This window comes from Mustela nigripes, chromosome 15 (genome assembly GCF_022355385.1).
Source record: "Mustela nigripes isolate SB6536 chromosome 15, MUSNIG.SB6536, whole genome shotgun sequence".
Taxonomy (NCBI): domain Eukaryota; kingdom Metazoa; phylum Chordata; class Mammalia; order Carnivora; family Mustelidae; genus Mustela; species Mustela nigripes.
In genome coordinates, this window is record NC_081571.1 from 26,632,066 (window position 1) to 26,704,154 (window position 72,089).

The window sequence follows — 72,089 nt, forward strand, 5'->3', positions numbered from 1 at the left end:
AGGGAAAAGCAGGCTTCCCACTGAGCAGGGAGCACAAAGCAGGGCTCCATTCCAGGACCCTGGGATCATGACTTGAGTTGAAGGCAGACACTTAAGGACTGAGTCACCCAGGCACCCCTGATAGTTTTTCTTCTAAAATCAGGAAAAAGACAAGGATGTACACTCTTGTCACTCTCATTTAACATGTCCTGAAAGTTCTAGTCATAGCAGTCAGACAAGAAATAAAAGGCATCCAAATTGGTAAAGAAGAAGTAAAACGGTCACTATTTGCAAATAACATTATACTATACATAGGAAATCCTGAAGCCTCCACCAAAAAACCATTAGAATAAATGAATTCAGTAATGTTGTAGGATACAAAATTAATACACACAGAAATGTGCTGCATTTCTATACACTAATAACAAACTAGCAAAAGAGAAATGAAGAAAACAATTCCATTTACAATTGTACCAAAAAAGAATAAAATACCTAGAAATACACTTAACCAAAAAGGCAAAAAATTTATACCCTGAAAACTAAAAAACACTGATGGAAAAAACTGAAGATAACACAAGCAAATGAAAAGATATTGCATGCTCAGTATCTTTCAGAGGAATTAATATTGCTAAAATGCAGACCACCCAAAGAAATCACTGATTTAATATGATCCCTATCAAAATATGAATAGCAATTTTCACAGAACTAGAATAATCCTAAAATTTGTATGAAACCACAAAATTGCTGAAGCAATCTTGAAAAACAAGAACAAAGTTGGAGGTGTCACAATCTCAGATATCAAGATACACTGCAAAGCTACAGTAATCAAAATATCATAGTGCTGGCACAAAGATAGACACATAGATCAATAAAACAGAACAGGGAGACCAGAAATGAACCCGTAATTATATTGTGAATTAATCTATGACAAAGGGGGCAATTCAATGGGGAAGCCGGTCTCTTCAGAGATATAGTGTTAGGGAAACTGGATAGCAATATTCAAAAAATGAAATTGGACTATACACAAAAATAAAATCAAAATGTATTAAACACCTCAATGCAAGCCCCAGCACCATAAAACTTATAGAAGAAAGCATAGACACTGACATCACTGAAATTGGCCTTAGCAACATTTTTCTAGATCTATCTCCTCAGGCAAGGGAAACAAAACAAAAACTATTGGGACTATCCCCAAAAAGAGCATTTACATAATGAAGGAAACCATCAACAAAATGAAGAGGCAACCTCCTGAATGGGAGAAGATATTTGCAAATGATATAGCTTATAAGGACTAAATATCCAAAATATATAAAGAACTTACACAACTCAACACCAAAACAACAGTTTGATCAAAAAAATGGGTAAAGACATGAACAGACATATTTCCAAAGAGGACATACAGATGGCCAACAGATACATGAAAAGGTGTTCAACAACACTAATCATCAGGGAGACGCAGATCAAAACCACAATGACATAGCCTTATAGTTACAATCAGACAGACAACAAATATCAAATTTTGGCAAGGATTTGGAGAAAAAAATACTTGCGCACTGTTAATGGAAATGTAAATTGGTGCAGTCACTATTGGAAAACAGTACGGAGGTTCTCAAAAAATTAAAAGTAGAAATACCACATGATCCAGTAATTCCACTACTGGGTATTTTCCCAAGAAAATAAAAACACTAATTTGAAAAGATACCCCTTTGTTTATTAGAACCATTTTCACAATAGCCAAGATAGGGAAGCAACCAAAGTGTCCATCAATAGATGAATGGATACAGAAGTGGTGTATATACAGGGACATAGCTATAAAAAAGATGAGATCTAGACATCTCTGACAACATAGATGAAACTAGGGGGTGTTATGCTAAGTGAAATAAGCTGGACTGCAAAAGACAAATACTACATGGTTTCATTTATATGTGGAATTTAAAAAACAAATGAATAAACATACAAAAAGCAGAAAGAGCCTGTAAATACAGAGAACAAACTGATAGGTGCTAGAGGAAAAGGGGTTGGAGGATAGGCAAAGTGGGTGAAGGGAGTGAGACATACAGGCCTCCAGTTATGGAATGAATAAATCATAGGGATAAAACATACAAGGTAAAGAATACAGTCAATGGTATTATAGTAGTGTTGCACGGTGACAGTTGAGAAGTACACTTGTTAGCAAAACCTACCATACAGACTTGTCTAATCACTATCTTGTATATCTGTAACAAATGTAGCATTGTGTGTCAACTATACTTCAGAAAAAAGAGAAAACTTGAATAGATTTATAACCAGCAAAGAAATGGAATCAGTACTCAAAAAACTCCCAACCAAAATAGTCCAAGGCCAAATGGTTTCACAGGTGAATTCTACCAACCATGTGAAGAAGGGTTAATAGCTATTCTTCTCAAACCTTTTCAAAAAATATATAAGGAAGGAAAACTTCCAAATTCATTCTATGAAGCCAGCATAATTCTGATAGTAAAACAAGATAAAGATACCACTAAAAAAGAGAACTACAGGCCAATATCCTCAAAAAAATGTTAGCCAACCAAATCTAACAATACATTAGAGTGCATTTTCTAAGATAATTTTTTGTGATGAATCATAGACCCATGAAACAAATAATACATTATATGATAATTAAAAAAATAACTTTTTGTATTTTTCCCACTGGAGAACACTAGAATTTTTGTGTCTTTGAAAATTCATGGTAATTATTCACCATGCCTAGATATGTCTAGATGTTTATTGTATTTCTTTAAAAATCAGTTCTAATGTACTAGCAGAAATCTACTCCTATGCAATTTTAAATATAACTTAGTATTTTCTAAGCCCTAGTGCCCATTTAGATTTACAAAGCAAGTATAGTAAAAATATTAGAATTTTACTAACAACAAAATAATAATAAAACTTCAACAGCTTTTAAATTAAAACAAATCAAGACAAGGAAAATCTCTTGTATGGAGCACTGGGTATTGTACATAAACAATGAATCTTGGAACACTGCATCAAAAACTAATGATATTTTCTTGACTGTTTCCTTAGCTGTACAGAAGATTTTGATTTTGATGAAGTCCCAAAAGTTCATCTTCACTTTTGTTTCCTTTGCCTTTGGAGACATATTCTTGAAAGAAGTTGCTGTGGCTGATATCGAAGAGATTACTGCCTATGTTCTCCTCTAGGATTCTGATGGATTCCTGTCTCACATTGAGGTCTTTTATCCATTTTGAGTTTATCTTTATGTACGGTGTAAGAGAATGGTCGAGTTTCATTCTTCTACATATAGCTGCCCAGTTTTCCCAGCACCATTTATTGAAGAGCATGTCTTTTTTCCACTGTATATTTTTTCCTGTTTTGTCGAAGATTATTTGACCATAGGTTGAGGGTCCATATCTGGGCTCTCTACTCTGTTCCACTGGTCTATGTGTCTGTTTTTATGCCAGTACCATGCTGTCTTGGTGATCACAGCTTTGTAGTAAAGCTTGAAATCAGGTAACGTGATGCCCCCAGTTTTATTATTTATTTGTTTATTTATTTATTTAATTTTTAGCATTTTTTAAAAAAATTTTTATAAACATAACATATTTTTATCCTCAGGGGTACAGGTCTGTGAATCGCCAGGTTTACACAGTTCACAGCACTCAGCAAGCCCCCAGTTTTATTTTTGTTTTTCAACATTTCCTTAGCAATTCGGGGTCTCTTCTGAATCCATACAAATTTTAGGATTATTTGCTCCAGCTCTTTGAACAATACCGGTGGAATTTTGATCGGAATAGCATTAAAAGTATAGATTGCTCTAGGCAGTATAGACATTTTAACAATGTTTATTCTTCCAATCCAAGAGCATGGAATGGTCTTCCATCTTTTTGTGTCTTCTTCAATTTCTTTCATGAGTGTTCTGTAGTTCCTTGAGTCCAGATCCTTTATCTCTTTGGTTAGGTTGATATCCAGGATCTATAATGAACTCCTCAAACTCAACACACACAAAACAGACAATCATATCAAAAAATGGGCAGAAGATATGGACAGACACTTTTCCAATAAAGACATACAAATGGCTATCAGACACATGAAAAAATGTTCATCATCACTAGCCATGAGGGAGATTGAAATTAAAACTACATTGAGATATCACCTTACACCAGTTAGAATGGCCAAAATTAGCAAGACAGGAAACAACATGTGTTGGAGAGGATGTGGAGAAAGGGGAACCCTCTTACACTGTTGGTGGGAATGCAAATTGGTGCAGCCTCTTTGGAGAACAGTGTGGAGATTCCTCAAGAAATTAAAAATAGAGCTTCCCTATGACCCTGCCATTGCACTCCTGGGTATTTACCCCAAAGATACAGATGTAGTGAAAAGAAGGGCCATCTGTACCCCAATGTTTATAGCAGCAATGGCCACGGTCGCCAAACTGTGGAAAGAACCAAGATGCCCTTCAATGGATGAATGGATAAGGAAGATGCGATCCATATACACTATGGAGTATTATGCCTCCATCAGAAAGGACGAATACCCAACTTTTGTAGCAACATGGACGGGACTGGAAGAGATTATGCTGAGTGAAATAATTCAAGCAGAGAGAGAGTCAATTATCATATGGTTTCACTTATTTGTGTAGCATAAGAAATAACACAGAGGACATGGGGAGATGGAGAGGAGAAGGGAGTTGGGGGAAATTTGAGGAGAAGATGAACCAAGAGAGACTATGGACTCTGAAAAACAATCTGAGGGGTTTGAAGTGGCGGGGGGTGGGAGGTCGGGGTACCAGGTGGTGGGTATTATAGAGGGCATGGATTGCATGGAGCACTGGGTGTGGTGAAAAAATAATGATACTATTATGCTGAAAATAAATAAATGAAAAAAAAACTAATGATGTATTACATGGTGACTAACGTAACACAATAAAAATTTTAAAAAATTAAAAAAAAAAAACAAAGAAAAAGAAAAATCTCTTGAGAAGTTACATGGCCTAAAGTTAAAAATAAACAGAAAACAAATCTGTTGGCAATGATAAAGTGGACTCAAAAAGGTAAATTTTATTGTGACTGTACTCACTATGTTTCCAAGGAAAACTTCCTAGACAATGCTTTTCTTTTTAAAATAAAGACTAGGGGCGCCTGGGTGGCCCAGTGGGTTAAAGCCTCTGCCTTTGGCTCAGGTCATGATCCCAGGGTCCTGGGATCAAGCCCTGGCCTCAGGCTCTCTGCTCGGTAGGGAGCCTGCTTCCTCCTCTCTCTCTGCCTGCCTCTCTGCTTACTTGTGATCTCTGCCTCTCAAATAAATAAATAAAATCTTAGAAAAAATAAAGCTAAATTTTAACACTGAAGTGTTCTATCTTTTCTTGTTGTTGTTTTTTCTAGTGATATAAACAGATTTAAGCATAGCTAAAAAAATTATGGGTCTTATATGCAATTGAAGGAATACCACATTAAGTGAAACTCAAACAAAGGACAGCCAAGGTCCTTTTGACCTTAGGGTTCCTCTGGATCCTCCTCCTCATTCAGTGTTATATCTCTATATTAAAAAAAGCATGATTCAACAGTCATACACAAGCAATTCTATTATGTAGAATATTTGCTATGGGTTGTATAACTAGTTTGTCTTCATGTGTTCTGAAAATGGTACAGGTTGGTTCTTTTATTTGAGACGATCCTTCAAAGAAACTCACTGAATTGAAGAGAGGGTCATATTCTTTTTTCCAATGACATACTTAGACATATAAAAATACACGATACATTCCTATAAAACTATATACCATTCAGTGCACAGACACAGGAAAAGATGCTCAGCATCACTAATCATCAGGGAAATGCAAATCAAAACCACAAAGAGAAGTCACTTTGCACATGTAAGAATGACAAATATAAAAAAGACAAGAAATAACAAGTGTTGGCAAGAATGTGGAGAAGAAGGAACACTTGTACACTGTTGATGGGAATGTAAATTGGCACAGCCACTGTGGAAAACAGTATGAAGTTTCCTTAAGAAATTAAAAGTGCAAATATTATATGAACCCATGATTCCACTACTGGGTACCTAACCAAAGAAAAGGAAAACACTAATTTGAAGATATATTCACATCTAGGTTTATTATAGCATTATTTGTAAAAGCCAAGATACTGAAGCAACCTAAGTGTCCATTGATAGATGAATGGATATTGAAGATATGCATACACACACACACACACACACACACACACACACACACACACACACAGGAATATTATGCAGCCACTAAAAAGGGTAAGAACATGCCACTTGCTGCAACACAGATGACCTAGAGAGTATCATGCTAAGTGACATAAGTCAAACTGAGAAAGACAAATATGTGATTTCACTCAAATGTGGAATCCAGAAGAACCAATGAATAAGCAAACTCAAATCCGAATCAGACATATAAATACAGAGAATGATAATCTGATTGTTCTTAGAGGGGAGAGGTGGGCAAAACTCATGGAGAATGAGAGATATAGACTTCAGCTATCAAAATGAAGAGTCATAGGAATAAAAGACACAGAATAAAGAATAGAGCCAATGATACTGTAACAGAGTTGTACAGTGAGTGATGACAGCTACACTTGTGGTGGGCACAGCATAAACTTAGGAAATCACTCTGTTATGTACCTGAAACTATTATAGCATTGTGTCTCAGCCATACTCAGATAGACATACATTGATAATAAAAAAAAAATAGAACCATTTAGGCAACTAAATATCTTATGTAAAATTTTCTAGGTATTTTAGGCTAGGTATTTTATTTAACTTGTGTCTTAAGATACTTAAGAATATCATTAGGACACCTGGTGGCTCAGTTGGTTATGTGTCTACCTTCAGCTTGGGTCATGATCCCAGGGTCCTGGGAGCTCCCTGCTTGGTGAGGTGCCATCTTCTCCCTTTCCCTCTGCAACGCCCCCTGCTTAGGCTTTTTCTCTCTCTCTCTGTCAAATAAACAAATAAAATTTAAAAAATAATATCCTTAAAAAGTACTAATTCTTATAAAGGCATTTTCCTCATTAAACTGAAATTTGCTTTTAAATAGTTTCTACTGGCTAATTTTGGGCTGCTTTCCACAGAAATGTAGTCAGTCACGTCTTTATGTTATACCTTGTTAACTGAAATCCCTCATCCTTGCTGGCTAAAGTCTTTGGTTTCTGATTCTGTCATGTACCTACCAGGAAATTCTCCAGCTTCTTGAAATCTGCAAATTAAATGGGCTCCTTTTTGTATCCTCATCCAAATTGCTGTCAGAAACATTGATGATGACAGGAAAAACCTCTGAAGCCTGTAACTAGATAATTCCATTACATTGGCCTTGCTTTTCATTCATGAGCCCTGACTTGTCCTTCAACGAGATCCAAGTCCATCTACCTATATTGTCAGCCTACATTTGAGTGTCTTGTCCAAAACCTTTGCTTAATTCCCGGTATTCTCACCTTATGTCATTCTCTTCACCTACCAATTCAGGAAGTCTTCTTAAAAAATAAATGAGATTGGTCTAGATAACTTGTGAACACATGAGTGTATTCTGTTGTCATATCTTTTCCTAGTTAATAATAGACTGAGCTGAAACTGTTGGTGAGTCAGAGATTACGCTGATCCCATGATTGTGCTAAGTGTTATATTAGCAGTGTTTAGTTAAACTCTGGGAAGCACACGGTCATCATCTTACAGAGGGTGACTGGAGATGTGTCTACTTTTCCACCTAGGCTTCTCATGGCCACAGCAGATCTTCCTGGAATTCATATTATTCCAGAACCACAGCTGTGACATCTACTTTCTTCCCTTCTATAACTTGTGTACTATGCACCTTAAAACCATAAAGCACATGAAAACATTTCTGCTGATGTCACAAGGTGAAGAGGAACAGATTTTCTTCTTCTTGTAGTCCTCACACTTTTCCCTTTTAACTGGATAAAGATTGTGGTTAAGATCTGGGCCTTGAATCAGATTGCCTGTGTCTATAACCTTCATCTGTAATTTCTCAGTTGCTATTGTCAGTTTACTTAATCTCTTCATGTGCCATATTTCTCATATATCATATGGGAATAATAATATTGCCTATTTCACAGGACTGCTGTGAGAATCAAATCATTGCACGTTAAACATTTAGATATATTCTTGGTGCATAGTAAGCTCTAAATAATAATTATTGTTTTAATTGTTATTGTTGCTTAAAGGATGTGGGCCTTCTCAGTTTGGAGAAGTGCTGGTTGCTTGAGGGCTACAGTTCTGTTTTGGTTAACTAAGGCTGCTCTATATACCTGTTATTAAAATTACTTTCAATCATGGATAGTGTCAGAGAATTATAGAACTAGTGGCAAATGTTGGATAATACAGTCCTGCTCCAGTAGGTACTGCTTTAATAATACCAGTAATGACTTGTTTTTACAAAGCTTCTCTCCATCTCACAAGCAGAAAGCACTCTATAGACATTACCACATAATAATTTTGAGTAGTTGCTAGGCTACAAGTACTATGTGATTGTTTCCATTTTGCACAGGGATTCTAAGTAACTTGCTTGTATTCACATAGAAAAATGGCAGAAGAAGGAGGAAAACCCCATTACAAGAGCTTCTAAAATCCCACCTAGAGATTTGGGATCTCCAAGTAACTTGGGGCAGTCTATATAAAAAAATACTCTATATACTTAAGATTATTTGGTATAAATAACTTTGCAATGTGAAATCTAACGGTATGACATCACTGATTGAATTTGGAATATATCCAGCTTGATTCAGTAAGTCTAGCTATCAATCATTACGTTCAAAGAACCCAATATATTTGACAACTGAAAGGAAGAAGTAGGGAGACAGCCCACAATTTCAGCCTATTTGACTTTCAGTCCACTTTGACAAACACTATGTGCCAAGCACTATGCTGCATACAATTAGAGGTATAGGAATTCTTAGGGACTTACAGTCAAGTGAAATAGGAAACACAGATGCAGATGTAGAAGAGATGAAGATCTAGCCATTGCTATAGATACAGATTCTTGTTACTACAAGGCTGTAATACAGAAAGAACATTAGATAGTAATTTAAGGAGATGTTCATTTAGGTGGGGAATCTGGAAAAGCCTTATGGAAAGTCATGATTATGATTTCAGTGCGGTCTTAAAAAATCATTAGGTCTGTAATTGTGATGACTATTTGGTGAAGGGAGAAGAAACACTATGTGGAGCTGGTGCAAGGGTCCTTGACAGCCATTGCTGATATGGGATAAATTGGCAATTATGCCTCCCCTGTATACTCTCCAGAGATGGTAGGGACTTCAAGGGTACTTTTCCACAAACTTAAGGCCAGACTCCTATTAAGTATTCAGAAGAAGAACGAAAGAGAGAAATGAAGGGGAAAACAAGGAAGGAGCTCCACTGATTTTTCTTTCAAGTTTCTTTCAGAGGGGGATATATAAATCAGAGACCAAGTATGTCTAAAATACTTGTGCCTAGCTGCCTTACTTCAGAAACTAAAATCTGTGTATAAATGTGTAGTATTTCTTTATTGTCTTGTTTAATTAAGAACTTGGTATTGGTGAGCTTTGTACTTGTCATGTTCCTCATGAGGCATTAGAATACTGATGACTTATACCAACTGCAACCCACTGGTGTACCTACTTGGGAAGGGTAATCACTAATCAAGGGTACCTTCAGTCTGTTTTGCTACTAACTGAGATTGGGAGGGATAACAATAGACTCCTTGTATAGCCATGCTTTTAAATGATAATCAAAATATTTCCAACCAAATGTTCAAAATGACAAAGATTTCAAGCTTGCCTAGCTTAACTTGCATATTTAAAAAAAAATTAGGCTGGACTTTGTTGAAATACATGAGTTGTTCATATACCCTGCATCAATGAGAATGATAAGAGCAACTAGGGAACCCAATTAGCTTTGACGGACCAGACACAATGGTGACATAATTACCTCAAATGGCTATAGTGTGTTTGCTACTACTCCCTATTCAATATCATAGAATCTGATGCATATTTTTATAGTAGTAATGCTAGGATATTTAAAAAATTAGACATTACTGAATTTTCTATTATTGTAGCTGAGTGTTTTTTCCCCAGTGTAGACTCACCCTAGTTAATGCAATTATACTGCCCAATACATATTGGGAAGATTTTGCAATAGTAGACTGGGATTTGAGACCTGACTTTTCTGAATTTTGGCTGTATCATTTTGGGAAAATAGCTTTGTTTCTGTATCTCAGTATACTTAGTTAGAAAATGGAATAACTGTACCTACAAAACTGAGTTTTGGGAATTTCAGGAGCCACAAATGTTGGCAAGCATGAGAAGAAAAAGAAACACTTGTGCACTGTTAGCATGTAAATTGGTACAACCATTGTGGAAAATGGAATTTTCTTTGAAAAATTAAAAAATATAAATACCACACGAACCAATAATTCCACCACTGAAACACTAATTCTAAAAGATATATGCACCCTTATGTTAACTGCAGCATTATTTACAATAGCTAAGATATGGAAGCAACTTAAACATCCATTCTAAGACAAATTGATAAAGAAGATGGGGTACAACCTCTCCAAGACACACACTGGAATATCATGCAATCATAAAAGGTTGATGTTTTGCCATTTGTGACAACATGGATGGACCTAGAACGTATTTCCTAACTAAAATAAGTCAGCCTGAGAAACACTAATGTCATATAATTTCACTCATATATAGAATCTAAAAAAAGTCATATGAACGAAAAGCAAAAATCAGAAACAGACCTATAAATACAGAAAAAAAGCTGAAGGTTGCCACAGGGAGGAGTGTGAAATGGGTGAAGTGGAGTGGGAGAGACAGTCTTCCAGTTATGGAATAGATGTCTAGGAATAAAAGGCACAGCATAAGGAATATAATCAAAGATATTGTAATAGTGCTCTGTGGTGACAGATGGTAGCTACACTTCTGGTAAGTACAATTTAAAGGATAGAGAAGTTACATCTCTATGTTGTCTACCTGAAACTAATGCAACATTGTGTGTCAACTATAGTCAAATAATGATTAAAAAAAAACAACCTCGAGGAGTCAAGATGGCGGAGAAGTAGCAGGCTGAGACTACATCAGCTAGCCGGAGATCAGCTAGATAGCTTATGTAAAGATTGCAAACACCTACGAATCCATCGGCAGATCAAAGAGAAGAAGAACAGCAATTCTGGAAACAGAAAAAATACACTTTCTGAAAGGTAGGACTGGCAGAGACGTGAATCCAAAGCGACGGGATGATAGACCCCGGGGGGAGGGGCCGGCTCCCAGCAAGTGGCGGAGCAACGGAGCACAAAATCAGGACTTTTAAAAGTCTGTTCCACTGAGGGACATCGCTCCAGAGGCTAAACCAGGATGAAGCCCACACGGGGTCAGCGTGGCTACAGGTCCCACAGGGTCACAGAAGGATCGGGGGTGTCTGAGTGTCGCAGAGCTTGCGGGTATTGGAACAGGAAAACCGGCTACAGAGACAGAGCCGACAGTAAGCATGCAGCTTGGTGTTACCTTGAACCGGTCACAGGCTCGGTGAGCTCGGAGCGCGGCCGGAGGTCAGGCAGACGGGAGTAAATGGGCGCTGTTCTCTGAGGGCACACTGAGGAGTGGGGCCCCGGGCTCTCGGCTCCTCCAGGCCGGAGACCAGGAGGCTGCCATTTGTATTCCCGTCCTCCGGAACTCTATGGAAAGCGCTCAGGGAACAAAAGCTCCTGAAAGCAAACCCGAGCTGATTACTCAGCCCGGCCCCTGGTAAGGGCGGTGCAATTCCGCCTGGGGCAAAGACACTTGAGAATCACTACACCAGGCCCCTCCCCCAGAAGATCAACAAGAAATCCAGCCAAGACCAAGTTCACCTACCAAGGAGTGCGGTTTCAATACCAAGGAGAGCAGCAGAATTCCAGAGGAGGAGAAAACAAAGCACGGAACGCATGGCTTTCTCCCTGTGATTTTTTTTAGTCTTGCAGTTAATTTAATTTTTTTCTTTTTCTTTTTTTTTTTTCTTTTTTCTCGCCTTCGGGTAAATTTTTTTTTTAAATTTTTACCCTTTTCTTTTTTAACGTTTTAAAACTAGTTTATCTAATATATATATATTTTTTCTTTTTTATATTTTTCTTTATTTGTTTTTTTTTTTTAATTCTTTTTTTTTCTTTTTTTTTCTTCCTTCCTTTTTGAACCTCTTTTTATCCCTTTTCTGCCCCCTCACGATTTGGGATCTCTTCTGATTTCGTTAAAGCATATTTTCCTGGGGTTGTTGCCACCCTTTTAGTATTTTACTTGCTCCTTCATATACTCTTATCTGGACAAAATGACAAGACGGAAAAATTCACCACAAAAAAAAAAAGAACAAGAGGCTGTACCGAAGGCTAGGGACCTAATCAATACAGACATTGGTAATATGTCAGATCTAGAGTTCAGAATGACAATTCTCAAGGTTCTAGCCGGGCTTGAAAAAGGCATGGAAGATATTAGAGAAACCCTCTCGGGAGATATAAAAACCCTTTCTGGAGAAATAAAAGAACTAAAATCTAACCAAGTTGAAATCAAAAAAGCTATTAATGAGGTGCAATCAAAAATGGAGGCTCTCACTGCTAGGATAAATGAGGCAGAAGAAAGAATTAGTGATATAGAAGACCAAATGACAGAGAATAAAGAAGCTGAGCAAAAGAGGGACAAACAGCTACTGGATCATGAGGGGAGAATTCGAGAGATAAGTGACACCATAAGATGAAACAACATTAGAATAATTGGGATTCCAGAAGAAGAAGAAAGAGAGAGGGGAGCAGAAGGTATACTGGAGAGAATTATTGGGGAGAATTTCCCCAATATGGCAAAGGGAACGAGCATCAAAATTCAGGAGGTTCAGAGAACGCCCCTCAAAATCAATAAGAATAGGCCCACACCCCGTCACCTAATAGTAAAATTCACAAGTCTTAGTGACAAAGAGAAAATCCTGAAAGCAGCCCGGGAAAAGAAGTCTGTAACATACAATGGTAAAAATATTAGATTGGCAGCTGACATATCCACAGAGACCTGGCAGGCCAGAAAGAGCTGGCATGATATTTTCAGAGCACTAAACGAGAAAAACATGCAGCCACGAATACTATATCCAGCTAGGCTATCATTGAAAATAGAAGGAGAGATTAAAAGCTTCCAGGACAAACAAAAACTGAAAGAATTTGCAAACACCAAACCAGCTCTACAGGAAATATTGAAAGGGGTCCTCTAAGCAAAGAGAGAGCCTACAAGTGGTAGATGAGAAAGGAACAGAGACCATATACAGTAAGAGTCACCTTACAGGCAATACAATGGCACTAAATTCATATCTCTCAATAGTTACCCTGAATGTGAATGGGCTAAATGCCCCTGTCAAAAGACACATGGTATCAGAATGGATAAAAAAACAAAAGCCATCTATATGTTGCCTCCAAGAAACTGATTTTAAGCCCGAAGACACCTCCAGATTTAAAGTGAGGGGGTGGAAAAGAATTTACCATGCTAATGGACATCAGAAGAAAGCAGGAGTGGCAATCCTTATATCAGATCAATTAGATTTTAAGCCAAAGACTATAATAAGAGATGAGGAAGGACACTATATCATACTCAAAGGGTCTGTCCAACAAGAAGATCTAACAATTTTAAATATCTATGCCCCCAACGTGGGAGCAGCCAACCATATAAACCAATTAATAGCAAAATCAAAGAAACACATCAACAATAATACAATAATAGTAGGGGACTTTAACACTCCCCTCACTGAAATGGACAGATCATCGAAGCAAAAGAATCAGCAAGGAAAGAAAGGCCTTAAAGGACACACTGGACCAGATGGACATATCAGATATATTCAGAACATTTCATCCCAAAGCAACAGAATACACTTTCTTCTCTAGTGCACATCGAACATTCTCCAGAATAGATCACATCCTCGGTCCTAAATCAGGACTCAATCGGTATCAGAAGATTGGGATCATTCCCTGCATATTTTCAGACCACAATGCTCTAAAGCTAGAACTCAACCACAAAAGGAAGTTTGGAAAGAACCCAAATACATGGAGACTAAACAGCATCCTTCTAAAGAATGAATGGGTCAACCAGGGTATTAAAGAAGAATTGAAAAAAATCATGGAAACAAATGATAATGAAAATACAATGGTTCAAAATCTGTGGGACACAACAAAGGCAGTCCTGAGAGGAAAATATATAGCGGTACAAGCCTTTCTCAAGAAACAAGAAAGGTCTCAGGTACACAACCTAACCCTACACCTAAAGGAGCTGGAGAAAGAACAAGAAAGAAACCCTAAGCCCATGGGGCGCCTGGGTGGCTCAGTGGGTTAAGCCGCTGCCTTCGGCTCAGGACATGATCTCAGGGTCCTGGGATTGAGCCCCATATCGGGCTCTCTGCTCAGCAAGGAGCTTGCTTCCTCCTCTCTCTCTGCCTCCCTCTCTGCCTGCTTGTCATCTCTCTCTGTCAAATAAATAAATAAAATTAAAAAAAAAAAAAAAAGAAACCCTAAGCCCAGCAGGAGAAGAGAAATCATAAAGATCAGAGCAGAAATCAATGAAATAGAAACCAAAAAAACAATAGAACAAATCAACGAAACTAGGAGCTGGTTCTTTGAAAGAATTAATAAAATTGATAAACCCCTGGCCCGACTTATCCAAATGAAAAGAGAAAGGACCCAAATAAATAAAATCACAAATGAAAGAGGAGAGATCACAACTAACACCAAAGAAATACAAACTATTATAAGAACATACTATGAGCAACTCTACGCCAACAAATTTGACAATCTGGAAGAAATGGATGCATTCCTATAAACATATAAACTACTACAACTGAACCAGGAAGAAATAGAAAGCCTGAACAGACCCATAACCAGTAAGGAGATTGAAACAGTCATTAAAAATCTCCAAACAAACAAAAGCCCAGGGCCAGATGGCTTCCCGGGGGAATTCTACTAAACATTGAAAGAAGAACTAATTCCTATTCTCCTGAAACTGTTCCAAAAAATAGAAATGGAAGGAAAACTTCCAAGCTCATTTTATGAGGCCAGCATCACCTTGATCCCAAAACCAGACAAGGATTCCATCAAAAAAGAGAGCTATAGACCAATATCCTTGATGAACACAGATGCGAAAATTCTCACCAAAATACTAGCCACGACCAAGTGGGATTTATTCCAGGGCTGCAAGGTTGGTTCAACATCCACAAATCAGTCAATGTGATACAACACATCAATAAAAGAAAGAACAAGAACCATATGATACTCTCAATAGATGCTGAAAAAGCATTTGACAAAGTACAGCATCCCTTCCTGATCAAAACTCTTCAAAGTGTAGGGATAGAGGGCACATACCTCAATATCATCAAAGCCATCTATGAAAAACCCACCGCAAATATCATTCTCAATGGAGAAAAACTGAAAGCTTTTCCGCTAAGGTCAGGAACACGGCAGGGATGTCCATTATCACCACTGCTATTCAACATAGTACTAGAGGTCCTAGCCTCAGCAATCAGACAACAAAAGGAAATTAAAGGCATCCAAATCGGCAAAGAAGAAGTCAAATTATCACTCTTCGCAGATGATATGATACTATATGTGGAAAACCCAAAAGACTCCACTCCAAAACTGCTAGAACTTGTACAGGAATTCAGTAAAGTGTCAGGATATAAAATCAATGCACAGAAATCAGTTGCATTTCTCTACACCAACAACAAGACAGAAGAAAGAGAAATTAAGGAGTCCATCCCATTTACAATTGCACCCAAAACCATAAGATACCTAGGAATAAACCTAACCAAAGAGGCACAGAACCTATACTCAGAAAATTACAAAGTACTCATGAAAGAAATTGAGGAAGACACAAAGAAATGGAAAAATGTTCCATGCTCCTGGATTGGAAGAATAAATATTGTGAAAATGTCTATGCTACCTAAAGCAATCTACACATTTAATGCAATTCCTATCAAAGTACCATCCATCTTTTTCAAAGAAATGGAACAAATAATTCTAAAATTTATATGGAACCAGTAAAGACCTCAAATAGCCAAAGGGATATTGAAAAAGAAAGCCAACGTTGGTGGCATCACAATTCTGGACTTCAAGCTCTATTACAAAGCTATCATCATCAAGACAGCATGGTACTGGCACAAATACAGACACATAGATCAATGGAACAGAATAGAGAGCCCAGAAATAGACCCTTAACTCTATGGTCAACTCATCTTCGACAAAGCAGGAAAGAATGTCCAATGGAAAAAAGATAGCCTCTTCAACAAATGGTGCTGGGAAAATTGGACAGACACATGCATAAAAATGAAATTGGACCATTTTCTTACACCACACACGAAAATAGACTCAAAATGGATGAAGGACCTCAATGTGCGAAAGGAATCCATCAAAATCCTTGAGGAGAACACAGGCAGCAACCTCTTTGACCTCAGCCGCAGCAACATCTTCCTAGGAACATCGCCAAAGGCAAGGGAAGCAAGGGCAAAAATGCACTATTGGGATTTCATCAAGATCAAAAGCTTTTGCACAGTAAAGGAAATAGTTAATAAAATCAAAAGACAACTGACAGAATGGGAGAAGATATTTGCAAACGACATATCAGATAAAGGACTAGTGTCCAGAATCTATAAAGAACTTAGCAAACTCAACACCCAAAGAACAAATAATCCAATCAAGAAATGGGCAGAGTACATGAACAGACATTTCTGCAAAGAAGACATCCAGTTGGCCAATAGACACATGAAAAAGTGCTCCATATCACTCGGCATCAGGGAAATACAAATCAAAACCACAATGAGGTATCACCTCACACCAATCAGAATGGCTAATATCAACAAGTCAGGAAATGACAGATGCTGGCGAGGATGCGGAGAAAGGGGAACCCTCCTACACTGTTGGTGGGAATGCAAGCTGGTACAACCACTCTGGAAAACAGCATGGAGGTTCCTCAAAATGTTGAAAATAGAACTGCCCTATGACCCAGTATTTGCACTATTGGGTATTTACCCTAAAGATACAAACGTAGTGATCCAAAGGGGCACGTGCACCCGAATGTTTATAGCAGCAATGTCCACAATAGCCAAACTATGGAAAGAACCTCGATGTCCATCAACAGATGAATGGATCAAGAAGATGTGGTATATATACACAATGGAATACTATGCAGCCATCAAAAGAAATGAAATCTTGCCATTTGCGACAACATGGATGGAACTAGAGCGTATCATGCTTAGCGAAATAAGTCAAGCGGAGAAAGACAACTATCATATGATATCCCTGATATGAGGAAGTGGTGATGCAACATGGGGGCTTAAGTGGGTAGGAGAAGAATCAATGAAACAAGATGGGATTGGGAGGGAGACAAACCATAAGTGACTCTTAATCTCACAAAACAAACTGAGGGTTGCTGGGGGGAGGGAGGTTGGGAGAAGGGGGTGGGTTTATGGACATTAGCGAGGGTATGTGCTTTGGTGAGTGCTGTGAAGTGTGTAAACCTGGTGATTCACAGACCTGTACCCCTGGGGATAAAAATATATTTTATAAAAAATAAAAAATTAAAAACAAAAACAAAAAAAACAACCCTCAATGCTACTTTGAAGTATTTGGTGGTGATACTGAATTGTTATTTGTCTTAACTGTTTATATAAGTGTCTCATATAATGTCCTAAATGAATTGATCTTCATCTTACAACAACAACAACAAAAGGCACCATGGTTTTTCAAATTCTCTTAGCATCCAAAAGTTGGTGACTATACACTTATATGCATTATACCCCCATTACACATAGTGCAAGTGATTGAAGCCGGTGAGGTAAAAAAACAAAAACAAAAACAAAAAAAACCCAAACAAACAAACAAACAACAGACTTCAGTGTAGTTAAATCGGGATTTCTTTCACCCAGTAAAATTAAGAAGAATGACATTTTCAAAAGCATTTTGCGGGCAGATACCTCATTATGTATTTTAGGAGAAATGCATAAGGCACTGAAGAGGAAAATGAAGACTATAAGAATGTTTTAAATTGTTTGTTTCAGCTACAGAAAGGTGTCTTTTTTGGCCTTTTTGTATTTGTCTCAGCAGACATGGTCAATTTTTTTAGAAAATGCATTTATAACCAAATATTCATAGAATGAAAAATGGTGTGGGGAATACAGAGACGAATTCAGGAAAACTTAAGTGTATTTGGTATTATACCATGGCTGAATGCTTTACATATTGTACTTCCCCTGACTCTCATATACACATATAAGGGAAAATAATTATAATCAGAAAAATAACAGTTAATAGCATGGCATGGGCATGAGATGAGGTCTCCATGTCTCAAATTCTAGACTCATTCTGCTTCTCCAAGGAACTGGATATGTGCACAAAACCTATGGGCTAATAGATTCTCTATTAACTAGTAACATAGCCAAGAAAATTTCATTTGGGTGATAGCAAATTTAATAATACCCAACCCATTTTTCAAAGGATGGCCACTCTTATTTTTTTTTAAATAAACCAGAAAAAATCAGGACACAAAGAAAAAGAAAGCTCTCAGTGTTTCACTCAGACTTTTTTTTCCCACTAATTACATAACTCTCATCATTACTTACAGGTCTCATAGCACATAATAATTAAGGCAATATTTTTAAAGTATTTTTACTATAAAAATTAAAAACATTTAAAATCTAAGAGAATAGTATCATCAGCTCCTATTTACTCAACACCTGGCTTCAATAATTATCAATATTTTGCCAGTCTAGTTTCAGTCATATTATACTATTTTTCCCTGATGAATATTTAAAACACCAGATGTTGTATAATTTCACCAGTATGTCCAGTATGTATCTCTAACAGATACTGACACCTTAAACATCCATTATCACTCTGAAAACTATTAATATTAATTATTTAATGTTATCTAATAACTAGTCCCTGCTTATTTTTCCCCAGTGTGAAAATATCCCTTCATAGTTGTTTTGCTTGAATCAGGATCCAAGCAAGGCCCACATATTGCTTTTGGTTGGTAGGCCTTTTAATGTTTTTTCATGTCATTTATTGGTGGAACTAAATCTTTTATCTTGTTGATTATCTCAAATTCTGAATTTGGCTCTTTGCACCCTTGTGGTACCCTTTAACACACTCATCTATATCCTCCATATATGGAGACACTTGGTTAAATTCAGATTTTTGTTTTGTTTATGGGCAAGAATCTTTCATTGATGGCATTCTATAGTTCCCACTGCGTTACAGCAGGAGGCCCATGACATCTGGCCTTCTAGTGATGATAGAACATTGCAGAGAGCTCAGACGATGCCAGCCTAATCCATTCATCATAAAGCTTCCTCATAGGCTTAATGGTTTAAACAGTTATTGATGGTAATTGCTTAGATCTATTCTTTCATTAGAGGTTTCAAAATAGTGACTTCCTAATTCTATGTCTTCTGCTTTGGTTTACTAAATTTCTCGTATTTAGACACAAATATTCTCTAAATAAATGGGTGGTTATTTTGAAATAGTTTGGACAGGAAAGTAGATATTAAAGGTTTGATTTTTCTAAGTTTTCAGGATAATAACCTGGTGTCCTAACAATCTTCAAAGGTGAGCAGTTAGTTTGTCTTTTCTTAGTACCATTACAAATGAGTAGATTTTAGCATATTTGTAGTCTATATCCTGAATAACTTTACTTTCAAATGTACTTATGATATTAATTTAGATACTTCGGCTTTTTTTTTTTAACTCTTGCATACATCTGTTTTAAAATTGTGGCAAAATATATATAACATAAAATTTACTCACTCAGATATCCTGGGGCTCCACCTTTCCTAGCCCTAATCCTAACATCCTCTGCTACTCCATTAACCAGCTAGTCTTATTCTCAGACTCAGGTGACACAGCATCTCAGTATATAAAGTCATGAAACGTTTTCCTCTTGAGCAAGGGCACCTTGCCAGATTTGGGTCAGTGGTTTTCTGGCCAGGTTGCATATCCAAGTGACTCTTAGACCAAAAGCCTCAGGGTCAGAGAGCTTTTCTCAACCATGCAACACTAAGGGAGAGTTGTCAAGGGAGAAATGGGTGGGATCACTTAGATACACTTCTCCTCTTCCTTTCCCAGTTGCCACATCTCTAATGTGCCCAGAGTGGGAGGAAATATAAAATTCTGTAGCCATGTAAAGCTACCCTAAGGAAAACAATTAAGGTGAACTTTCCTGAGATACCTCATTCTTCTGTCATGATTCAGTCATGTAGATGAGCCTACATGGCCATTCTTGGGGCATGGAAGTTCATGGCTATCCAGGAATCCAAAAAGTCTCTTTTCTGACTTTTTTTTTTTTTTTGAAAGAAGACAATTTGCAATGAGTTCCTTGCATTAGGCAGAGTAAAATAAAGAAAGTTTGCTTTGGCAGACTGTATTTTTTAAAAGAAGGCCTTAGTGATAGTAGTCATCCTGCATACATTTATTCAGTGTGGCCATTGTATGTAGCCTATTCCTCTTGTCCCTTTCTCTTGAAATTTGGTGGGCTCGTAACCACGTGACCCAGTAGAGCATGGCAGAAGAGATGCTGCAACTAAGTCATAAATGGGGTGCAGCTTCTGCCTTGTTGGCTGGGACACTTAGAGCCCTGAGGTGCCATGGAAGAAGTCTGGCCACCTTGTCATAGGCATCTGGGCTTCTGAGGATGCTCAGACCAAGTGGAGAGACCACATACAGTTGACAGGGCAGAAACACCAGCTGAGGTCCCAGCTGATAGTGAGTTTCAAATGGAAACATGTTAGCACAGTCTTTTTAAAAAGTGGTATACATGTAATTGAATATCAATATGCAAAAAATAAATGACCCATAACTCATACCTTGTACCAGGTACAAAAATTAGCTCCTCAACATTAATCTAAATGGAAGAATTTTAATTATAAAACTCCTAGAAGAATATACAGGAGAAAATCTTTGTGATCTTAGATACTATTTCTTAGACAAGGCCCCAAAAATTCAATTTGTGGAAAAAATTATATAGTGGACATCATCAAAACTAAGAACCCATAAAAAGATTAGAACCAAAACGTGTACTGAAAACTACAGTTTCTAATTCTGCGGTGCTTGGAAGGGCCAACCAAAGGACACAAAAGGCAAAGTAGTTAATGTTAGCTTAGCTAAACTGAGAATAAAGTTGGATCAGAAGGAACTAAAAGTTGTGAGTATTACAAAAGAAGATCTAACTATAAAAGAGCATAAGAGAACTTTTTGGGGTGGTGGATATGTTCTATGTCTTGATTGTGGTGGTGGTTATATACTGTATGCATGGTCAGAATCAGAACTGTACACTAAAAAAGAGTTATTTTTATTAACTATGAAATATATTTCAATAAACATGATTTTTAAAAATAGTAGGCATAAGATTTCAAGTGTGACTTAAAGCTTTGTGAGTTGATCAACATTTCAGTGAAAAATCATCTTTGCTTATCTCTCTGTAACTATTTTGTCCCCACACATGAAAATCCTCTTTACTGTATTTTCAAATGTTTAACATTTGATAAACAAATGTTTATCTGGGTGTCAAATCCACCTTTTTTATTCCTCACCAGATTTTGATAACTTGTATAATCATTTCTAATATGGGCTTTATAAGAAAAATTTGCATCAGTAGGAAAGAGCTTAAAGTCAAATTTTAAAAAATGCTAATGTTCTGGTAATTGTGAAAGTTTAAGATAATGATTGCATTACTCATAAATTTGAGGAATATGCTCTAATATGAGAAATTTGCTCTAATGACCTGGTGTTGTTCTAGAATTTTTCCATGAAAGGCAGCACTCAATCAATTGTGGAAGTGCTGAGACTCACTTGACATGGTTATGTAATATCCTCTGATCATTCTAACAATGATAATAACACTAATGATAAAGAAAAGTAACTTTTCAAGTCTCAGTGTGTAGAAAAAATAGGCAGTTTTGCGTAGGCTTGCACTCTGTAATCACACTTCATGAGCTAATATTTTAATGACACCTCCTGGATAATAATTAGCCATCTCAGCTTCTTTCTTGTCATCTGAAAACTACAGTCACCGTTTGAAGCTTACCAGATACTGTTTCCTCCTCTTTCTTTTCAGTGAATAAGATATTAATATTCTTCATTTGGAAAATTCTCTTCCCAACCATTATAAAATGTTACCCTAATACAGAATTTTCCTAAGACTTGCCAGGTGTACTTTGGTTGCAAGAGCAGACTGAAGTATAGTCACTAAAAATTTTGATCAGTTTTTCATTTAAATACATGCTTGAATAGCCTATGGATACAACCAGAAGAATCTGGCTAATAGAAGTATTTTGGTAAATAGTCTGTACTTTTTTCTAAAGAGCCTAGGATATAGATCCATACTCTAATGGTTTCTTTTTATTTTTAAAACAGTGAAATCAAGGGAAAAGAGAGGCCTTGGGCTACCTCTAGCTCATCCCAGCATTGGACTTTACTGACAGTCTTTTCAATGCAAATTTAGACATTTCTCAATGATCTTAATGCTAGAATAGGGAGAATTCTGGGCTCATCTAAATGTCAGGCTGTGATAAGGTTGGGTTCTATCCCAAAGGACCCATTAATACAGGAATGAGGGAACACTGGGAACCACAGTGCCCCTTCTCGAGTGCTCTAAGGGACAGCTAAAGACAAAGAGGGAAAAGAGTTGGTATTAGCTAAGCTTCAAAAAGAGCTAGTATTAGCTAAGTTTTCAAAGAGGATTGGATCACAGGGAACCAGAACTGTGGTATATTATAAAATTAGTATTCTCCCCTGCCTCTCCATACTCCATATTCTTTGCTGGTGACTGCTACAGTATAGCGGAATGAGTAATAGACCGGGTATCAGAAGAGTGGCGTAGGAATTTCAGCACCACTACTGCAGTCCTATGATCTTGTGCATGTGGTGGTATGCATTCCAAATCTCAATTCACTTATTTCCAAAATGAGAGCATTGAATTAAATTATTTCTCTGACTTCTTTTAGCTTAAATCCATCCTATGTTGAGGTAGGGGAAGAACTGACCTTATGCTAATTTAATATGTGCTAAGGCTAAAGATTTATTCATGAAGAAAGATTACAATTCTAATTTAAAGAAATTTCCCTACTACTGGATCCATGATAGGCAAATTTCTTATTGTCTTTTTAGACACATTCTAATTACATTTTGTACTCTGGCACTTTTACATTCAACAGACTGTATTTCACATTCATAAATGCCTTTGGACTTCCATTCCTTACTCCAACATAAGAAAGAGGCAGTGACTTCTAAAGAAACACTGTAGGTTGGAGAGTAGATCAAGATGGTAGGTAAAGAACATATTCTACTTAATACTGGCCAGGCTCTTTGACATACTGTATATAAAATGCATAACATAATGTTTGGCTTACATAACTGTTCCAGAATGTAAGCAGGCTATACTACCCTCTGCATTTTATTTTTTTCAAAACATTCTATGAGACAATCAGGATTGCCCCATTTTTTTCTACATTTTTCAAATGAGGAAATAGACTTAGTGTAAGTCAAAGAGGCATAGAACTTTAAACTTAAAGAAAACCTAAAACCCCATCTTGTTCAATCTTCTCATTATTCAGGTAAGAAAATCAAGCATCAGAGAAATTAAGGAATCTGTCCAAGGCCACTCAGGTAAGTGACCAAAGTGGGTCAGTGCTCCTTCTACATCAGAGTGCCATCACTAACCAAGTTCTCCTTGTTCTTAAAAAATTTAATTTGACTTATTGTGATGAGAGCACCAGGTGTTGTATGGAAGTACTGAATCACTGTATTGTACACCTGAAGCTAATTTTACACTGTATGTTAACTAACTGGAATTTAAATAAAAACTTAAAAAGATAATTTACTATAGGGATATTGAGTAACTCAAAGTTACTTCTTGAGAGCATTACCAGGACAAGCCTATAAGGAAAGATACAGTAAAAAAGAGAAGGTTCAAATTCAACTGAGACAAACACAGATTGGCTTGTGCATCATAGGACTTGAGTATTCTGGTTGACATCTCTCAACAATTAGCATTTCCTAAGAATATTTAAGATTGTAAGATGCTTTTGTTGAGATAATGGACTTATATTCATTAGAAAGACTTGGGTTGCTAAAAGATCCCCAATTCCTTGTTCCATTAAGAGTGAAATAAATCTGGATTTGGTATTCATTTATGAGCCCCATGAAAAATTTGTGTTCTATCTCTATATATCCTGAGAGTTTCAGAGGTTATTCTAGGTTAACCAGGCCTACCTGAAAGTCACAAATCTCTAACTAGAGTTTTATCCTTTCTCCTCATGCTTTCAGGAGTTTTCTTCTGAAATGGGAAGTCCCCAGAGTAGAAATCTTCTAGTTACTTCAATCTAGCAAAAACTCCATTCTCCTTCATAGGCCCATTTTGGTCCTGGCCTGCAAATCTGAGTCTGGATTAAGTCCTCCTACAGTCATGGTGATTGGACCAAAAATGCATGGTCATGTTCCCAGAGAAATCCCACCCCATCTTTAGAAATCATAAACTCCTTTAGCAGATATGTCCAACATTGAAAATTTTGTAGGAATTGCATTCTGCCTGGTTCCTCAGGAAAACTTTGAAGCAGCAACTATCATATCCCTTGGTAGAACCATTGATTTAATGATTTACAGGTTCTAACATTGTATAATCATATTTAAGGCTGCCAAAAGTAAGTGCGGCAAGGATATGGAGTCAGGAATTCATTTAAACACTGCATGTACTGAAAACAAGCTGAATTCCAGGGGAAATGAACCCTTTTAAGGGTACTGTGACATTATCTTTGCAGCCACTAAAAATGTCAAAATAAAAGTCAGTGTTGTTTGCACACTGTACATGGTCAGGATACCGAATGACTTATGTGCCCTCCACCACAAAGTTCCTCTACCAATAGCAAAATACTGCCCTTGTTGCTAGACAGCAAACATTTGGTGGGCTACATAGGGCTACATATTCCTGTCCACGTCCTCACCTCTGATCAGTCTCATATATTCAGTACTCATTGCTAGGACAAATACATCTGAAATACATTATTTCAGTCTCATATATATGTGCCTACTAGACAAACTGTTAATTTATATCCAATTTAAAAGGGAAAAAAAGACCTTATTAAGAAAATCTCTTCTAAAGGTAACTTGAGTCAAGAAATTGCTCTTGGGTGGCAAAGGAAGAAGTGTTTGTGTTCCATGTGCAGAGTGGATTTATTCTCCCTCCTTGAGAGCTCTCAAAATGTAAGGCCCCTTCTTAGACTTCTTTAGAAGCAAAATGAATAATCTACGGATTGGGACCAAGATTCTGGGCCAAATACTAATTTTTCCTATTTTATGGGTAAGAATTTCTACTCATGTAATTGCATCTTTTGGATATCTGTACATGAACTTGTGTAACTTGAAACTCAGGATCCAGTGGTTTCTGCCACGGCAGATCTCCCACGGTGGGTTACATGGATCCACTGGACACACGACTCTCAATTGTATTTGAATAGTCCTGACAGGCTGGACAGATGCATCTATTAGTATCACTTTGTGCTAGTCATGGCAATGAGGATGAAGAGTTTCGTTTCTCTTTTTAACCCTTTATTTAAGGCTATGGGTTGTCATTTATGAGAAGAAAGGATAAAACAGTGATGTTCAGAGCTCAGAGACTCTAGGTTTTCCAGAAGTTTTGAAGGGATTATAAGTGTTTGATTATATTTATTATCCTAAAAGCACAATTTAAAAACATCATCCACTCATAGGTGATATATTGCATTTTTAACAGGAGAAGAACCTCTAATTTGTTAATGTGTGGTGCTAGTAAATTCTGTGTGTTTGAATGTGTATATATGTGTGTATGTTTTCACACTTAAGACTAGGACTAAGTCTTCTACCATTTCTACAGATAGGTGATCTTTCTGTAAAAGTAAAATCAGGGAAATTGTAGTATTTTTATGCAAATTCAGGTCTGTACATGTCTTTTTATAGGTAAATGTATAGGGAAGTACATATCTATGTTATGAACAAGCCTCAATAAATTAAATGTCATGGAATACTTAGACATATCTTCTCAGTGGGTGCCCCTACCATTGAATAATCATGAATTTTATAATAACAAATGAATATATGATCAGTTGCATCCCAGTGAAATTGAATTACAGATATTTTGGTGACTTTAAAGTTTTGGGTGCTTGTCTAACTTTCATGTTCATAAGTTTCAACCTTTGAAACATAATTTCACAGTACTCCTATTTAAAGTTTTAGAATCATGATTGCCAAATAATATCGTGAGTTTTCAAAGCAAGCTGTTAAGTTTTCACTTTTATAATGCTTATCTGTGTGAATTACATTTTTTTCATTACTATGCAACCCAAAGTATACAGGAATATATTGGATGTGGATTTTAATATAAGACTATAACTGTCAATCATTTCTCTGATTTAAAATTTTTGTTTGTCAAAATGATTCCAGTGTTCTCACTGAATTATGTCAAAACAAGGATGTTTTGCGTATTTTAAACATAAACTTTGTAATCCAATATCCCTTCTATCTTATATATTGGAATTTTGAGAGAAACTTCCTTTGAGCTAAGAATTTTGCTACTAAATATCTGGTACTAAAAAATCTGACTCAGTGGTTTGCACCCATCCTAATTTTAGCCTCATGGTTTTGAACATATATATAGAATTTATACCTTGAAATTTCCAATAATAGACAACTTTATTTAATTCCTATAGTAAAAGACTTGGGATCAGGCTAAAATCTACTATCAATTGCAGTAGCTTAGAACCAAAATAAAATGTAAATGTAATTCTGTGTCAGGGATATTCTAATGAGGCAGGTGAGGAGGGAAGTTAGTAGATATTATTATTTCAGACCTAAGGTTAAACCACAATGTGCTAGGATCTATGCAACATGTATAATGGAAGTCACAGATAAAGAGGAGAAGCCAGTAATTTGAAATGTTTACTCTTTGGTGATCATTTTTTCCCCAGCAGATTTGCTTCTCAGTAGTATTCCTTAGAAGAATATCAAAGCCAATTTCATTCCCTGAACATACCAGCAAATGAGTGGGAAATGAGACTAGAATTGAATATTTCCTCTATATAACTCAAAAGTGCCACAATGAACATATTTCAGCTTGGGGACTGCTTATTTCTGCCAGCCCATCTATTGCAAACATCTCCTTTTATATCTCCCAATGCATGTTCCAAAAAGGATCACCTGCTTTGTCATCACTGAGATGTCTGGGTCAGAGTACCAAAAGGCATATATGAAAACCACATAGGAGCAGTAAAACAAATCATGGTATAAGGTCTCACTTCCGCCCTTCTGACTCCCTTCTGAGTCACAAATAAGCCCACTGGCACTTGCAGTCCCTGATCATCCTCAACATTGTGTCTCTATCTGATAAAGAGGTGTGGATTCTGTTGCCTTGAAATGACTCAGAGAGAGTCACTGAGTGCATAACCTCCACTAGAGAAACACATCTGAGTCACTGAGGGTCATTTCGGTTGAGAGCATGTCATAGCACTTAAATGCTTGTGTCAAAGGAAGTCACTGTAATTCTCTGCAAACTGTCCTCTCTACTCCAAAGATCATGATGTTTTGATGGTCACATTCTCAGTCTGTAGGCTCTAGCCAGGACCAAAGAAGCCTAAATCAATAGGTAAATATTAGAGAGTATTAAGAGATGATGAGTAAGTTGAGATCAACAAGTTTCACTAAACAGTTTGATGTCTTGTGGAGATGGCAGTGTTTCCCTTTTCACCTCAGCTCTAACTAACTGTGTGACCCTTGGAAAACAGCTCCGCATCTGTGAGTCAGTTTTCTCATACAAAGGGAATTTATTAAAGTGCACTAGGTGGCTCAGAATTGCTGACAGGGCTAGACAAACAGACTCTACACTAATCTTCCAAAACCAATCATAAAAACCATGCTGCAGAAGTGACCTCATGAAGAACCTGCTGCTACTGCCTCCACATGCTGCAAGAACCCAATCTAACCAACTGCTGCCTATTCCAGGAACTTGACCTTCATATAACTGTTATTACTACTTTCAAAACTGGTCTCTTCATGATCACCTATATCAATAATAAATGCCTTGGCAAGCTTTTACACCTACATTGCTCACTTCCGAATAGAAATCTCATGTGGATGTATCTGATTGGTGGACCTGATTGAGGTCTCTTATAAGCATAATAGTGAGAAGGGAGGCTGGAATGGCCAATTCTCCTGAATCAATTCTGCTGTTGGAAGGCAGAAGTGATGACATGGGGAATTAAAAAAATGTAAGGCAGGTAGAGAACGCACAAGATCTCTTTCACTCTTATCTGTGCCACAAGATAATTCTTTGTCCTCATGCAGAGTCACTTTGCTAGCACCAAGGAAATGGGAATGAGGTAAGAGAGATGACTATTTTCCTTTCCTCCTTCAGGCGTATATCCTAAGAGAGGCACTACCCAGACTTATGACACTAGGATGGAATCCTGGGGATCAAAACTTGGTCAAGTAGGTGGTTTGCCTAGGATCAAGACAGATAAATCAACTCTGTTATCAAGGAAAGGCCAGAACATGAGACACTACCTAGAAGGATGAGGGCCAAGTTGATGTAAAAAAGTAGAAAGCCGTGGGCTATGATGATAGAAATAAGGAGCTCAAAAGAGTAACTCTGAAGGCCAAAGTGTGTTCTATTATGGGCTGCCCAGGTGGACGGGACATCCTATAGAAATAATAGTCCATTCATACAGTGGTCTGGAGTTAGTAAAATATTTTCACATTTTATACAATATAATATGAAGGTAAGGTAACTGGTAATATCCTACTTTTACAGATGTCAAAGGATGGTGAGTAGAAGTGTAGTGGGTTTGGCCAAGGCTACATGGTTACTCTGTGGAATCAGAACTCCAGCTAGAGGTTCATTCTTATTTAGGAATTTGAGCTGTGGCTAGCAGTCAACAAAACATTTTCATAAAGATAAAGAGCTAATATTCAAGATCTATAAAGGACTTCTTAAACTTAACACCCCCCACCAAAAAATAATCAAGTCAAAAATGAGCAGAAGACATGAACAGACACTTCTCAAAAGAAGACAATACATGGCTACCAGACACATGAAAAAATATTCAAAATCATTAGCCATCAGGGAAATTCAAATCAAAACAGTGTGGTGCATAAACAATGAATCTTGGAACACTGAAATAAATAAAATAAAATAATAAATAAATAATAAATAATAATTTTAATAATAATAAATAATAAAATAAAATTTAGAAAAAATTTAGTGATCTTTTAAAGACAACAATAACAACAACAACAAAACTGCATTGAGATACCACCTTATACAAGTTAGAATGGCAAAAATTGACAAGGCAAGAAACAACAAATGTTGGAGAGGTTCTGGAGAAAGGGGAACCCTCTTACACTATTGATGGGAATGCAAGTTGGTATAGCCACTTTGAAAAACAGTGTGCAGTTTGCTCGAAGGGCCATATGTACCCCAATGTTCATAGAAGCAATGTCCACAATAGCCAAACTGTGGAAAGAGCCAAAAGACCCTTCAACAGATGAGTAGATAGAAGAAGATGTGGCCCATATATACAATGGAATATCACTAAGCCATCAGAAAAGATGAATAACCAATTTCCTCATCACCATGGATGGGACTGGAGGAGATTATGCTAAGTGAAATAAGTCAAGCAGAGAAAGTCAATTATCGTACGGTTTCACTTGTTCGTGGAACATAATATGGAGGATATTAGGAGAAGGAAGAGAAAAATGAAGGAGAGGAAATCGAAAGGGGAGACAAACTATGAGAGAGTATGGACTCCAGGAAACAAATAGAGGGTTTTAGAGAGGAGGGTATGGGGAGATGGGTGAGTCTGGTGATGGGTATTAAGGAGGGCATGTATTGCATGGAGCACTGGGTGTTATAAACAATGAATCATGGAATAATACTTCAAAAACTAATGAGGTACTATATGGTGACTAACATAACACAATGAAAAAAGATCCTAGACATGTATTGGGGGAGTTTTACTAATTTGGCTTTACATAGGCTTACATGGAGATATTTTAAATTTGATCTCATGAATATTTTCTCTAGGGTTCTGATTGAAAACTCCAGAATCATGGAACTTAGGATTTGCACTTTAAATGATTTTTGGGATGTTTTGTTTCAGACTTTGCTCTATTTAGCCCTTTCCACACCATCTTCACCTATGAGAGCAGGTGCTTGCTAATTATAAGAAAGACCAACTTCTTTAAACCCTCAGAAATATTTCCTTCCTTTATGACTCAGCTGCTAAGCTGAAAACAAATGACAAGTCTTGAGAGAGATAGAGAGACCTTACACACTAGGTTGACTTTTTCTAAGTGACACACAGATTCAGAAAATTAACTCTTATAGGTCTGGGATGGTTTGGAGGTCAGGAGCCATTTCATGACAGTCCCCTTCCAATATTAACCTTCAATGTCTCTCACAAAGCTACTGTTTGGATAAAGTCAGCCTCTGTGAAGGCACCAAATTAGTCATATTTTTTGACATGTACAAAAGCTTTCCTGGTTTGCAGGAAAGGGCTAGACAAACAGACTCTACACTAATCTTCCAAAACCAATCATGAAAACCATGCTGCAGAAATGACCTCATTAAAGAACCTGCTTCATTGTTTGTTTTGTTTCTTAAATTCCACACATGAGTGAAATCGAATGGTTTTTATCTTTCTCTGGCTGGCCTTATTTCACTTAGTATAATAGTCTCTAGCTCCATCCATGTCATTGCAAATAGGCAAGATTTAATTCTTTTTTGTGGCTGAGCAATATCCCATTGGGAGGTTGATAGGGGGATGGCTTAAATCAGTAATGGGGATTAATAGGAGCATGTGTGATGATGAACACTGGGTTTTGTACAGAAGCATCGAACACTATATTGTACATTGTATCTAATATTATACTTTATTCTAATTAACTGGGATTTAAATTAAAACCTTAAAAAAGCTTTCTACTGAATGGTACATGTAAACCATGAAACTGTTCAGAGTCATTGTCTGTGTGTCTACAGAGTCTATGAGAAAAAAAAAAAAAAGAGAAAAGCAAAAGTGTACTTAATCACTTAGTGGTTTTGTCTACTTTCAGTTGGTAGGATACTTGGTTGAATTTTAGAACTTGTCATACCTTCTTCCTTGGATTAGTATGAGTAAAAAAGAAGATATTATTTGTGAGAACACTTGGAAAACTGTAAAGCACCAAACAAATTATTGTGATTGTTTTAAAGGAATTGAAACTAAATTCTCAAACATATTTTCAGACAGGGGAAAAAAAAAGAATATTCAATTACATAGAGCTCATTTTCTGTCTCTCTTACCACACCAATTTTAGAGGCTGATTTTGTCATAGATACATGATCGATTGAATATTACAGATTGTGCTGATTCATTGGCAAAATAAGTGTGAACCCAAACATTGTTTCAAAAGAAGCAAACTGATTCTAGTATCTCTATAAAATATGAAACATTGATTTTTCCCTTCTGAAACTTAACTATAATTTGTTGTATCATTGAACTTGAAATGAAGACTGCATAAGATTTTTGACACTTCCAGTTGCTTAGCATTCATTCCAATTGGAGAAGCTAGAGATGAGATAGGAGATTGAGAAACTCAGTATGAGGGCCTCCCTCAGCCATAATCCTCCTGCAGGAGCAACACTGCCTTCTTTTCCTCAGTATTGCTTCTTGGGCTACTCTGCATTCAGCAATGCAGTGTTCAAATCAACTACCTCCTGCTTCCTATGATTACATATAAATTGTTCTTTAGAGCATCAACAATTACTCTTTTGGCATTAGGTACCAATCTTGGTAGAATAGAAGAAATATTCCACAATATAAAAAACGTGGCCCATCTAGCTCAAAATGAATTCTGATTCAACAATTTAGTCACATTCCTCCTAACCTGTTTTGTTTCAATGACTTGTTATTAATTAAATATAATCCATGGATCTATATAAGTAAATTGTTATCTACAATTTATATATGTAAATTGTGCCTCAGAGGTGAGCATCAGAATCCTCTGGAGATCCCCTCCCCACCCCCCACATATACCTGGTACTCTACCACAAACTGATAAATCAGAATACCCAGGATTAAATCTGGGCACATGTGTTCTGAAGCATCTCCTTAGGTGACTGTGCCACAAAGCTCTGATTAAGGACCACATCCCCAAACTTTCCCTATGTAGTTATAACTTAAACATACAATGAACAAAATGCATGGATAATTACCAATATGTACCTTTATTTTTTAAAAAACCTATTATCCCTTTAAACTTTCTTTCTTCAAAAGGGTTAACTTTCCCTGGTCTTTAATGAAAGTTTTGGCAGTTCCCATTGGCTTTTCTGATCCCTTATATGATCTGTGGTTACTTTTTAAATGACAAACACGACCTCGGTTTGGAAGTAGAATGTCCAGCTGCACATAATAACCAAAGCTCTAAACATAACTTTGAGATACATCTTCTCCCTCCCCCCAGTCTGGACCTTCTGGTTGTGAGCCTGCATATAGGGAAGGTGGGCTTGCCCTCCAGATCTCTCCCCTTAGTCTGCTTCTTCCCTCCCCTATAAGCTTATTTTGTTTAGGACTTCTCCAAATTCAGGTGGGGAGTAGAGGTGAGGGATAAGGCAAATTTCCACCTGGCTGGGTGGTTTTGCGCTCATTGATCCTGGTAGCTAATTAAAACTGTCAGACCTAGAAGGGCCTGGATGGTGGCTCTGCATCTTTATCAATGTGAAATTTTCATGGGCTCTTGAAAGTTTCCCTGAAGGACCCTCGCTGCTGTAGCTCTTATGACCTGAACAGATGTTTTTCTACTTTGGGCAGTCACGAATGCCCCACCCACAGCCCTGGGCATTCAGTACAGACTTACAGTCTCTTTTTGCAAAGAACTACTCTTCTCTTTAAGTGATTCTTTTAGGCAGATCTCAGAACTTTTTCACACGGGAGTCTCTCCAATAAAGCTGACTTCTGATCTAAGCAAATACCCATGTATCACTTGTTTTTATCCTCAGTAGTATGGAGGCTGATGCCAACAGCATAGCTTCTCTTGGTTCTGCCCTCAAGCATCTTTCAGCCCCTCGATTTCCCCAGATGGAGCCATGTCAAACCCCTCTGAAAGGTCCCAGTGAAGCCCCTCTCACTTGTGGTTAGACAGAAGTATCAGCCTCTCCTGCAAAGAGGGGGGATAACTCACAGCTTAACAATAGCTATTTCCAAACAAATCCTTTCACTAATCTGCCCATCCTCTCTGAAGGCTTTTTCTATTTCTGATCAGGCTGAAGAACCAGGAGTCATGGAGCAGGCTCTTGGGAAGTTTTCTTCAATTAATTTGCACATGGGATGGGAGAGTCTCTTACATTCATTTTAGTGTTCTGATCTCGGTCAAATGGGCATCACAGTGGAAACCAATATAGGCAAAGTCCCACTCAACCTTTTTGTTACATATATGTAGCCTGAATTGTAAGACTTCAAACACCCCATAAAACCATTGGTCAGGGATATTAAAAAAAGATTGATCTGCTCACTTCATGAAGGAAGGAGAGTGACCAGACCCCAATACAATTAGTTTCATTTTTCTGTTTATGGAGCTTTCTAGATAATTCATGTTGGGACATTATCCTTTATCCCATGTTGGACTGAAACCTAGTTCTGCTTCTTTCTCATTACTTTCTCTTTATAGAATCAGTTTAGGTAGCTCTAGACCAAGAACGGAACCTGTCTGAAGTGCTTGCAAGTATTATGATCCATTCTCAGCTTTGGAGGTCTGTGGATGAAGGCTTCCTGAGATCCATGAACCTCCTGAGGCTGAACATCATCTCGCTCTAAGGCTTCAAGGAGGATGGTAACTTCAGAAGAGATAGGTCAATATCTAGCATTCTGCAATGAGCAATCTCAAACAATGACATGTTCAGAATAACGTGTCAGGACAGGTCAAGCCTCAATGAGTTTCATTTCTAGTTTATTTGCCAGCATGAGATGAATACTTGGCACGAGTGTTTTCCATGTGTGCTAGCTCTACTGCAAACATGTGCATGCACAAGGAGGTTCTCAAATTTGTCCCTAAGAACAAGCAATAATTTTTAGCACAGCCAATCCAAATTCATATAGTCAAGATGCATTGTTCTCCCTCCAAATCTCTCTGAGGAATACAGAACTCTAGCTTCAGAACTTCTCATTCTAAAATACAGACATTAGGTTGTAGTACCTGGTGGCTCAGTTGGTGAAGCATGCAACTTTTGATCTCAGTGTTGTGAGTTTGAGGCCCACTTTGGGTACAGAGATTATTTAAAAATATACTTTTAAATAAAACATGATAATATAAGGACATTAGACAAATGAAGAATTTGTATTCCTCCTCAGAAATATTTATTGGGTAACTTTTTGAACTTTTTTTTTTTTATCTACAAAACTCTGTTTTGAAATATTTTTCTAGATGATATGGACCCTCTACCTTAAATGTAAATTCAAGTCTCATTTTGGATTCAGAAAATAGCTTGTGGCTTCAAATTGGAGGCACTTTTGTTTGTTTGTTTAGGCCTCCTGGCAGGAACTGTAATTATTACAAAACTGATGAGAAGGCTTGGGTTTCCCTCCCTGTCTACTTTTTGAAGTTACATTTTAGCTTTCTTATATTTGTTTGAATTCTTAGTAGCAAAGACTTCCTGAAATAAAAGCATGGACTCTGAAACTTTTAACAAAGAAGCAAACATAAATAACTAGATATTTAAAGCAGAAAAGCTAAAGGGTCACTTCTACAAAATCATCTCAATAAACTACTGTATAGAAGTGTTTGTGTATCCTTGGAAATTTTTGATTAAGAGATATTAGAATTAATATAAGAAAATACCTCAGTAAAACTTAAAGACTCAAAGTTAAAGAGACAGGACTAAAATGAGTCAGTATTTTGAGGAAATGTGAGAAATACTTCAATATGCCAGCATTTTGCCATTTTAGATAGAGATCCAAGGTAATCCTGTTCTTTAAAGATAGATTACCAAGATCTGAAATTCTTTTTGAGAGCATGGAAAGAGTATAATACTTCCCAGATTCTGCCAAAATCAGTTTTGCCATTGTCCACTTTAGAAAACTTATAAAGAGCTTTGTCAACACATTTAAAATGAAGGGGTGACCCCCAAAAATCACATTTGGGGACGCCTGGGTGGCTCAGTTGGTTAAACACCTGCCTTTGGCTCAGGTCATGATCCCAGAGTCCTCGGATCAAGTCCCACATTGGGCTCCTTGCTTGGCAGGGAGTCTGCTTCTCCCTCTGCCTGCTCTGCCTGTTCTTCCTGCAGCTCTCCATGCTTCTGCTCTCTCTGACAAATAAATAAATAAAATCTTTAAAAAAATCACATTTGACTTATTTAGAATGATATTTTAATGCTAAACCAATGAGGCTTTGAATTATGCAGATGAATTATCTACTTTGCTTCTTGGCTGTGCTTTGGAAGTTCAAAAGCAGGCTTTCACTGTGGGATAGAGAAATGTTGACTATACATTCTCTGGAAGATGTTTAAAAGCACCAGAAATTCAAAGATAAAGAAATAACATCAGATCTACTAAGGAATTTGAATGTATAATACATAAAACTAGTGATTGTGGGTTTTTTCTCTCTCGGTTTGTCTGTACACTTTATCCAACAGAACTTCCAACCCGTTTTAAATGAAAAAGAAAGATCACCACTACCACAATCACCACCAACCTAGATTGTTTGTGATTTTTAAACAGCCCTGTTTTAGTTCCTTTATTTAGGCTGAAGGTGGTTTGAAAATTTTTCTGCATGACAGAAGGATCACATAATGTTAAAATGTAGGAAAGTTAGAAAAGCTATCATGGAAAAGATTCTTTAAACTGTGCTGGCTATTGCCTTTTCTAACTTAATCTGCTTGTAGTGTTCTTCCTTAGGGCAGAGAAACTTTCCAGGATTGATCTGAAATGGTTTAATACAGCACCATCAAGCTGTCTCATGACTCATGAAAACCGTTTTTTTTTTTTTTTCTTTTTAGTTGTGGTATCATCATAGATTTAAGCCTCTTTTATAGCAACAGTAATTACACATACCTATAAAAGATTATATTTTTAATTAAACTCCGAGAAAAAGAAATGTGTAATAAAGTTGCTTTTAAAATGCCATGTAATTTAGCCTTTATGATTCACCATATTGGTCTGGTTTCGGGGATTTCCTTACCAATTAATATTTACTTTCACACAAATCAGTAATACAAATACAGTACATAGCAACTTAATTTTTTTTTTTTTTATCACAACACAGATACTTTTTATTTGGTAGTTTTTTTTCTTCCTTCATCACTTATCTACCCACGAACATAGAAGTTTGTTATAGTTGAGGATTCATTATCATTTATATAATACTCACATATTAAAAATGCTTGCATTTTATCTCACTCTAAACATTTTAAAATGTAAATGTAATCAAGTTATATTTTTTCATTATTACCCTCTTTTAAAAATACTTTAAGCTACTAAGCTAGTTAGTAAATCACACATTTGTAAGTCCAACTTCTAAGGCCAATACACTCAATCTCTAAATTTATTTTATTTTTTTATTTTAAATTTTTAAAAAAGATTTTATTCATTTATTTGACAGAGAGAGATCACAAGTAGGCAGAGAGGCAGGCAGAGAGGTAGGCAGAGAGAGAGGAAGGGAAGCAGCAGACTCCCTGCTGAGCAGAGAGCCTGATGTGGGACTCAATCCCATGACCTTGAGATCATGACCTGAGCTGAAGGCAGAGGCTTTAACCCACTGAGCCACCCAGGGGCCCTAAATTTATTTTATTTTTGTTTCTTTATATTTGATAATGTATATTCTATTTTCCATTGTGAAAGTTTTGTTTATATAGAGTGGAAATAAGAACTTCCAGAGCTATTTTTCCTATAAGGCTTAAAGGCATATTTCAACATCTGTTTTTCCTGTGAGTGTTATTAGCTAGTGTTCTTTTTTTAAGTTCTTTATTTAAATTTAATTTAATTAACATATACCGTATTACTAGTTTCAGAGGTAGAATTTAGTGATTGATCAGTTGCGTACAACACCAAGAGCTCATTACTTCAAGTGCCCTCAATGCCCATCACTTGGTTACCCCATCCCCCGACTCCCCTCCCCTTCAGCAACCCTCATGACCCAGCAATAGCACTACAAAGTATTTAACCAAAGGATACAAACACAGCAATTCAAAGGGGCACAGGTACCCTAATGTTTATAGCAGCAATGTCCACAATAGCCGAACTATGGTAGTTTAGTGCTGGGGGCAGTGGCATTCACAGTGGTAGAGGCACCTGTAAGCCTGTACTGACCTTCAGTCAAGATAAGGATCAAAAGAAATAGCTGGTGATCTATAACATGCTGAGAAGAACCAAGACTCCACTGCATGCCCCTTGTTAGAACTTTCTCTGTACTGATAACTGAAAATATATGGCTTGATGGTTTTCCCTGACTTAACTGGTTATGCAGCTTGGTTTTAGCCACAAAACCAGTGTGATATAAAAGACCCTCAGTAAACATGTCTGTTGACTCTCTTGAGAGCAAGGCATCTCAGGATTAGATTAGAGATTAATCAAATCTCTAAGATTAGATTAGAGGCCAATAATCCAAAGATGAAGCACATACTGTGCTACTGAGAGAGGATCCTGGGAACTCTATATGGAAGTCTCAGAACTCTTAGATGTTTGCTTGCATTTTCCTTTTCCTGATGAACTGTATACTTACTTTTACTGAAGCACTGGAAAGAGTATACCATATGAAGGTGCATGAGTACTTTCAATTATTCAACTCTGTGTAATTGCTGCAGTGATCAACCTCCTGGATGAGACCTAAAAGCAGGATATCCCAGGCTATGGCAATGGTAGAAGTTAGGCTGACTGCAGCATTGCTCAAAATCTTTAGTCTGTTCAGACATTTCCTGACAATACTGGGAAGTGGCCCTCTTGTTCAGAGGAAAGGATGGGCAAGAAGGGGGCAATGTTAATATCATACACCTAACAGAACGAGAACAAACAAAGCCCCAGGTGAGTAGAAGGGAGGAAATAATAAAGATCAGAACAGAAATAAATGAAATAAAGACTAAGAAAACAATAGAAAAGATCAATGAAATCAAGAGCTTATTCTTTGAAAATGTTAACAAAATTTGAAAATTCTTTTGCCAGACTCTTCAAATAAAAAGATGACCCAAATAAATAAAATCAGTAATAAAAGAGGAGAAATAAGAACATGACAAAAATACAAAAAAATTATAGGAGACTACTATGAAAAATTAAATGCCAACAAACTCGACAACGAGGAAGAAATGGATTATTCCTAGAAACACAAAATCTTTAAAAACGAAATCAGGAAGAAATAGAAAATCTGAACAGATGAATTATTAGTAATGAAAATGAATTGGTAACCAAAAAACCCCCAGCAAATAAAAGCCTAGAACCAAATGGAATCACAGGTTAATTCTACCAAACATCTAAAGAAAAACTGACACCAATTTTCCTCAAACTATTCCAAAAGATAAAAAAGGAAAGAGAGCTTCCAAATATATTCTAACAGGTCTGCATTATGCTGATACGAAAACCAGATAAAGATGCTAAAAAACAACAACAGCAACAACAACCATAACAACAAAACTGTGGAAAATACCCCTGATGAACATAGATGGAAAATTCCTCAACAAAATATTAACAATCTATATTTGACAATACATTAAAGAGATCATTCACCTCAATCATGTAGAATTTCTGTCAGGGATGCAAGTATGGTTCAATATTCACTAATCAATCAAAGTGATAAAACACATTAACAAAACAAATGATAAAAATCACATTAAACCCCACTTTAAACAATGTGGGGTTGGAGGGAACATACTACAACATAATAAAGGTGCAATATGAAAAACCCATGGCTAACATCATAGTCAATGGTGAAAAACAGAGCTTTTTTTCCTAAGATCAAGACAAGATGTCTACTCTAGCCATTTTTATTCAATTCAACATAGTACTGGAAGTTGTAGCCATGGCAGTCAGATAAGAATTAGAAGTAAGAGATATCCATATTGTTAAAGAAGATGTTAAATGGTCACTATTTACAGGTGACATGATACCTTTCATAGAAAATGCTAGACTCCACCAAAAACTACTAGAATAAATGAATTCAGTAAGGCTGCCAGATGCAACATGAATACACAGAAATCAATTGTGTTGTGACACTAAAATCAAAATAGCATAAAGAGAATTAAAAAAATATTCCATTTAAAACTGCACCAAAGAGAATAATATACATCAGAATAAACTTAACCAAGGAGGTGAAAGAACTGTACTCTGAAAACTAAACACTGATGAAAGAAGCTGAAGATGACACAAATGAATGGAATATTGCATGCTCATGAACTAGAAGAATTGTTATTGTTAAAATGTCCATACTACCCAAATTGCTAAATAAATTCAATACAATTCTTATCAAAATATCAACTGCCATTTTCACAGAACTAGAACAAATAATTCTAAAATTTATATGGAATCACAAAAGACTTCAAATAACCAAAAGCAATCTTGAGGAACAATAACAAAGCTAGAGGTATCACAATTTCATATTTCAAGGTATAATACAAATCAGTAGTAACCAAAACATAATGGTACTGGCACAAAAAGCGATACATAAGTCAATAAAATAGAATAGAGAGCCCAGAAATAAACTCCTGATTATATGGTCAATTAATCTACGAAAAAGGTGGCAAGAATATGTAATTGGGAAAAGATAATATCTTTGTTAAATGGTGCTGGGAAAACTGGACAGCAAAAGAATAGAAATGGACCACTTTTTTTGATACCATACACAAAAATAAACTTAAATGGGTTAAAGTCATAAATGTGAGACCTGAAACCATAAAACTTCTGAAGAAAACATAAACAGTAATATCTTTAACACTGGGCATAGCAACATTTTTCTAGATATGTTTCCTCAGGGAAAAGAGAAAAAAGCAAAAGTAAATGATAGGGAGTACACCAAAAAAGAAAAAAAAAAAAAACTTTTTCACAGTGAAGAAAACTGTAGACAAAATTAAAAGGCAGCCTACTGAATGAGAGAAAATATTCACAAATTGTATGTCTCCAAAGGGTTAGTAGCCAAAACATATCAAGAATTTATACACCTCTGGGACACCGGGGTGGCTCAGTGGGTTAAAGCCTCTGCCTTCAGCTCAATTCATGATCCCAGGGTCCTGGGATCGAGCTCCATGTCCGGGCTCTTTGCTCAGCCTGCTTCTCTTCCTCTCTCTCTGCCTGCCTCTCTGCCTACTTGTGATCTCTGTCTGTCAAATAGATAAATAAAAAATCTTTAAAAAAAGGAATTTATATACCTCAAACACAAAAAATCTGATGTAAAAATGGGCAGATGACATGAATAAACATTTTTCCAAAGAAGACATACAGATGACCGGTAGACACATGAAGAGATGCTCAATATCACTAATCAGGGAAATAAAAATTAAAAAACATAAAAAAAAAAACCCACCACAACAAGAAATGGTAAGTGTTGGTGAGGATATATAGCAAAAGGAAATTTGTGCACTGTTGGTGGGAATACAAACTGGTGCAGCCAGTTGGCATTTCCTCAAAAAATAAAAGTAGAAATACCATCTGATGCATTAATTCCACTACTGGGTATTTACCCAAAGGTAAATAATTTGAAAAAAAAAATGCACTTCAATATTTACTATAGCTAAGATATGGAAGCCACCAAAATCTCTATCAATAGATGGATGGATGCAGAAGGTATGATATATATGTAAAATGGAACATTACTTGGCCATAAAAAAGGAATGAGATCTTCCCATCTGTGACAACATGGATGGACATGCTAAGAGAAATAAGTCTGATAAAGAAAGACAAATACCAAGTGGTATCACTTGTGTGGAATTAAAAAATCTAAACAAATGAACAAATGAAACAAAAAGCAGAAGCCAACCCCTAACTATAGAGAATAAACTGAATATTGCTAGAGGGGAGGACAGTAGAGTCATGGGCAATATGGGCAAAGGAGAGTAGAGAACAGGCCTTCAGTTATGGAGTGAATAAGTCATGGGGATAAAAGGCAGAGCATAGGTATTTATAGTCAATCATACTCCCTCATACTGTCTGGGGACAGATGGTCATAGATGCTATGCTGTGGTGAGCATAACACAACGTATAGGGTTGTCTAATAGTGATTTTGCACACCTGAAACTAATGTAGCATTGTGTTATCAATTACATTTCAATAAAAACAAAAAGAATGGGCAATGTCATCTTTGTATATGGTGTAGCCCCTGGTATACGGCAGGCACCTCGAGAAATGTTTTTGAAATAAATGAATGAATAAATGAATGCACCAATGAAGAGATGTGGCCATACAGACTTGTTTTCCTCCAGCTTTAAACTCCAGAGGGTGGTTCAAACAACAGCAGTTTGATTTCTCCAGCAGGCCTACCATCCTCCTATGTCAGGGCCTATACCTGCCTTTGCTTTTCCTCTTCTTAGACCACATCCCCCACACATCCTCAAAGATCACTTCCTTACTTCATTCAGGATAGTTCTCCAGTCAGGATATCTTACACACATCTTGCTAATCACCATATCTCACACAGTGTCCCTAGTATGTCTCTCTTTATGATGTCTTACATTCTTCATAGAACATCTCTCCCCCTGACCTTATATTATCTGTGTATCTTTTGTTGGTCTGTCTATTTAAGGACTGCCACATCAGAATGTTAAGTTCCATTTGAGCAGGCATTTTGTATCCTGTTCACTGCCCTAATTCTAGCTCCTGGAACAGTATCTGGCACAGATTACATGCTCAAAAAACATGTGTTGGCTGAATAAGCTCTCATGCCCACACTGTGGTTCTCACCCATATGGTTGGACATTAGAATAAGCAACCATCCTGGTTGCCTGGGACAGAGAAGAATCCTTGGTTATAAAACACTCAGGTTAGTCATGCTACTAAACTTCTGGTTTAGCTTCTTGTTTTATCGTTCATTCGTTTGTTGATCAATATTTATTTAGCACCTATCATATAACAGGCACTGGCTAAGATACTGGTATCATCGCAATAAATAAGTCAGACAAAGTTATATTCCTCAGCGGGCCCTTAGCCTTGACTAATAATGGCCCTTGGATACTGAGTTTCACCCTACATAGTATGACTGACATTAAACCCCAGGAGGCGGTGGGCTAAAATATCTCTGGCCAGCAGGTGTTGCTCAAGAGAGATGCAAGCCATGGCTAGAGTTGAGTTCCTGTTGTAGTGGAAGTTCTAGCAACTTTCAGCAAGAAATCTCGTGTCCTGGATTCTGGCCAACACCTTCATTCAGTCTTTAGCTAAGATATACCAAAACCCACATATGCTTCAACTCACAGGTATTTTAATTTATTTTCCCAGTTAACATTATTAATAATAGGGAAATAAAATTTTAAAAAACATCAAAAGCAACAGCAGAGATAGACTTAGGCAAAACTCAAAGAAAGGCAAAATTCTTGCTTCCTTCTTATATCTAAACTTCATGGCAGAGTCATCATGTAACAGTATCACTTCAAGTCAAACTTAACCAGTTTGAGGCTTTCCTTTTTTATTCTCCAATATTCTTCCCTACTCAGAAATAGCCCTTAGTATTATTCATCATTGTTCTTGGAAAAAAAAAATTCTTCAATTCTTGTATCCATGTATGCTTGTTAGTAGTCATCAACCATCAGAAAACCTACGTGCATCTTAGAATCCTGAAGGTAATTTAAGCAAACTCTTGACTCTGGTGACTGAAATTTTGTGGGGTGTGCCATGCCTACCATGGACAGCATTCACCCTTCACATATATGAGGTTAGCCTTGACCATCTCCAAGAGCTGCAAAATAGATTTAAATTTTCCATTTCGATTTTCACACATTTATTTCCTCCTTGGTGGAACACCATTTTTTTCTGCCCTTGGGCCAGGAGGCCGATGATAAAATTCTTCATTTCATAAAATTCTTTATTTCATAAAATATATGCCATGGACATTTTGTTTTTATCTTGTTTTGTTTTGTTTTTGACATTTTGAATATCAGTATACAGCTTCCACTTTCTCTTCAAATAGTTTAACAGTTTCCTTTGAACAGTGGGGACGTGGGTAAGGATGGTATTTGAAGAATACTTGGCTCTGTGCTTGGCTGTTCAACTTTCTCAGCATCCCTGTCAAGCACTTTAATTATGCAAATGAGCACTCCTTAGCAGAGGGGCTGGGGGAGGTGTGTCAGAGAGAGGAACAGTACAGACAAGTGCTAGACAGGAATTAGGCCAAGAATATCCACACTTCCTATATTGAGAAAGCTCCCAGGGATTTTTTTTTCTTTCCCGCCAAGATAAAAAATAATTTGAAAGTCTGCTCTTTTAACTTCTTTTACAGTTTTCTTCTGTCCTACTTCCTGTGCAAAAAAAAAAAAAAAAAAAGTAGATTTTTAAATGCTGGTTTTTGTTTTAGCTTCTTAAGTGTCTCTTTCTCCCTGTAAGAGAATGCCATAGTAAAATAACAGTGGTATTGTTCATGTTAATGTCTTTTAAGTTTTGTAGTATAGAAGAGTTTTCCTAAGAGTTTGCCTTCTTAGAATCAGTATGTTCTGACTCAAAGATGGAATCTAATTTGCAGACAAAGCATTTGACAAAGTACAACATCATTCATGATGAAAACCCTCAACAAAGTAGGTTTAGAGGGAATATACCTCAACATAATAAAGACCACGTGTAAAAAACCTACATCTAATGTCATCCTAGATGGGGAAAAGCTGAGAGCTTTTCCTCCAAAGTCAAGGACAAGATAGCAACATCCACTCTCGCCCCTTTTATTCAACATTGTACTAGAAGTCCTACCCACAGCAAACCAGACAACAAAAAGAAATAAAGGCCATCCAAATCAGCAAGGAAGAAGGAACATTTTCACTCTTTGCATTTGACAAGATTTTCTATGTAGAAAACCCTGAAAGACTCCACAAAAATCTGCTAGAACTGATAAATGAGTTCAGTAAAGTCACAGGATACAAAATCAACATACAGAAATCTGTTGCATTTCTTTCCTTTTTTTTTTTTTAAGATTTATTTATTTATTTGCAGAGTTGGGGAAGAATGAGTGGAGGGAACTGAGGTTGAGAAATAGGGAGAGGTAGATAAATTCTCAAGCAGACTCTATGCTGAGCATGGAGCTGGACACAGGGCTCAATGTCATGACCCCAAGATCATAACCTGAGCTGAAACCAAGAGTTGGGCACTCAACTGACTGTACCCCTCAGGTTGCATTTCTATACACCAGTAATGAAGCATTAGAAGAGAAATTAAGATAACAATCCCATTTACAATTGCCCCCAAAACAATAAGATAACCAGCAATAAACCTAACCAAAAATGTAAAAGACTGCACTCTGAAAACAATAAAACACTAATGAAAGAAATTAAAAATGATGCCATGAAATGGAAAGTCATGCCATGTAAATGGACTGAAATAACAAATACTGTTACCCAAAAATACCCAAGCAATCTACACATTTAATGCAATCTCTATCAAAATACCAAGAGCATCTTTCACAGAGCTAGAATCCTAAAATTTGCATGGAGCCATGAAAGACCCTGAATAGGCAAAGCAATCTTGAAAAAAAAAGGCAAATCTGGAGGCATCACAATTCCAACTTCAAGTTATATGACAAAACTATGGTAATCAAAACAGTATGGTACTGGTACAAAAATATCAATGGAATAAAATAGAAAACCCAGAAATAAACTTGTAATTATATGGTCAATTAATCTTCAACAAAGCAGGAAAGAATATCCAATAGGAAAAAGAATACTTCTTTAACAAATGGTGTTGGGAAAACTGGACAACGGCATGTAAAATAATAAAACTGTATGTACCACTTTCTTATGCCATACACACAAAAAAATTCAAAATGGATTAAAGACCTATATGTGAGACCCCAAATCATAAAGAACTTGGGAAACAATGGATGCTGGTGAGGATGTGGAGAAAAAGGAATCCTCCTATACTGTTAGTGGGAAAGTAAACTGGTGCAGCTACTCTGGAAAATCATATGGAGGTTCCTCATTACCTGCAACTGTTACATGCAACTGAGGTTCCTCAAAAGGTTAAAAATAGAACTACCCTATGACCCAGCAATTGAACTACTAGGTATTTATCTAAAGGATACAAACATAGTGATTCAAAGGGGCCCATGCACCCCAATGTTTATAGCAGCAATGTCCAAAATAGCCAAAATATGGATAGAGTCCAGATATCCATTGACAGATGGATGGATAAAGAAGAGGTAGTGTCTACATTTATGCAATCTCTACCAAATGTACTTATTCATTAATAGTTAAGTAATTAATTTAATATATTTATATACATATACAATGGAATATTACTCAGCCATCAAAAAGAATGAACTCTTGCCAGTTGCAATGATGTGGATGGAACTGGAACATATCATGCTGAGCAAAATTAAGTCAGAGAAAGACAAATACCATATTTTACTCATATGTGGAATTTAAGAAACAAAACAGTGAATATAGGGGAAGGGAAGAGAAAATAAAATAAGATGAAAACAGAGAGGAAGGTAAACCATAAGAGACTCTTAACACTAGGAAACAAATTGAGGGTTGCTGGAGGGGTGCAGGGGTAGATGGAGAAATAGGGTGATGGACATTAAGAAGACCACTTGATGCAATAAGCCCTGGGTGTTACATGCAACTGATGAATCACTAAATTCTACCCCTGAAACTAATAATATACTATATGTTAACTAAATTGAATTTAAATAAAAAATTAAAATAAAAAAGAGAAGAAAAAACAGTAAATTATTTGACAACAGCCATAGTTATTTCTTTCTAGTTATGCCTCCTGAGGCAAGGGAAACAAAAGTAAATATAATTGGGCCTCATCAAAATTAAAAGGTTCTGCATAGCAAAGGAAATCATCAACAAACTAAAAGGCAACCCACAGGATGGAAGAAGATATTTGCAAATCACATACCTGATAAAAGGATAGTATCCAAAATATATAAAGAACTTAAAAACTCAACACTCCAAAACCAAATAATCCAATTAAAATGGGCAGAAAATATGAAGAGACATTTTTCCAAGGAAGACATACAGATGGCCAATAGACATATAAAAAATGCTCAACATCAGTTTTGTCAGGGAAATGCAAATCAAAACTATAGTAAGATAACACCTCACACCTGTCAGAACAGCTAAGATTAACAGCACAAGAAATAACAGGTGTTGGTAAGGATGTGGAGAAAAGGGAGCCCTCTTGCAATATTGGGGGAAATACAAACTGGTACAGCCACTGTGGAAAAAAGTATGGAGGGTCCTCAAAAAGATAAAAATAGAATGACCCCATGATCCAGCAGTCACACTATTGTTTATTTACCCAAAGAATACAACAACATTAATTCAAGTGGATAGGTACACCCAGGCATTTATAGTAGCATTATTTTCAACAGGCAAATTATGTAAGCCACCCAAGTGTCCATTAACTGATGAATGGAATATTATTCAGCCATAAAAATGAAATCTTGCCATTTGCACCATGGATGGAACTACAGAATATTCTGCTAAGTGAAATAATTCAGTCAAAGAAAGACAAATATAATATGATTTCACTTATGTGAAATTTAAGAAACAAAACAAATGAGCAAAGGGGACAAAAAAAGAGAGGGAAGGCAAACCAAGAAGCAGACACTGAACTAGAGAGAACAAAGCGATGGTTATCAGAAGGCAGGTAAGTGGAGGGATGTGTGATGTAGGTGGTAGGGATTAAGGAGTGTACTTGTGATGAGCATGAGGTGGTGTGATTTCCACGACATGTGGAAATGTTGAATCACTATACTGCACACATGAAACTAACACTACACTATATGTTAACAAACTAGAATTTAATTAATAACTTAAAAAAAACCCAGTGGAATCTAATGGTGTTGTTGGTGGGGATAGCAATAGATCTCCTCCAAGTATGTCTTGTGCTCTAAGGCCTAAATGACCCCAAATTCTTGGGGCAGGACTGGCCAAACCTGCCTAGTCTGAGTGTAGCTTCCTTGTAGGGTTGGAAACCCATAGAACAAGAGCTAAAATGTGTAATTTTTAACAGCCAGGATCCAGCTGGTTCTTGTGGAGTAATGTAAATCTTTGACTTTATTGACTAGTGTAATGAAAATTTCTCAAAATCCTTATACCATTCAACTATAGTTAAAACGCTGTATGATTACCTCAAAGTTTTAATGCATAAGCAAAATCATATAAATTCTCAGAGAACAAGTTTCTTCATACATAATGGGCATTAAGGAGGGCACATGATGTGATGAGCACTGGTTGTTACACACAACTAATGAATCATTGAACACTATAACAAAATCTAATGATGTGAGCTAAATGAATTTAAATTTTAAAAAATCTTCCAATTCAACAAATATTTGTAGAGTGCTTTCTACTTAGAACTATGCTAGACCCTAGACACATGAGAATGGGTAAAACAGACACAAGTTCAGGGCACTAGTGGTGGAGATGAATAGGAAAAAACTGCATAGGTAGAAATTGTATAAGGACAATGAAGTCAAAGAATGGTTTTTTATAAAAAAATAACAACAGGAAGAAATTAATATGGATGAAGTGGTCAGGAATAATTTCTGGATAAAGTATCATTTGATCTGAGGCTTGGGAAATGAGTATAAGCGAACTAGATGAAGAGAGAAGCTAAGAGAGTTCCTGGTAGAAGGAGCAGTATAGAGGACATTCCAGAATGGAAATGACTAATTACTAATTATTTGAAGCATTTATATTTTGTTTTGTTTTAGTTTCACAGTACAGGAACTTTGTCCTACTTATTTTTATATCCCAAACACTTAGCATGATACTTGGCATACAACAGGTGCTCAGTAAATGCTTATTGGATAACTGTTATTAACTTTCTTTTAAAGTAAAACATGACAAAACAAAATTAATACAGAACTCAATATGACAGAATTAAGCAATCATTTGGGAGTTATGGAAACATGTGGAACTAACTTTAGAAAGGATGGGTTGGATGGATCATCAGGTGATAAGAACAGTGATGATTTCAAAACACTCTACCCATATGGTTCCTCTTTCAGGTAGCTTCCTCTGACCCTTCTTCCATGGGCATTAAGTACCTTCCTTTTGGCTCCCTTAGTACTCTACAACTACCCAGTGGTATTCACCACATATTATCTTACAATTTCAGTGGGCTTTCTGCCTTCCCCACTACACTATACAACACTGTATCACAGTGAGGGAATGACTCATGACTTTATTTCTTATGCATAATGGGTATCTTATAAACGCTCGATGAATGAATAAGTGGGACTAGGTTGGCAAGGATGAAGTGAAGGCCCTTAAGAAAACTTGGTGACATCGGATGTCTCCTAGCAATATAATCCTAAATATATCCATCACATTGAATATCCATTAAAATTCAAATATCCATGCAACACTTGTCCAGAAGTGGTTTTAGTATGAAAAGGCAAGTATATCCAGCCATCTAAAATAAATTTCCTTAAAATCAACATTTCACTACGAGGTAAGTGGGATGACTGTTTATTGGGTGACTAAGACAGGAAAATTCAGAGATACAGGTGAAGAGGGCTTTGGGCAGAAGGACATGTAGTTCTGCTTTTATAAGCACTCCTGCTAAAAATATACATAGAAAATGTACCTAGTAGAAGGAACATCATAATAATAACAGAACTAAGCATTAAAAGCTCTTGTTTTATAACCAATTTCTTTCAAAAACAGTGAAGTAGCTTACACATCATAGTCCATGAAATTCAATGTTTGTCATCACCCTACACAAAAGCCTTCGAGCCCACTGTTACTCATGTGTCATAATGCCTGTACATATGCATGTAAATATACATGTGCATATTCTATTTCTTATTAAAAGGGCAGTGAATACAATAGATACCTTTAAAAGACCACCCTGCAGAGGAATTAGAAATAAAAGATAAAAGCTACCTTCCTGATCATCTTGAAGACAACACAGCTACCCTATACACAAACATACATACACACACCACAAAATAGACATAATTTATATATATATATATCACATATAAATTATACATATTATAATATTATATAAAATTTATTTGAGAGACAGAGAGAGAGTGAGAGTGCTCATGCATGGGGAGAGGGGCAGAGGAGGAGGGAGAAGCAGACTCCCCACTGAGCAGGGAGCCTGACACAGGGCTGGATCCCAGGACCCCAAGATCATGATCTGACCTGCAGGTAGACACCAAACTGACTGAGCCACCCAAGCACCCCACATATATTTTTAAAGTTGCAATAATCCCAAATTATGGCTAATTTTTCCCTGGAAAACTAATCCTTACTTTTTAAAATGCATACTTTATGTATTTAGCACAAAAGAAAGAATTATTTTTCTCAATTGTCCCCTTCCAAGAAAAGATCAAGAACAGTAAAGCCTGTGTCTTCCAGAAAACTTAATATTGAAGGAACAGACAGTTCATTTAAAGAGGAAGGTAGAGGGAGACACAAGAGGTGAAGTTGGAGAGGTATAAAAAGGTTCAAATCATGAACCTAATAGGCAACTTATGTTGCCTCATAGGTAACATAATGGAACTTCTGGTTTATCTTAGAGAGAAAGAGGAGCCATGGAAGGGACATCTTTGTCCCTTTTAAGTGGGTCACTACAAAGCTTGGGAAAAGCAACAAATTTGGAGATATGAGTTGGGAGTTTGTTATCATAGTGTAGACCAGAAACAACAAGGGTCTGAAATATAGCATGGTAAATGAGTCAAGTAAAAGGTGAGGAAATGGATTGTGTGGTAAAACTGGCCAAATATCTATTGAGTCTAAGATGTGAAAGGGAAGAATCACAGATTACTTTTTGGGTTTCTAGCTTGAGTGACTAGATAAGCACTAGTGACAGTAAAATAAATAGGGAGACAGAAGAGCAGGTTTAGAGGAGAGTATGACAAATTTAGTTTGGCCATGATGAGTTCGATATTTTTATGGAACAGTTAAAATGTATTTGGATTTATGAGTCTGAAGCTCTTGGATAGGGTTTTCTTTTAGCTGAAAATGTAGGTCCTGGAGCCATCAGGATATTGGTAGCAATTCTAACCATAAAAAGTTACATCTCTAAAGTGCCTAGGTGGCCCCAGTCGATTAATCATCTGCCTTCTGCTCAAGTCATGATCCCAGGATCCTGGGAGCCAGCCCAGGAAGGGCTCCCTGCTCAGCAGAGAGTGTCCTTCTCCCTCTAACTCTGCCCCTCTCCGTGATTACGTGCTCGCTCTCTCTTGCTCACTCTTTCTCTCTCTTTCTCTCTCGTGCATGCTCTCTCACTTTTGATCTCTCACATATGTGCTTGCACCCACACTCTCTCAAATAAATAAATCTTAAAAAGAGGGAGAGAAAAAAAATTACATGGATCACACAGGATGAAGCAAGAGTACACACACACACACACACACACACACACACACACACGGCATCAAAGAGCTGTGGGCCAAAGATTAAATTTAAGCAACACCAACTAGTAAACATAGGAAAAATAAGAGAAACACACAGAGAAGATAGGAAAGAAAAAGAGGTATAAGATGAACAAGAGACATCCAAGGAAGAGAGGATTTTAAGATGTGAAAAAGGTAAACTATGCCCCCCCAAATCACAGTGATATCATAGTTGTCCAGTGAGAATAAGACTAAAACACGCTCATCAAGTTATACAATTATTAGATCATTAATGACCTCAGCAAGAGCAGTTTCATTGGAGTGGCCTGTGAGATGAATAGGTCTTTAGAAAGTAGAGACAACTGCAGGCTATTGTTTTAAAAGTTTTGGTTTGCGTGGGTACCTAATTTGCTACAGTAATTATGCAGGTAGAGACAAGGAGGGTTTCATTTGGATTTGGGGGTGTTCTATTCAACAACTAAGAAATCAAATAAAATATAGGTAAAGCATTATCTGGTGGATCAAACCTCCTTAGTTCTTGAGTAACCATTTTTGCATGTTTCTGCTATATAGAAAATACTGGTTTTTTTTTTTCCCTCAAAGTTACCTTCATTCTATTTCAGCTGAGGGTGTAACTCCTAAATGGCCCAGAGACCACTGAATGTACTCACTTCTTTTATTATTTTCATTGCAAAAGATGGAGTCTTCAGATGTTCAGAGTTTCCAATTAACAGTAATGACCTATCACAGTGAAAAATACAGAATAAAAATTTATTTCTATAGTAGTATGTTTAACTTGTTTTCATCAAAATTGAGAAAAAACAAGCCAAGGAAAAGCAAACCATGTCCCAAGGAACTTGTGGCAATACAGAGAAGCCAAGTGCCTGGGGTTTATTATATCCCAAGCTGACATTTATTCTGGTCAAAAAGGTTGCTGGAGACTTCTGGTGACAAAAGAGAAAGGGCAAAATTTCCATCATCTTGGAAGAAAAAATAATTTGGAATCAAGAGAAGAACACTTTTTTAAAACAATGTTTTATATTTGTTAATTGTATCTTCTTTCTTTTGTAAAAATCCCAAAATTCTGAGGATGTGATATCCTTTTCTACCCTCCTAATGGGACTCATTATCCTGCAAAGGGCTATACTTACCAGGACCAAGGTATTTTATGAAATTTAGTTGTGCCTGCATATACTTCCAGATCTTAAGTGGCATATACACTGAGGTGTTAACAAAGGATTGGTTGAAAAGTTACAATGCCTTCAAAATACCAGTTTGAATGTCAATGACTACAGGCTCTCAAAAGCAAATTTGTACTGCCAGATGGCAGTTATTGGCCCAGCATACTGGCTGGGCCCTGATGCCCCCAGCTGGTTTTCTCATGGAGGCTTTTCAGCTCTGATGATACTTCGGCTTGCTATGGAAGAACAGAGATTTGGGACCCAGATGGAACAGAATTTTGCACTGCTACTTATTGTGTGTGACCTTGGAAAAGTTTTTTAGTCCTTCTACGCTCATTAAAATGGAAAGATTAATAGTACCTATAAGATTTGAGAAAGAATTAAATAAGAATGGAATGGTGCTCAACATCTAACAAATATTCAATGTTATCCTTATATTTTTATTTTCATTCTATCATCCAATTATGTGGACAGGTGGGTTTTGAAGACATTAGTCAACATAAATATCATAGACACTCTCTTTAGTATCATCATCCTTCACTATCCCCAACCTCTGACATTAATTGAAGGCTTATTGAGAACCAGACATGGGGAATATACTGGAAAAGAAACATGTATAAAATGGCTCTTCAGATATAGACAGTCTAACTGAGGAGCCAGGGCATACATATTTTAAAAAGGGCAAATACCAATGAAAAAGGATTTATGTCTTCTGTCATGTGGACAATGCAGGTAAACAGTGCCAAAGATACACGACAACTATGTTTCTCAGTGGCAGAGGAGGACTCCTCTGTAAGATATGAACAAAAAGAATGCAGGAAAATGAACATTATGGATAAGGGGGAAAGCATGACCAAAATTATAGCTAACAGTATTTTAAACATGTTACAGAGACTGCCTAACCGCTGCAGAATATTTATATATAGCAAGTGAAGGATAAATTTAGAGAGACAGAGGCCTTTGCAATGAGAACTAATTCTGGAATTTATCTTTTATAAGAAGCATTTCTTACCTGCATTGCCTACTCTGGACACTAGCATTTTTACTGTAATAGTTAATTAGGGTACATACAGCCTAGATATTTATAACAGTACCTGGGGAATTCTTAACCCAACACTTTACAAAGTTGTGATGAGCACTGGCTCTTAGATGCAACTAATGAATCATGGAACACTACATCAAAAACTAATGATATACTCTATGTTGGCTAATTGAATTTAAATAAATTTTTTAAAAAAGACTACTAAAAGAGTAAATTAAGAACCACAACAAGGGGTTGTATTAAAAAAGAAAAAACATATATTTGATGTAGAGTACTTCTGAGTTCAAATCCCAATTTTTTTATTTTCTATCTATACATTTCCATAATAAGGCTTATTTTGAGGAGTTGCAACAACTATGTAAAAGTATGTGTTGTGGTATAAGCTTCCTATTCCTCTTTTCCAGAACTGTGTAAAAACTTTAGCCAAGCACATATTTCTGTAGTGGTCTGGTCTGTAGCTCTCATCTGGAGTACTTCAGAGCCTACTGATCTTATCTAAGCCACATGTTGTTCTCTTAGAACATATAGTTGCACTGGGATGGCCACTTCAGTGATTGAGGCAAACTGTTGCAAGAATATTTTTGATTACTTCATCTGTAATTATTGCATCTGCATCTGCATTATTTCTTCATCTGCATTATTGCAGGGAATTTGTACCTCTCCAATCTGGTTTACAAAATACCTATTGCTGATCATAAATTTCTCTCCAAGTTCAATGGTGTCCTGGTTTTTTAATGTGTCCTCATCTCTCTTCATTTCTTCCTGGATTTAATGCTGTTTTCTGGCTGAAAAAGTGGCTGCTGTGGGAAGGATATTAAGGGTAATCCTCTTGCTGGTAGGAAAAGTAAGTGCTTTACTGAAGCAAAGTATTATGGGAAGAGACAGGGAATGAAGAGAGGAGAAACAGATAAAGCAGTGGTTCTCTATGTTTATTTTGTTTGAACACAGCTTGAAGGTAACTCTCCTCTCATCAGTCTTCACAATGACAGGAAGACCTATAATATGTGCGGGAACTCTACAAAGCTTTACTCAAAGCCGTTGGAATTCTTTTTTTTTTTTTTTTAAGATTTTATTTATTTATTTATTTATTTATTTATTTATTTATAATTTATTTTTTATTTTCAGCATAACAGTATTCATTATTTTTGCACCACACTCAGTGCTCCATGCAATCCATGCCCTCTATAATACCCACCACCTGGTACCCCGACCTCCCACTCCGCCCCTTCAAAACCCTCAGATTGTTTTTCAGAGTCCATAGTCTCTCATGGTTCACCTCCCCTTCCAATTTCCCCCAACTCCCTTCTCCTCTCTAACTCCCCATGTCCTCCATGCTATTTGTCATGCTCCACAAATAAGTGAAACCATATGAGAATTGACTCTCTCTGCTTGACTTATTTCACTCAGCATAATCTCTTCCAGTCCCGTCCATGTTGCTACAAAAGTTGGGTATTCATCCTTTCTGATGGAGGCATAATACTCCATAGTGTATATGGATCACATCTTCCTTATCCATTCATCCATTGAAGGGCATCTTGGTTCTTTCCACAGTTTGGCGACCATGGCCATTGCTGCTATAAACATTGGGGTACAGATGGCCCTTCTTTTCACTACATCTGTATCTTTGGGGTAAATACACAGGAGTTCAATGGTAGATAGGGAAGTTCTATTTTTAATTTCTTGAGGAATCTCCACACTGTTCTCCAAAGAGGCTGCACCAACTTACATTCCCACCAACAGTGTAAGAGGGTTCCCTTTCTCCACATCCTCTCCAACACATGTTGCTTCCTATCTTGCTAATTTTGGCCATCCTAACTGGTGTAAGGTGATATCTCAATGTAGTTTTAATTTGAATCTCCCTGAAGGCTACTGATGATGAACATATTTTCATATGTCTCATAGCCATTTGTATGTCTTTATTGGAGAAGTGTCTGTCCATATCTTCTGCCCATTTTTTGATATGATTGTCTGTTTTGTGTGTGTTGAGTTTGAGGAGTTCATTATAGATCCTGGATATCAGCCTTTTGTCTGTACTGTCATTTGCAAATATCTTCTCCCATTCCGTGGGTTGCCTCTTTGTTTTCTTGACTGTTTCCTTGGCTGTGCAGAAGCTAAGGAAATGTTGAAAAACAAAAATAAAACTGGGGGCATCACGTTACCTGATTTCAAGTTTTACTACAAAGCTGTGATCACCAAGCAGCATGGTACTGGCATAAAGACAGACACATAGACCAGTGGAACAGAGTAGAGAGCCCAGATATGGACCCTCAACTCTATGGCCAAATAATCTTTGACAAAACACGAAAAAATATACAGTGGAAAAAAAGACGGTCTCTTCAATAAATGGTGCTGGGAAAACTGGGCAGCTATACGTAGAAGAATAAAACTCAACCATTCTCTTACACCGTACACAAAGATAAACTCAAAATGGATAAAAGACCTCAATGTGAGACAGGAATCCATCAGAATCCTAGAGGAGAACATAGGCAGTAATCTCTTCAATATCAGCCACAGGAACTTCTTTCAAGATATGTCTCCAAAGGCAAAGGAAACAAAAGCGAAGATGAATTTTTGGACCTCATCAAAAGCCTTTGGAATTCTTGAAGGCATGAGAAGAGTTCCCATTATTGAGAAAACACTGAAGCAGGTTAGAACTAGAATCACGTGACCACTGTCCAGATGGCCATGATGCAACCACCTACCAGTTCTGTATCTTGGCTGAATCTCTTGATCTTTTTCTGCAGGGCATGGTTCTCATCTACATAGTGAGGAAAATATTAGCATGTATTTTGCAGAGCTGATATTAAGGTTAATAAAAGCTAATCCAAGTAAAATGCTTGGTATGTGTCTGGCCCATAAGTACTCTACATATTTCAGCTACTATTCCAATTTACAGGTGAAGCTCAGGGTAACTTGCCTAAGCCTACAGTAGCAGAGCAGATTCTGAACTGAGATCTAACCCTAAAACTGAGTTAGTTTTATGACATTACACTGCTAACTTAAACATTCTGATTAGCTGCAGAATATGTGTTTGACAATTTATTTCACTGTTGAAATTTCACTAGGCTCCCCCACTTTTCTGTTTGCTCTTCCATTCTTTCTTCAGAGTACTGTATTGCACTTATAGGCCATCTGTCCATTACTGTCAAACAGTAAGCCAGATGCATCAGCAGTGGACCTGTGTGTATTTGAAAATTGCATGCTATGTGCAATTGTTTAAGCTTTAAAAAAACACACACATTTAGAAATCTTGAATATAAAAATTATTGTTCATATTAGGGGGAAATAATACTCCTTACAAAATAAAGAAAATGAAAATGATACTATAGGAATTGAAAATGATATTTTTAGAATGTAGTTTTAAATATTTTATTATTCAAGTAGCTAATCTGAATGTATATTATAGAAAATGTAAAATTAAAAAAAATTGTGTATGTAAAAATTGTATTTTCCAGTTTATCCTGTCCTTGTTGAACATTATTAATATCATTTATATTTAGATTTTTAGCCCTCTGTGGAACTCAAGAACCAAATGAAATTTAACAATTTTCTCAAATAAGTTTGGCCTTTCATTCCTCCTTTTCATACCAAGACAGGTTATGATTTTAATGGAATAAATACCTTTACCCTTCTTCAAGGTTTCCACAGCATGCTTTATTTAGTTCTCCCTGCAGTGTTTCTTAAGTGTTGCTTTACATGCTTTTCTCTACTACCAGACAATCAGCTCCTTGAAGGTTTGTAATTTAGTTTTATATGGAGATCTCTAGTATCTTCCCATATAATCTGATAATTGAGCTCCTAGTACCCAAGTGATTTAAAAATTTATTTCCACACAAAAACCTGCACATACATGTTTATAACAGTTTTATTCATATCCTTAAAAACAAGTAGCATCCAAAATGTGCCTTAATAGGTGTGTGGACCTGTGGTCATACACAGAATACTATTTGATGATAAAAGAAAAAAAGAGGTCTCATACCACATGAGGACATGGGTTAATTTTAAATGAATTTTGTTAAGTGAAAGAAACCTATCTGTAAAGGCTATATACTGAAAGAGTCTAATTATATGATATTCTGTAAAAAGGAAAGAGAGATAGTAAACAGAGAAGTACTTGCCAGGAGTCAAGGGTTGGGAGGGAGGATTGAATAGGTGAAGCATAGGGGATTTTTTTCTTTCTTTCTTTTTTTTTTAATGGGCAAAACTATTCTCTGTGATACCATAATGATGGATATATGGCATCATATGTTTGTTAAAACCCAAGAGCTCTATAGCACTAAGAATAAAAAATCTATAGAAATTTTTAAAACTCACTGAGGTGGTTCAGGGATCTTGGAATGGAACATAGAATGTAAGCAAAGAATCGAACTCTAATGCATGTACGAAAAAACTTCACTGAATGGGGTGGAAAAAAAAAAGAAGCTGATCTGGAAGCTCTGGAAATAAATGTATTCTGCATAACTAAAGGCAAAAGGAACTTCACATCATCACTGTCCTCTTTAAAGTTGTTTCTCATGGTGGTATGGATTAACAATTTTGAAACTATTATATATGTACAGTGAAACTGAAAAATTAAGCAAATGTATAGTTATGGCAGAAGCCATATATTTCTCACTGTTGAAGTGAAAGATTATATATAAATAGAGGGAGAAGTTGAAAAGATCAATACGGTAATGGATTAGAGTTTCAGACAGTATGAACTCTTGTTTAGCTTAATAGAGATACAGATCACCACATACAGAAATACATGTGTGTAGGGGCACTTGGGTGGCTCAGTCAGTTAAGTGTCCAACTCTTGATTTCAGCTCAGGTCATGATTTCAGGGCTGTGAGAAGAAGCCCCACATCAAGCTCTGCAATGAGCAAGTAGCCTGCTTCAGATTCTCTCTCCTTCTCTCTCTGCCCCTTCCTGCTCATGCATTTTCTCTCTCTCAAAAAACCAAAACCAAAACAAAACAAAACAAAACAATGTATGTATGTGTATACAGAAGTTAATATAAATACATACATTTCTTTGTTATGTCAGTGAGAGAGTGAGAGTGCCTAGAAGTAATAATATGCCAGTAATAATGAGCACATCTAGTATTCAGAACATAGATGGGAATACCTCTGTGACAATCTGGAAATTCAGTGGTGGTTCTAGCACTCTGTATCAGCAAAAAACAAACAAACAAAAAAAAACCTGAAAATAGATGCACTGAAGAGGGTGAAAAAAAAATGGTTTCACCTTACCCATGTCATCCCCACCCTATAATCAGTGAGAAAGACCCCTTTCAGCCCATGATTTCTCCCACAGAGGAAAGCGAGAGTATGTTGAGTGACCAGCTTTTCCAGGCTTGTGGAACATTGCCTAAGAGGCCCATTCCTGTCTTGCCTCACCCAGATGATGGAGGGGATCAGCATGTCTCAGTAGTCTGGGGGAGCTAGGTGCAGTAAAAGTAGCAGGAACTCAGACCAATCATGTACATATATAAAAAACTGGCCACTGATCCCCCTGACAGCTTACAGACTTCATCAAGAGGTCCACCCATTTACCCATGGGAAACCTCACTTATAGCTCCCCATCCACAACTGGCAGACACATACCTATAGCTCTCTGAATGTGCCCAGGATCATACATATGAATCTCCACAGAGAGTCTTCCTGTTTTCTTGTAGATAACATAGTATGAACCTCAACAGATGGTGAGCATGAACCTCCAGAAAAGGCACATCAAAGCCTGCAGAGATATCACATGGACATCAGTAGCTGGCTTGACCCTGAAGAATGGGAGAGAAGGCACCTTGAACAATGCCATGGGGAATATAAATGAGAGGCTCTGTGTATAGGCCTGATTCTGTGGGATCAAGAGATGGTGTGCAATCCTAGGACTTCTTACCTGATAGAAAAGAGGAAAAGTAGGGTGGGAATATCCATAAGAAAGACCACAAAATCTTTAGTTAAGTTGCTGAAGCTCCTTCTCTCTTCAAGCCAATCAGCAGACCAATGGAATATATTACTTCTTCAAATGTGAAGAAGTAACACAAGGCTTCAAGGAATATGAGGAATCAAGGAACATAACACCACAAAGGAAAAAAATTAACCCAATGAAAAGGAGATCTACCAATTGCTCTGCAAAAAAATAAAAATAATTGTCTTAAACTCAGCTACAAGGAACAAAGAAAACTAAAAACAAATCAAGAAAATGATACATAAACAAAATGAAAACTTCAACAAAGAGATAGAAACTATAAAAAGAAACTCGAGAAATTCTGGAGCTAAACAACACAATTACTTAACTGAAAAAAAAATCAACAGAGAACTTCAACAACAGACTTGATCAAGCAGAAGAAATAGCAAACTCAAAGGGATCTTTTGAAATTATCCAGTCAGAAGAAGGAAAAACAAACAAACAAACAAACAAGAATGAAACAGACTGAAGGGAGCCTATGAGGCTTTTGGCACATTGAAAAACAATAGTATATGTATTATGGGGGTCCCAGAAGGAGCAGGAAGGGGCAGAAAGTTTATTCAAAGAAATAATGACAGAAGCTTTCCAAAGCTGAGAGGGAAATAAATCTACAGACTCACGATACCTGAAGTACCCAGACTAATCTGAATATTAAAAGATTTTCACCAAGATATGGTCACAATGTCAAAAATAAAAGACACAAAAGTTGGTGAGGATGTGAAGAAATGGGGACACTCATACATTGCTGCTGGGAATGAAAACTGATACAGCCACTTTGGAAGACAGTTTGGTGATTTCTTATAAAACTAAATATACTCTTACCAAGCAATCTAGCAATCATGTTTCATGCTGTTTGTCAAAGGTGTTGAAAACGTGTATCTACACAAAAACTTACATGTAAACACTTATAACATCTTATTATCTTTTCCAAAACTTAGAAGCAACCAAAATGTCCTTCAGTAGGTGAATGAATAAGTAAATTGTAGTGTATACAGGTATAAAATATTATTAAGAGCTCAAAAAATGAGCTCTTAAGCCATGAGAAGACAAGGAGGAACCTAAAATACATATTACTAATAAAAGAAGCCAATCTGAAAAGGCTATATACTGTATGATATTAACTATGACATTATAGAAAAGCCAAAATCATGGAAACAATAAAATCAGTGGTAACCAGGTATGGGGATGGGGAAAGAATAAATAGGGAGAGCACAGAGCGATTTGGGTTAGTAAAATTATCTTGTATGATATTTTAATAATAGTTATATCACTATACATTTGTTCGAATCCATAAAGCATACAAAACCCTAAAGCAAACTATGGTCTTTCGATGATTAAGAGGTCTTAATGTAGTTTTATCCTTGACCACACGAGTACCATTCTGGTGAGTAATGTTAGCAATGGAGGAGGCTATGGATATATGAGGGGTATATGGAGTATATGTAGTAGAATACACATTCTTCTCAACCAATCATGGAATGGATCATAGTTAGGAAAAAAGCAAGTCTTAATAAATTTAAGAAAATTAAAATAAGTTCATATACCTTTCCCAACCAGAATGGTATAAAACTAGAAGTCATTAATGGAGGAATAATACAAAATTATTAAATACAAAATTAAAAACACATACTCTTGAATAACCAATGAGTAAAAGAAGGAATCAAAAGGAAAATATAAGAGAACAAATGTTAAAAGTTTTCATCCCAAGGAAAAAACAATTTTTCCTAACTACGTATGGTAATAGATGTTAACTAGACTTATGGTGGGGATTATTTGGTTACATACAAATATCGAATCATTATGTTGTATGTCTGAAACTAATATGATGTTGTATGTTAATGATATCTCAGTAAAAAAAAAGAATTATATACATATAAAAAAAGGAAAATAAAAATATATCTTGAAACAAAAGAAAATGGAAGTACAACATACCAAAACTTATGGAATGCAGAAAAAGTAATTCTGAGATGGAAGGTTTTGTGATAAATGCATTAAGAAAGATCTCAAAGGAATAATCCAACTTTGCACTTAAGAAACTTGAGAAAGAAAACAAACTAAGCCCAAAGTCAGGGGAAAAAAGAAGCAGTAAGTATTATAGCACAAATAAATGAAGTAGACTAGAAAACAATAGAAAATATTATTAAAGAGATTATTATTATTATTAAAATTATTATTATTAGGAGCTAATTTTTTATACAAACAGAATTGACAAACCTTTAATAAGAGTAATCGCTACAAAAAGAATAATCACCCAAGGGGCACCTGGGTGGCATAGTAGGTTAAGCAGCTGCCTTCAGTTCAGGTCATGATCCCAAGGTTCTGGGACTGATCCCCACATTGGGCTCCCTGCTCAGTGAAGCCCAGTTCTCCCTCTTCCCTCTGCCCCTTCCCCAACTAGCATGCATTCTTTCACTCTCAGGTAAATAAATAAACAAAATCTTTAAAGAAAAGAATAATCACTCAAATAAGATTATAAATGAAAGGGGAGATATAACAATTTATACTGCAGAAATACAAAGGATAATGTGAAGGTACTATAAATAATTATATATCAACAAATGGATATGATATCCTAGAAGAAATGGATAAATTCCTAAGGCCTTATGACTTACTAAAACAAATTTATGAAAAATTAGAAAATGTGAACAGACCTATTACTAGTAAGGAGATTGAATTAGTAATCAAAAACTTCCCCCAAAAGAAAAACACACATGGGAGTAGATGGTTGCACTGGTGATTCTATCAAACATTTAAAGAAGAACTAATACCAGTCCTTCTCAAACTCATTTGAAAAATTGAAAAAGAGGGAATGCTTCCAAGATCATCTTTTAAGACCACCATTACCCTGACACCAAAGCCAGACAAGATTCCACAAGAATAAAATTACAGGCCAATATCCCTGATGAACAAAGATGCAGAAACTCAACAAAGTACTAGTAAACCAAATTTAACAATACATTAAAAGAATCATACACCATGATCAATGGGATTTATTCCTGGGATACAAAGATGATTCAACATAAACAAATCAGTAAGTGTGATATACCACATTAACTGAATGAAGCATACACATTACATCACATGATCATATCAACAGATGAAGAAAAGTGACAAAATTCAATATCATTTTATGATAAAAACTAAAAAAAGTAGGCATAGAAGGAATGCACCTCTATATAATAAAGGTCATATACAACAAGCTTACATGTAAGGCATATATGACAAGCTCACAGGCAACATTACACTCAGTGCTGAAAAGCTCAAAAGTCCTCATCTAAGATCAGAATGCCAGTCTTGCCACTTCTATTCAACATAGGAGCATAAGTTGTAGCTAGAGCAATTAGGCATGAAAGGATCAAAAAGCATTTCGAATGGAGAGAAAAAAGTAAAATCTGTTTGTAGATGAACATGATATTTGACCAAAAACTTAAAATAAACAAATGCAGAAAAGTTGCAGGATAACAAAATCAACGTAGATACCAGTTTCTATGTTGTTTCTATGCACCCACAACAAACTATTCAAAGAGGAATTTTAAAAAACAATCTTATTTATGATAGCATCAAAAAAGGACAAAACACTTCACAATAAATTTAGCCACAGTTGTAAAGATCTGTACACTGGTAAGTATAAAACATTGTTGGAAGAAATTGAAGAAGACACAAATTAGTAAAAAGATAATCCATGTTCAATAATTGGAAAAATTAATATCGTTGCAATGTTCATACTACCCAAAGTTATCTACTGATCCCATACAATTCCTATCAACTCCAATGGCATTTTTATAGAAATAGAAAAGAAATTAAAAAAAATGTATGGAACCACAAAAAAAACCACTGTATAAACAAAAAAATTTGAGCAAGAAGAAATTGAGGTGATCACACTTCCTGATTTCAAGATACAGCCTACTGATGTACTGGCTTTTATTTCTGCTAAAATTATGTCTGCGATTGGACAAAGTGGATGAATTTGCTATGGGAGTGGTCTTCCTTCAGTTATACTACTCTTCTTGGAGAACAATGGGTTCTCAGCCAGACTAGAAGAAAGTATTAATGTTCCAACTTTTGTACTTAAATTCCTCCATGGCCTCACAAGGGTCCATAAAACTATATTTTATTATGCTATATATATTTCAATATATATATTATATATAATGTTTCAAACATTTTTCAACTCACAATTAACCTCTCCCATTTATAGTCTGGAAGTGGGGTAAAGTATGAATTCAGAATTTTACCTCAATTCTCTCTCAGAGAAATGGATTGGAAAAGTAAAAGATTATTTCTAAATGACTTCAAGTTTCTTGAAAGGAAATTAGATGTGGAGCTTTCATGATTTCTTTTTGGCTTTAGTTTTTTTTTTTTTTTTTTAAGATTTTATTTATTTATTTGACAGAGAGAAATCACAAGTAGATGGAGAGGCAGGCAGAGAAAGAGAGGGAAGAAGCAGGCTCTCCGCTGAGCAGAGAGCCCGATGTGGGACTCGATCCCAGGCCTCTGAGATCATGACCTGAGCTGAAGGCAGCGGCCCAACCCACTGAGCCACCCAGGCGCCCTTGGCTTTAGTTTTTATTTGTTTGTTTGTTGGTTGGTTTTGTTTTCCTTCAATTTTTTTAAGTTTTTTGTTTTGTTTTGTTTTGTTTTTTAATTTGACAGACAGAGATTACAAGTAGGCAGAGAGGCAGACAGAGAGAGAGAGAGGAAGGGAAGCAGACTCCCTGCTGAGGAGAGAACCTGATGCGGGCTCGATCCCAGGACCCTGAGACCATGACCTAAGCCAAAGGCAGCAGCTTAACCCACTGAGACACCCAGGCACCCTCAATTTTTGTTTTGTTTTAAATTCCATGGTGGATATTCACAAGCACTGGAGTATGGCCAACTTTAATTTTAAATGGTTTTCATTTTGTGACTGAGATTTCATGACCAATGGATTAGAGAAGTACTTTCTCAGAGAGAATATAAAACTATGGCATGCCAAATACAACCTACCTCTTATTTACATGGTGCCTTTTGTTGTTAGCATACAGTCAAGTTTTTCTTATAAAAATCTTTCTTCATTTATATATAAAATATATAATATATAAGTATATAATTTATTATATATAATTTATAATATATAAATATACTTATATAAATATAAAATATAAAAAAGTATTCTTCATTTCTTTGAAGAATAGTTTTTGTTTTTCTAGTTCTCAGAAAGTCTAGAACAGTGCTGGAAACATATGAGATATTCTATAAGTACCTACTGACTCTGGTTAAATTTGATTTTCAATTCAACTACCAAACTAAAATAAATGCCCATTATCTTGTCTAATCTGCTTTATTCCTATCTTCTTTGCCAGCAGGTCTGACTTCATGAGTCATAGGCTTAACTGCATCTGCCAGAAGGCCATGTTACTTTTTCCAGGATCAATCATTTCCTTTGGGACAGAGATAAAGTAGAAAAGTCTGAAGTAAGAAAAAACTGAAATGTGAGAATGAAACTGAAAATGAATGGGATGCAAAGGTGTCTAGCTCAGAGGGATGGAAGTGTAAGTCAGAGAAAAGTGTATTCCAGTTTCTTATGTTCAGTTTAAGTTCAGCTTTTGGAAAATATATTTGATTTCTCAGAGTATATAGTCTAATTCTGGAAGCAGCCATAGATTTAGTATACATCAAAAGCCTAAAAAGTGAGTAAGCAAAATTTAGAGGAAGTTAGGATATGACATAAATATAGCAAAAATAAATATAGCAAATTGGAATTGGAATTCAGGACATGTCAACTGAAGTGCTGGTTCTACGTAAATAACTTCAGTAAGTTCTGAGTTTCCATGACTTTTTCTGTGAAATAAGTGAATTATCTTGGGTTTCTTGCCTCTTGCTCCAAAGTGCATGTCACTACACCAATCTCAGGCTCTCCTTTGTTATTTCTAAGGACTGTGTATCCAGCCTAATGTGGCTTGTGGATTTCTCTCACATCATCTCTTTCATGTTTCCATATTTCCTTGGGCTTTCTACATTTGTTTAGTTGTTTGGTTGTTTCCATTAAGGTCCCTTCCCCCCTTAATTTAAACAAAATAGAGCTTTATTGGGAAGAAATTGAATAACCGAGACAACCTGAAAGGCTGTATAATCAGATTTTAGGAAGAACACTTTCCTCAAATATTTCATTATCAAGAAAGAGAGGCTGAGTTTGTGAGCTTGGGTCACATGTCCAGGGTAGGTAGGGGAAGAAGCTCTGTAATTATCAATCCCATCAAGATTCTGTAATTATCAATCCCATCAAGATTGAAAAAAAAAAAAAAACAGGACATTTCACAGTGCCATGTTGACTCTGCCACTTGGATCCTAAGGACATGGAGATACTATCATTTTGAGTAAACATATTCAAATTGGGAAAAAAAAAAAAAAAGATTGAACGCAATGGGAAAGTATTTTTTCAAAGGAAAGAAAAAGTGCTCCTCTTACTGAATGTAGACTGGACACGTGAAAAGAAAAGAAAAAACCTATTTATGCACTGATTCCATGATTTGGGGCCTATTCTCCTTGAATTTTTGTGAGTGAGTCAATCATTTGGTCTCCTCAGTGGGTAGAACCAGGCTAATGGCATACATTCTAAGATACCAAGATCAGTTTACATGTGCTATTAGCATACACTCCTCTGTAAGGGATATGAATCCTGGTAAAACACATCAGTTTAATGTCCTGGGTTGTCTGTGGTGATATGGTGCTAAGTTAATGAATAGTTTACTCTGAGTTCTTCAGCCCATTATAATCTACCAGCAATTTTCACACTTGAATGAATCTCCTAGCTCTACCAACAACAGAGTCAAATGAGTAACTCTGAGGACTTGAATTATAATGGAATCTGATTTTAAGAATTACAAATTGGTCATAGGAAAGTGAGCCTTGCCTATTAACTTATCTTCTCATTTTTGAAATCACTTATGTAAACTCATAGCATTTACATACTCAGAGCAAATATTTCTGAAGGGCTCTGAACACTTTCAGAAACTTTATTAATCTGTTTATTTTCTCTAGGAGATAAGTTGGTTGTCCATAGTAATATTAAACTTTTTGAGAAGATTTCTAAGACAAAATTCACGAACATAGAAAGAGCTGGTAATTATCTACATCTTAATGATAATATAGAAAAATCAGAATGTTTACCACTGTAGAAATAATAACCGTCATATTGGCTAAGTTGTTTGGCTCTTCATTTTCATCTACAAAATAAGTAGCTCATTATTATAACCCTAATCAAAACCATCTATTGAATACCTTCTTGCTTATAGCACTGCTTCAAGCTTGTTAAACTGGCATAATTCTCTCCATTATCACCAAATATTAATATTTAACAAGAAACCTCTTTGAGATTTTAAATGAATAATTACAACACTTAGAGCCTACCCAAGTAAATGATCTAGGTTTTATTTTTTTCAAGAGGAAATGGGGTTCAGGGTGCTGAATTAAAGAGATATTAAGGTATGCTGATTTATTCATGTGTATGCCATCTCTCAGATTTGATTTTTAAACTCTGAGCATCAGCACTGTCAGTCTCTCAAAAGACAGGCAGGTTGGCAATCATAGCCAATCCTGCTTTTGTTCATATTCTATGGCTCAGAGACACATTCTCCTCTTGTCAGCTTTATGAAGAATAGAACATAATTTTCATTTGCCTGCTTGGAGGACAATCATTTGACGTTCTTAAAGTGAATTTTACCCACAGGCATAATATTAAAATAGGATTTGACTTTATATATAGATCTAGTCTTATTAACCACATCCCCAGAACGTTTTATAATTCTGTGCTAAGAGTTGAGCTTCCACTTACGATAAACATAGACTCCACCCCAGGGTGCATTCTCAGAGTGGGAGTTGTGTTGTTGGACTCCCACTCTGTCAAATGGTGAAGATGTACTTAAAATCCCAGCTATGACTTTCCTAAATTCAAGGGGTCTCTAAGCAGGAGCTGCCACCAGACCTGGAGTACTGAAAACTTTGGAATAAAAAAAAATTATAATATCTATTATTTGGTGAGCTAATGCTCTACACTGTGCATTATTTTCTGTAACAGAAGGGAATCTAGGTATATTGTCAATAGCAAACAATACAACAAAAACAACATCCTGGCTAGCAGGCTGGAGTCATGCCTGAAGAGACAACTGGCTGCTTCAGATGGAGTTCACCACCCCTGGTTGCACTGTCTAAAGGACAATGACCGTAACTTAAATATGTGTCTAACTTAGTATTGGGGCGCTGGTGACTCAGTGTTAAAATGCTGTAAGGCTTCACATAAACAGAATTATTGAAACCTATAACAACTGTGCCTTCCTGTCTTGTAAGTGATGACTGACAGCTGTATTTTAGGATTTCAAGTTCTGCTTCAATGGCATTTCCCTAATTAACTTCCCTTCCCTTCCCCCAACCTCCCCTCACTCTATATAGATTGGTATTCTAGAATTGCCTTTATGATCTTCTTGCCACCCCTCCTCTTCAAATGAACAATCTTAACAATACAGTCTAGGATTTGTTTGCTCTTAATCATTAAGTTGTCTCTTCAGGCATGACTCCAGCCTGCTAGCCAGGATGTTGTTTTTGTTGTATTGTTTGCTATTGACAATATACCTAGATTCCCTTCTGTTACAGAAAATGATGCACAGTGTAGAGCATTAGGTCACCAAATAATAGATATTATAATTTTTTTTATTCCAAAGTTTTCAGAGCTGATGGCTTTGAAAAAGATTTAAGAAATTGTTTCTTCAACACTTGGTGTACAGGCTTATACAGGGTCTGGAATATGTGTTCCATTAATATTTAGTGATTGTCAATTAAAAATGGGTAAAATTTTGCTTCTTTATTAACATATGGACTATTTAAATACTAACAAAGTGTGAAAAAATAGGAATCTGGGTAGCTTTCTTGAATGTAGGCTTTCATGATAAACACAGGAGCACACAAATCTAGGGGTTTGTTTTATCTCCACTTATGTTACTTTGGAGGCTTATAGTGTTTCTCCTTCCTATACAAATCATTTTCAATAACAACTATTCAAAATTCAGGTTCATAAAACAGAGACTTAATCTAAATATTTGGTGGATCAACTACACTGGATGACTAGAAAACTAAAATACTGAAAATTTTATAGCAGATGAATTGGAAATAGTTAACAATAAAATGACAATGAATTCTGCTATATTAGTTAATGTATATTCTGCCTCACAAAAGTATATGTTTAGGTATTTTTTAATTTTTTCCCTCAGCCTTATTGAGATATAATTGATTTATTGAGATACAATTCCAAAATAGTCAACAATCTATCACTTCACATAAGTACAATGTTTTGTATGGGAGCACAATATTTAAGATCTACTCTCTTAAAGTTCACATATATAGTAGAGTATTGTTAACTATAATTACCATGCTGTACATTATGTTCCCAGAATTTATTCCTCTTGTAACTGGAAGTTTATACCCTTTGGCCAACATCTTCTCATTTCTCCACCCCTCAGACCCTGGCAACTACCATTCTATTTCTATGAATGTGGATTTTTTATTTCACACATGAGTGAGATCATAAAATATTTCTTTTTCAGCATGGCTTACTTCATGAGTAATCTAAATATGTTTAAAATATATGATTTAATTTTATTCTTATTTTTATTTTTTATTTAAATTCAATTAGCCAACATATCTACACCATTAGTTCAGATGTAGTGCTCAACAATTTATCAGTTGTGTATAATATCCAGTGCTCATCACATCACATGCCCTACGTAATGCCCATCACACAAATACCCCATCTCTCCACCCACCTCCCCCAATTTGTTTCCTAAAGTTAAGAATGGTTTTTCTCATGTTTTTTCTCCCTCTCTGATGACTTCCCATTCAGTTTTCTCTCCCTTTCCCTATGATCCTCTGTGCTGTTTCTTATAATCCACATATGAGTGAAACCATATGATAATTATCTTTCTCTGTTTGACTTATTTCACATAGCATAATACCCTTTACTTCCATCCACATGAATGTAACTGGTAAGTATTCATCCTTTCTGATGGGTGAGTAACATTCCAGTGTGTGTGTGTGTGTGTGTGTGTATGTATATGTATGTGTGTGTGTGTGTGTGTGTGTGTGTGTATATATAAATCATATCTTCTTTATCCATTCATCTGTTGATGGACAGCTCAGCTCTTTCCACAGTTTGGGTATTGACATTGCTGCTATGAACAAGGGGGTGCAGGTGTACCTTTGGATCACTATATTTATATCTTTGGAGTAAATACCTAGTAGTACAATTGCTGGGCCATAGAATAGCTCTATTTTTAACTTATTGAGCAACCTCCATACTGTTTTCCAGAGTGGCTGTGCCAGCTTACATTCCCACCAACAATGGATGAGTGTTCCCCTTTCTCCACACCATTGCCAACATATGTTGTTTCCTGACTTGTTAATTTTAGCCATTCTGACTGGTGTGAGGTGGTAGCTCATAGTGGCTTTGATTTGTATTTCTCTGATGTCACATGATATAGAGCATTTTTTCATGTGTCTGTTGGCCATTTGGATGTCTTCTCTGGAGAAATGTCTGTTCACGTCTTCTGTCCATTTCTTGGATGTTGAGTTTGGTAAGTTCTTTATAGGTTTTGGATACTAGCCCTTTATCTGATATGTTATTTGCAAATATCTTCTCCCAGTCCATAGGTTGCCTTTTAGTTTTGTTGACTGTTTCCTTTGTTGTGCAGAAGCTTTTTGTCTTGATGTCACAATAGTTCATTTTTGCTTTTGTTTCCCTTGCCTCTGAAGAACTGACTAGCAAGAAAGCAGGAAGTTGGTTGTGGCTGAGGTTCAAGAGAGCCTATGTTCTCCTCTTAGATTTTGATGGATTCTTGTCTTACATTTAGGTCTTTCACTCATTTTGTTTATCTTTGTGTATGGTGTAAAGAAAGGTCCAGTTTCATTCTTCTACCTGTGGCTGTCCAATTTTCACAACACTGTTTATGAAAGAGAGTGTCTCTTTTTTCTACTGTATATTCTTTCCTGCTTTGTCAAAGATTAGTTGACCATAGAGTTGAGGGTCCATTTCTGGGTTCTGTTTTCTGTTTCATTGATCTATGTGTGTGTTTCTGTGCCAGTACCATAATATCCTGATGATTGAAATATAGTGGTGTAATGCCACCAGCTTTGGTTTTCTTTTTCAACATTTCCTCTGGCTATTTGGGGCCTTTTCTGGTTCCATATAAATTTTAGGATTATTTTTTCCATTTTTTTGAAAAAGTTGATGGTATTTTGCTAAGGATTGCATTAAATGTGTAGATTGCTCTAGGTAGCATAGACATTTTCACAATATTTGTTCTTCCAGTCCATGAGCATAGAATGTTTTTCCATTTCTTTGTGTCCTCCTTAATTTCTTTCATGAGTATTCTATAGTTTTCTGAGTACAAATTCTTTGCCCTTTGGTTAGATTTATTCCTAGGTGTCTTATGGTTTTGGGTGCAATTATAAATGAAATCTACTCCTTAATTTCTCTTTCTTCTATCCTGTTGGTGTATAGAAATGCAACTGATTTCTGTGCACTGATCTTGTATTCTGTCACATTTCTGAATTTCTGTATGAGTTCTAGAAATTTAGGGGTGGAGCCTTTTGGGTTTTCCACATAAAGTATCATGTCACTGTGAAGAATGATAGTTTGACTTCTTCTTTGTCAATTTGAATGCCTTGTATTTCTTTTTGTTGTCTGATTGCTGAGGCTAGGACTTCTAGTACTGTGTTGAATAACAGTGGTGAGAGTGGGCATCCCTTTCATGTTTCTGACCTTAAGGGAAAAGCTCTCCATTTTTCCCCATTGAGAATGGGGAAATTGAGAATGATATTTGATGTAGACCTTTTGTAAATCATTTTTTTAAAAAAGATTTTACTTATTTATTTATTTGACAAAGAGATCACAAGTAGGCAGAGGCAGGTAGAGAGAGAGGGGGAAGCAGGCTCCCCACTGAGCAGAGAGCCCGATGTGGGGCTCAATCCCAGGGCCCTAAGATCATGACCCGAGCCAAAGACAGAGGCTTAACCCACTGAGCCACACAGGTGCCCCTGTAAATTGCTTTTATGATATTGAAGTATGTTCCCTCTATCCCTATACTATAGAGAGTAAAATGAGTGATACTAGAAACAGAAGCTGGAGATTTTTGCTAAGTAAAATTATGGATTGTCATTGAATATCTAGATCAATTCTAAATAAGAGGAAATAATGAAACATCACTGAACACAGGCTTATCCACTTTTGCTTTCCTACTACAGAGAAACTTAAGACATGAGAAAACATCTTTTGTGCCACATTGAAAAATTCAGAATGAGAAAAAATATAGTCCCAGAAATCTTGAATCTGCTTTTAATGAAGTGTTTATTCCATTTACATTTCATAAAATTATGGATATTGGGTTTAAGTCTATAATCTTACTCTTTAATATCTCACCTATGGAATTTTAGTCAATTGTTCTTCCCTTATGTTTTCTTTTATATTAATCAAGCATTTTATTTTTTTTTATTTCACTATTGCCTTACTGGTTGTGTTAGGGGCCCCCAAAACTACCATATGTCTGACAATTTGCTAGGAAAACTCATAAGACTTACAAATAGTCATTAGTCATATTCATAGCTATGATTTACTGAAGTGAAGGGATACAATATAAAGTCAGCAAAGGTAAAAGACATATGGAGTGATGTTTGGATAGGGCAAGTTCTCTTTCAGTAGAGTCACATAAAAGGCATTTAATTATTTCAGCAATGAAATGTAACAGCACTTCTGAAATGTTGTCTACTATGGAAGTTCTTTAGAGTCTCAGTACCAAAGCATTTTACTGGGATCAGGTTGTGTAGGTACCTTCTGCCTGATGTGTTCCAAAACTCTAGATTTCCAGAAGAAAGGCAACTGTTCAGCATCATTTTTGTTTTTCACACTCAGGGAACAGTGAGAATGCCAACAAAATCCAAATTCCAAGACAAGTCAAGGGCCAAACTTGCAAGCAGGACTTTCTAAGGGTATGTAGGAATGTTGACAAGACTGTCTCTATCTTTGGACTTCCATCCTGTTCATGTCCACACAATGATCTCCCTCTGGGCTACATGTTCTAAGTCCCATGTAGGTTAATGTATGCTCTTACTGGAATGAGGGAAGGCTTGTTCAGATTTTCCCTAAAGTGTCACTTTAAATAACCAATAGAGGTTCTCTGGTGCACAGATGGCCCCACTTTAGATAACTATCTTGTGATGACATGATCATGCCTCTCACTCTCTAAGAGCTGGAGATTAAGCTTCTAATGCAGCAGAGAAAGGGGGCCAGAGAATAGCTATGCACTGTCTGGATCATCTGTCTGCCAGATCCCCCCATTAGTAAGTTACCCTAAATAAATCTCTGTGTAAAGAGAGTATGGGGTGGCTTGCTTCATTTTCTGTACTTAAC